Source organism: Mus musculus, chromosome X (assembly GCF_000001635.26).
Source record: "Mus musculus strain C57BL/6J chromosome X, GRCm38.p6 C57BL/6J".
In the NCBI taxonomy this organism is placed as follows: Eukaryota; Metazoa; Chordata; class Mammalia; order Rodentia; family Muridae; genus Mus; species Mus musculus.
Window position 1 is genome coordinate 150,826,115 of NC_000086.7, and position 72,089 is coordinate 150,898,203.

Genomic DNA, 72,089 nt, shown 5'->3' on the forward strand with positions numbered 1-72,089 from the left:
GGTGGCATCAGATTCATAGTCCTTCTGCACCAGTCTCCCAAGTACAGGATTATAAATCCTGGCATGTATTTATTGAATATTTACCAGATGTCAAGAATTCCAAAAGTACAAGTTCAGTGTTACTATTTTTATGAAATTCTACTGTTATCTTCATTTCACATGAAGAAGTGAGGCTGCAGATTTGTTAGTCTCCTCACTGAATATCATGCATTCAGTAAGCTGCAGAACTACAATTCAAACCCAGATGTTCTCAGTCCCGAGGCTATATTTTAAATGACTAAATTGTACTCTTTTTCATCCCTACCACAGCCCACCTTGACCTCTGATTATTCTTTAGGTTGGAAATCTCATGTCTGTGGGATCTCTGCGTCGTTATAGTCCCCCTGTGTCAAGACTGAAGTCAGCAACAGAAAAGATCGACAATGAGTACTTGCCTCTCTAACCCTCTTTAAAGTCTGCTACCTTTTTAAGATGATCAGTGCTGAGTGACCTTTCCCTGGCTCCAGTTATTGAGCTTCAGTGGATGTTTATAGGAAAGAAAAACCCCACCCTGAGCCAACATAGCAAACAGACAGACCCAGCACTCTGCTATGTTTAGTTTCCATTCATCTTACAGCTGGATGAAAGGGAAAAAGGAGGCACAGAACTGGCCCGTCTCCAGGCAAGATGCCAGCCTTAGCTCTTGGACAATCCTGGTTTGTGTGGGCCTCAATGCCACATTCAGAGACTTCCACACCCTTCAGCATGGTCCCTCCCTCCCAGGAGAAGGAATACCTGGAAGTTTAAAAGAGGGAAGACTTGCAGATCAGGTTCAGACATTCTGGATGAGAGCAGCAGGCCCAGCCAGAAGTGGTACCATGTCTGAATGGAGGTACCTCAGCTGGGTCAGCATTCTGCTGACCATCCTCCTAGATCTAACACACCAGGGACCTCATGGCTCTGCCTCATCAAGCAGCAAGGTCAGTTCTAGCATAAGAGGACAAAGCTCTGGAGTTTGTGAGAAAAGTAGCTCCTTGGGGTGGGAGGAGTAGGAGAAGTTTCTCAGTGTCTTTCTGCAGGGCTGAGAAGCTGGAGGTAGAAAAAACAAGAGTTACTGTTTGCTGAGTGCATGGTAAGTGTTATTCCAGTGGTTTTCATTATTGTTTCAGTTGGTTCTTTCAGCATCCCTGTAAGCCATGCTCTCTCATTCCCATTAATGAGAGAAGGAAACAAAGGCTCATAGGTTAAGACAGCAGAGACAGAACTTGAACCCATGCCCATTTGATTCTAGATTTACTGTGTCCCACTTTCCTACACTGAGCAAACATGATGTGTGTGATGTGTGGGTAGATGGAAGGATAATAAATTCAGGGAAGATAGGGAAGAAGATAGTTATCTTCCTGCTGGCTGACCTTCGTGTTTAAGCCTCATTTAACACATCTGTAAGATATGGGGAATACTGGAATTTAATGCATTAGACACTTTCAATGATTGCAGTACATTACTATACATATGAGGCTCAATCCTTATAGCTGAAATCATAAAGAGGAAAAATCTAAATATCACATTACCTTGTAAGAATGCAGAACCCAATGAATGCATCCATTCTGTTATATTCTAAAATGTTACATTCGATCTGAAGTGGTCCATGGACCACCACTACCACCAGCAGCAGCAGCTTTAGGGAACTTGGAAACAAGGAGAACATCAGCCTCTCCCTGCCCCAGGGTTGCTAAATCAGAACACACATTTAGCAAGATCTGAGTTCCACTTGCTGCACTCTCAGGCAGGTCCACAAATGACAAAGGTCACTTTTCCTAGAGTCACCTCAGTTTCTTCTCCTGCAGCCTGAAACCAGTTCCAGAACCTTGAGATCCCAAGTACCTGCCCATCTGGGCCCAAAATGGACTCTCTCCAACTCACCTCTCTTGTATTCTCTCTCAGTTGTTGATGATGAGCTACTCCATACGTTCCACCGTGGTGTCTCGTTATGCAAACACTTTGGTCACCTCTGTCCTCTTCAATCCACATGATGAAGCTCATGAAGCCATTTTTGACCTGAATCTACCCCGCATTGCCTTTATCTCTAATTTCACAATGTAAGTCTGCTTTAAAACTTACTATTTCATTCATTTGTGCATACATTCATTCAATCTTGTTCTTTCACTAGTGCAGAGCAGTTAAGAGGATGAATTATAAAAGCAGGCGTATTGACTTTGAATCCTACCTTTGCCAGCTGTGAAACTGGATAAGCTACCTAACTTCTGAGTCTTATTTTATACATCTGTAAAATACAGATAAAATTAGAAACTACTTGCAAGGATTAAATGAATTAAAATGTATGGAAATCTATGCTAACACTTGTGTGTGGCATATGATAAATACTTGATAAAAATTAGGTGTTTTCGGGGGGGAAAAGCAAACCTTTCCCTGATACTAAAGGCATGATTCATACAGTGCTGGCTAGATATGGTGGAAAGATGGACTACACACAGTCCCTGCTCCCAGTCTACTGTCTAATGGGGAACACACACACACATACACACACACACACACACACACACACACACACACACACACACACACACACACACACAAAGGAACAAGTTGATTTAAATAAAATACTCCAGCAGGAAAGAGAAAACTGATTGCAAAAAGGGAGAAATCATGAGGCCCAGCCAGAGATGGTGATCAGTTCTGAACTCCCATCAGTGGACAGAAGCCTTGGAAAAATGACACACAAGCTAAAGCTTCAATTATGAAATGTTCACTAGCCAAGCACTATGGAGGCAGGCCTGGAAAATTAAGGCAAAAGAACTAAAACACACATGTTCCTTCATGAGGAAAAAGTTTATGCACTTCTATGTCTTGGAAGTATAACAGGCAGAAGAAAGATCTGAATGAGACTTGGGATGTAGGAAAAGACTAGGCTTTTAGGGCATTCCAGTGTGAAAGTGAGCACATGGAACACACACACACACATGCATGCATGTGTGCACCCACCCTCCACACACTATACTATACTATACTATACTATACTATACTATACTATAGAACAGATATATATTACGAGAAATATACATGTAAAGTCATCAAAGAATAATGGAAAACTCTAAATAGAACACTAATAGTCTTTCATGCCCCTTTGATTTGTCCCCAGCATCCCTGGGGACACTTTAGAGATAGCTGGGCTCCTTAGTAGAGAGACATGGTGATGTGGTAATCAAGGAGTGACAATCATGAATCAGGGGTAGGCTGGAAGAATCAGCCAAGAAGCTGGGAATCAGAGTAGGGTCCTGTACTAGAACAAGGAACACGAACATGATGGTGGACTTTGAGAGTCCATTGGTGGCAGAAACAACCTGTTGATGGTGAAAGTATGAATGAGCATGGTCCTTTTTTTTATTTCAGTTTTGTTTGGTTAGATGACAGGCGATGGATGAGATGATGAATGAGGGAAAAGACACAGATGAAAGAACTCTTAGTCTGAGTTATGAAAAGGCTTCTGGGGTTGGGGGTGTTGCTCAGTCAAATGTTTTCCTAGTATACCAAAACATCTTGGATTCAATTCCCAGTAACACTTAAATGGTCACTGTGGCACACACCTGTCATGCCAGCACTTGGGAGATGGAAGCAAGACTATTAGAAATTCATGATTATCATCCACAGCTATATATAGTGTGTTCAGGTTCAGTGCCAGCCTTGGCTACACGAGATCCTGTGTCAAGGGGGCAAAAGGAAAGGGGACTTCTGTCTTGGAGTGGAGACACTCTCAGAGTTAGATTAAGGAGTCCAAGCCAAACAGAATCCCTACCCTTGTTCAGTCATTGTCACAGTGTGATAGAGGAGAAGGCTCCTATACTATAAACAATCTTTACAGTCCTAAGCCCACGCCATTCCATCAAGAGGCTCCTGGCCTTGCCTTGAGAGTGGGTAGGTTGTGAAGAGGTGATTAAGGTGAAGTCAGTATAGGGGAGAAGACCTGACCATAATGAAAGGGTGCTATCCTAAAACAGGATTTCCAAGTTGGTAAGACTTGGAGGAACCGAGATTCTTTCAAGGGGACCAAAAGAACCAAATACAAGAATAAAAGTAGTCCCCAAACAAGTCACAGGTATGATATGAATGAAGTGTGGGGGTGACCTGAGAGGTTGTCAGTCAGGTAATGTAAAGACCAAGCAATAGCAGAATGTGGGTTCATTTCAGTAGAAAAAAAAAACCAAAAGGATTTATAAAAAATTAAGCAAAGCAGACTGGAGAAATGTCCCTGGGCAGACTCTGTGGAAAGTATGCTGGCTGGAGGCAGCACACACACAGAGGCCCCAGTGTGCTACTGCCAGAGTCACTCCACCCTACCACCCCAGCCCCCAAGAGACCTTGAGGCCCAGCCAGCACTGTCCACCCCCACACTAACCAAGCCTCAGCAATACTGTTTCAGCTGCCTTGAAACGCTCCTGTCAGCTGTATGTCTTCCCCTAGCGTTCCAGGAAGCTGCTACTATCTGTGTCCTAGCCGCTCCATTTCTGAAATGGAGACAGCTGTTCTTGCCTCCCGCAGAGGTATATTAATGTTCTCTAGGACACCACATTCTCACATCTCAAAGGTAGCTCTGACCTATCCGTTCCTTCCCAGTGTGAGCTTTATCCAACACTTAACATTCCTTGCTGCCATGCAAGCTCATTGGATCTTGAGTTCAAAGCCCTAGATTCTCTCGCCATCTTTCTCTACCCCCCTTTTCTTTGATCCACTATTCCATGATACGAGCTCTGACTTTTCTTACTGTCCTTCTTGGTTGACCATTATGAAATGATCAAGTGAGTGCTGCATTCCAGGCATGAGCAGCAAAGCAGGCAGGCATTTCTTTATCCTCAAGAAGCTCACAGGCTCCTAGAGAAAATAAGACATGGAGAACATAAGCACACATGTATCTGTTTGTCTATGAGAAGTGTTAGCAAGGAAAGCAAGAGAGACAGAGATTGAGTAGAGGTACTAGTCTAGAGCTATCAAAGATCAAGTGACATTAAACAGAGACTCAAAGAGAGTGCTGTAAAAACTGAACAATCTGAAGAGGAATATTCTAGGCACAAAGGAAGCATAATACCAAGGCTCTGGGGCAAGAGTGTGCTGAACAAGTTAAAAAAGAAGAAAAGTGAGGCACACTATAAAAAGCAGCTAAAACTACAGACAAGCTGAGGATCTAATTGCCGAATGGATACCTGAATGCACCATAAAAAGAAAAGAAATTCTGTTTCTTGTGACAGCATAAATGGGCCAGCATAGAAAAGGCTGTGACTAGAATATTAGAAGCTCAAGCCAACTTGGACCACAGACCAAAACCATATCACAAAAATAAATAAATAAATAAATAAATAAATAAATAAATAAATAAATAAAACAGTTTTTGTTTAATTCTGGTTTTAAACTGGGTGTAATTCCTCATGCCTATAATACCAGTTTTGGAAAGGGGAGGCAAACAGATGGGGAGTTCAAGGACAGCTTGAAGTAGAACAAAACTTGGTCTCCAAAACAAACCAACCAACAAACGCAATTCCTTCAAAATGTGATTAGAGAGCTAACTTGCAGCTAAGAGAACTGTCTGCTCTTCCAGAGGACCTGGGTCAAATTCCCAGCATCCACATGGCAGCTCACAACTGTCTGTAACTCTAGTTCCAGGGGAACTGGAACCCTCCCTGGCATCTGCAGGTACCAAGCATGTATATAACATATATCATATACACAAGCAAAGCATCCATAGACAAAATAATAACTTTTAAAGATGTTTCAAACTCTCAAACAAAAGGCAAATACTACATGATATCACTCACATGATATATACACATAAATTTTACACAACGTATATATGTGTCACATGGATAGCATTAGTACACAACTTTTATGGGTTTTTTGGTGTGTTGGCATGTTTCCATGGGTTGTGGAATCTAGATTGTTAGTTTTGTGAATTTGAGGGTGAAATGATGATTCTCAAAGGGTAGGGAATACATAGGGAATTCTGATCACAATTATATAGGAATGACAAGCTCTATGGAATCCACCAAAAAGCTAGACTGCTTGACCAGTGAGCCGCAGAAATCCACTTCTTTCCACATCCCCAATTTTGGCAGTCCAAGAGTGCCTCACTATCCATGCTCTGTCTTTTTTTTTTCTTAATTTAACTTTTATTGACTCTTTGTGGATTTCACATCATGTACCCCAGTCCCACTCATCTCCCCGTCCTTTCGGACCTGCCCTCTGCACCCAAAAGAAAAAAAAAATCCCAATCAAGGAAGCTGTAGTATGTGACAGTGTGTCCCATACTATATACCCTTTTGTCCACACTTTGCTTTAAAATGTTTACTGCAGTGAGTCACTGGTCTGGTTCAAGGCCTCTGGCTTCTGCGACATTATCAATACTGGATCCTCACTGGGACTCCTCTAGATATCCTGTTGTTGCCCTGTTTCATAGAGATCCTGCAGTGTTGGATATGTGGTACCACCAGACCCTTCACATGCTCCATCAATTCATAGATGGAGTAGATGTTGGGGTGATAATCAACTCAAACCCGTGGATCGGGACCTCTGTGGTAGCTGAGTTGATCAGCTGGCCAGCTCTCTCGCACCCACACCACCTGACAAACTCTCCAGCACTGCCCCGGGCTAGCTCATCCAATGCCTGCAGGAGCCAGTAAGGGACAGAGCCAGCACTCCCACTCTCATGCCCTTAGAGCTAGCTCACATCAGGGCCAGCTCTATTGCACTGTCTAGGCAAGGTACAGGGCCCAGTCTCCTGAATGTTGCAGCCAGTGAAGGGCAGTGTCCTATATATTTAAACATAGGTATGGGGGATTAAACTCGGGTCTTTGTACTTACAAGGTAAGCATTTTACCTCATTTACTTTTATGTGTAAGTTAAAATAATTTTAATTTTTTAAATTATAGAGAGATAGAGGCAAGACTATTAAGTTCAAGGCCCTTTGAGCTTCAGAGTAAGCCCTGCTCAAACAAAAAGAAAAAAGTGAAGGATTTTTTTTAAGGCAGGAAGAACATGCTACATAGTGTGTTCAGGGCTAGCCTAAGCTACATAGCAAAGCCCTGTCTCAAAAAGCTGTTGCTGTAAGCCAGGCTTGACTACATAGTAAGTTCAGGCCAGCCAATGGTATGTCATAAGACCCTGTCTCAAATAAACAAAGATTAATAGATATTTCTACTGCTATGTGATCTATCTATAAAGAGCAAGTGCTTAAAAAATGGAGCCCAGTTAGTAGGTGTAATAAATAGTTCTTTCATTAATTTGACATAAACTAGACTCATCTGGGAAGATGGAACCTCAACCGAGAAAATACCTCCATCTGGTTGGTCTATAAGCAGGGATATGGGTCATTTCCTTGATTCAAGACTGATATGGATGGGCCCAGACGTTTGTTGGTGGTTCCATCCCTGGGCTGGTAGTCCTGGGTTCTATAAAAAAAAAGGCTGAGCAAGTTGTGGGGAGCAGGCCAGTAAGCAGCACTCCTCCATGGCCTCTGCATCAGCCTCTGCCTCCAGGTTCCAGCCCTGTATGAGTTCCTTTCCTGACCTCCCTTCATGATTGGAAGCTTTAAGCTGAAATAAACTCTTACCCTTCCCAAGTTGCATTTGGTCATGGTGTTTATCACAAAACAGAAGGCAAACTAGAACAGAAATTGGTACCAGGTTCATGGGGTATTACTGTGACAGAGCTGGCCATGTTGTTTCGGGGAGGAAATAGCGGAAGATTTTGGAAGTTTGAATTGGAAAAGCTGTTGAGTGCTTCAAGTCTAATAGGCTGTTCTGTGGGGGCATGGAAAATAAGAGTGCTGAGAGCAGTGTGATAATAGGGACCTGGATTGTCAAGTAGGGAAGCAAAGACTTTATCGGGCTATTCTTATATTTGGAATTGAGAAACTTTGGTTTCTTGTCACTGAAACTGGGCCTGAAAAATCAGCTGGGATTAACAAGAGACCAGTATCCCTAAAGTGAAAGTATTGCTTTCCTGGGACAATCAATGCTGGTTAGCTTGAGCTAAAGAATCAACAGTGGCTAATAAGAGACTAGCATCGTTGAGGTGAAATCTTGTGAGAAGTATTTCTTTGGCGTCAGCACACAGAAGCTGTGGTCCAAAAACTCCAAGGCTGCATCTCAAGCTGATAGCCAGGGTTGGTAATGTGCAAGAGTTCGCTACGTGGTGCTGTTTTTGACATTGTGATGGGGACATGGAGAGCAGCTGAGGTTGGCACTATGAGAAGCCAGGAGAGGACACTGACAAAGATGAAACCTCAGTTGTAGTGCAGACCCAGCATCTTGGAGGTGCCAGGACTATAGGATGAAGAAACAGTGGCAAGTGTGGTGTGGGGCTGGCCTGAGCCTAAGAGACCAACCAGCTTTGTGTATTACAGACGGCAGAGCTGCAAAAGTGGAGCTGCCCACTTCTCAGCACTTTGGAGGCCAGGAATTTGTGAGTGAAACCCGGATGTTGGACTTTTTACACTGTTAGAGTTTACTTTTGCTTTGATTGTAATTGTGTCCTACATAGTTCTTCCCTCTTAGGACAAGAAGTATACAACTTATTTTTTCATTTTATAAGAGCTCACACTTAGGGACTTTGGATTTTTAGAGAGACTTTGGATATCTTAAAGAAGCTGAACATTTTTTTAAATATTTTTATGAGGTATTTTCCTCATTTACATTTCCAATGCTATCCCAAAAGTCCCCCATACCCTCCCCCCCACTCCCCTACCCACCCACTCCCACTTTTTGGCCCTGGCATTCCCCTGTACTGGGGCATATAAAGTTTACATGTCCAATGGGCCTCTCTTTCCAGTGATGGCCGACTAGGCCATCTTTTGATACATATGCAGCTAGAGTCAAGAGCTCCCGGGGGTGGGGGGGTGGTAATTGGTTAGTTCATATTGTTGTTCCACCTATAGGATTGCAGATCCCTTTAGCTCCTTGGGTACTTTCTCTAGCTCCTCCATTGAGGGCCCTGTGATCCATCCAATAGCTGACTGTGAGCATCCACTTCTGTGTTTGCTAGGCTCCGGCCTAGTCTCACAAGAGACAGCTATATCAGGGTCCTTGCAGCAAACGCTTGCTAGGGTATGCAATGGTGTCAGCGTTTGGAGGCTGATTATGGGATGGATCCCCGGATATGGCAGTTTCTAGATGGTTCATCCTTTTATCTCAGCTCCAAACTGTGTCTCTGTAACTCCTTCCATGGGTTTTTGTTCCCAATTCTAAGAAGAGGCAAAAGTGTCCACACTTTGGTCTTCGTTCTTCTTGAGTTTCATGTGTTTCGCAAATTGTATCTTATATCTTGGGTATTCTAAGTTTCTGTGCTAATATCCACTTATCAGTGAGTACATGAACATTTTTTTTAAAAAAAGTCTGAAGAATGTGAGACTTTAAAAATTGTCCTGTTTTATATTGTGAAATTAACACGAGATGTTGGGAATAAATAAGAAAGGAAAGGTTATGATTTAATAGTGATGTGTTTAATATGTCATGTTGAATGGGGTCACTTGTGGTAGTTAGGTTTTTTCTTTGTTTGTTTTGTTGTTCTTGTTGTTTTGTTTTGTTTTTTGTTTTTTGGGTTTTTTGTCAACCTGATGCAAGCTGCAGTCACCTTGGAATGATTTTCAATTAAGAAAACATCCCCAACAAATTGGCCTGTAGACAAGCAGCAAGCATGTAAGAGCATTTTCTTAATTAGTGATTGATGAAGGAGGACACAGCTCATTGTGGGTGGTGTCATCTCTGGGATGGTAGTGCTGGCTTTATTAAGAAAGCAGGCTGAGCAAGCCATGGGGAGCAAGCCAGTCAGCAGCACCCTTCCATGACTCTGCATCAGCTCCTGCCTCCAGGTTCCTGCCCTTCTAGAATTCCTGCCATGACTGTACTCATTGATGGAGCATGACCTGAGCTTTGTAAGCTGAAGTTAAACTCTGTTTCTTCCACTTTCATCATTTCTTAGTTATCTGCAGTTCTTTGAATAAGGTTGAGGCCTCACAGCCTTTCTTCCTTCCATGTTAAAATATCTGCTGGTTTCTTCCTTGTTCAAGTCATGTTTAGCCATATTGTTGAGACTTCATGGTTGTAACTTCTCTGACATCCTAGGAGACACAGTCTCACAACAAACTTGTGTTCCTCTGGCTTTTACAATTTTTCCATCTCCTCTTCTTCAATGATCCCTGAACCTTAGGTGTAGAAGTTGTGATGTAAACATACCAGTTGATAATGGACTGCACAACTCGGCATTTTGATTGGTTCTGGTTTTCTATAATGGTCATTTGTTGCAAAGAGAAGTTTCCTTGATGAGGGATTAGAACTACACTTATATGTTAGTATAAGGATAAATGTTTAGATTGTTTTGGGGAGTTATGCTGGCTTAGTAAAGTGGCAATCATATGTTCTCCTCCAAGATCCATGATTTCATTAGCCCTGGTAGTTTTCTAGTGGTCATTGTTGTGGTTCATAGGAATCCTAGCTGGGTAGAACTACTGGTTGCTTCCCTCCTTTAGAAACTTGTAGGGCACAATCTGGTATATTCAGGGAAGGGCCATTCAGGTCAGATCTAGTTCATGTCCTTCGGGACCTGTGACACTGACAATTTTTTTTTATTACTCAGTTAATTTATTTATTTACATTTCAAATGTTGTCCCCCTTCTTGGTCTTCCCTTCACAAATCCCCCATCCCATCCTCCCTCCCCTTTGCCTCTAAAGTGCTCACAGACAGGAGCCAAGTATGGCTGTCCTCTGAGAGTCTCTGCCAGCATCTGACTAAGACAGATGTGGATACTCACAAACAACCATTGGACTGAGCCTGGGGACCCCAATTAAAGAGTCACTGACAATTTTTAACCATTTTTATCATTCACAATATTATTTACTTAGTGTGTTTTCTTTAAAAAGACACACTTTTTAGATTGTTATTCATATCCCAAGCAGCAGAGGAACCTTGAATTTGTCATTCTAAGTGCTGGGATTCTATGTCTACACCATCATGCTTAGCCTGAAGTGTTTTATTTAAAAATAAATGTTATAGCAACTATACAATAATTACAGTAAAAACGTTCAACTATGTAACACCTAAAAATATTTTTGCGTGTTAAAAGGCAAACATTGGTCAACGCTTTAAGAAACACAAAACTGCAACCTTGGTATCCCACATGCTGTGCAGTCTCTCTTTTCTCCAGTTGACAAACAGACTTCAGAAGAACATTGTCACCTCTTTTATCTCACTCTCACTGCCATTAATTGTTCCCACACTATTTTGAATTTAATGACCCTGTTTTATTCTTTCTTTTCCCATCCCCCTTCTCCTCCCTTTTATTTTTGTCTGTTTTTGACCATCCTTTTTCTTTGTCTGACTTCACTATCCCTTCTTTTTCTCTTTCGCATAAGGACCATCGACGATAAAATCTATGTTGCAGAAATCAAGGAAAAACATCAGGCAAAGAAAATGTATGAGAAAGCCTATCAGCAAGGAAAGACAGCTGCTCATGTGGGCATCAGGTAAGGCTCCATCTCATCTGAAATGTGATTAAGTCATCTTAGCTAGATGACCAGGAAATATAGACTTTCTCTCTGGACCTCATTCTCTATTTCTGTAAGATGAAGAAAATGATTTCTACTGCATAGGATTTACATCAAGATTATGTGAGTCAGTACAAACCAAAGCCTATAACAATAGATGTTTAACACATGAGGGTTTATTTCCCTAATTCTAGCTTTCTTCTGCTAGCAAGATGGAGCTTACTGGTGCTTTAGGGGAAGATTTTATACAAGTGAGTTTTTCTCTCCTCTTTTTATTTTTATTTTGAATATGATATTTTATTTATTCTCTGAGAATTCCATACATGTATGCAATGTAATTTGATCATATCAAACTCTCATCCTCCATCCAACCCCTCATATACCCCTTTAATTCATCCACCCCCAATTGCATATCATTTCCTTTTTTTCCTCTATAATTGTCTGTATTCAGTTAGCAAGTGGGTGTGGAGCCACTCACTGGAGCACGGCAATCTACCAGGCAAGACTACATCTTCCAAATAAAGATGACCTCCCACCCAAAGAAACCATCAACTACCTCTTTCATAAAGAATAAGATCTCATGGGCCCTTCCCCCCATTCATGCTAGGATTTTGGATGGCTTCATCTTGTGTAGGTCAAGTAATTATAGCTGCTGTGAGTTCATGAGTACAAAAGCCATGTGTTGTAGACAGAAGATATTATCTCTTCCCGTTCTTTAGGTTTTGCATTCTTTCTGACCCCTATTTCATGACATTACCTGAGCATCAGAGTGGGTCACATAGATGTCTTATTTAGGGCTGATTCATTTATTCTCAGCATTTTGATCACTTTTGAGTCTCTTAACTAACCAAAAGGAAGATTTTTTGTTCAAAGTTGAGTCCATTTTGACATGATCATTTTAGTAAAACAATAATAATGGGTTCTTTCTTAGGGCCTTGACCTCCTTAGCCATAGACTTTTGACTAGGGTTTTTGGTACCAGGCATGAAATTCTTCCTATGAAGCAAGCCTCAAAGCAGAGAGTAGTTAGTTACCCCTAAAACACTCATACCACTGTTACACATCTTGCTGGGTAAGTATTATGCTAGGTTCAGCTCTGGGAAAGACAATTAATTTATCTTCTCCCTAAGCAGCTTAGATAATACCTCCCAGCATTAGGAAAGCTAGTTAGCAGGAAGGAAGTTTCCTGGTCAGTTCAAGATTGATTTTTCTATTACCTGCAACCAAAGTGTGACATCTTCAGCAATAGGGATTGCCTGTCTTTCTAGAGTGGGCAATGAAGAGAAATGGTAATGGCCTATGTTATTTGGGGGCTTCTAAGGTCTCCTTGAACAACAACTCCCAAGGAGATAAGTCACAGGACACATTAGGATTTTAATTTTATAACACATGGCTTCTGGAGGTAGCCTCCATTAGAACTCCTTGAAAAATGATATTTTAAATTGGCTAACAAAGTCATAGCTTTCCATAAGGCTTTTTCATACATCATTAATTTTGGTTAACCCATACCCCATAGTCTCATCTGCCCAATAGTCCAACTCTCATCAGCATTTAAAACTTTAGACACCAGTATTCTCCCTCGCATTCCTTCATACTATACATGTTCTACTTATCCCATTAAGGCCTCTTGCTCCTTCTCCACACTCACAGGCTCTTTCTGGCTTCCTGAATTCTACAGACACTTAAATTAAACATGGATATCTACAGATTTAAAGTTAGGATCCACATGTGAGAGATAATTGATAGTATTTGTCATTCTGGCCCGAGTTAAGAAGTGAGATTTGTCTAGATTGACTTATTTTTTTTTAAGTGAGTTCTGTTCATTTGGTATAAGTATTATAATTTTTATGGATTCCTCTAAGCTTCTAAGAGAGTTTCATCTTACAGAAATGAATACTTTAGGTTTGGGCCATATAAACAAGCTAAGTTTAATACGGAAATCAAGCAGGTTTAGGGGACTATTTAAAGGTAGGAAGGCATCATTTGCATACATTGAAAACACCTTTTGTTAATTCTGGATTCAGGTTTTTGTCGACCACATTTCCATAAGGGAGAGGGCTACCTTTGAGATCATTTTCCAGGTAAAAAGTTCAGGAGAGGGGATGAGGGAGGAAGAGAGGTTGCTGAGTAAAGTAGATGCCTGCATGATTGACTGTGGCCCAAAGACTTATTTGAGACCTGATCAGGTCCAGTTGGTTAAGTGTGAGGGTTAGCAGAAGCATGCCGTCCAATTGTTCCCTACACCACAGGAAATCCAACACCCTTCCTATCCATTTTTGCTTCTTGCCCAGGGACCGGGAATCAGAAAACTTTCGAATCTCCACTATGCTGGCAGCAGGCACAAAGGCAACTTTTGCCCTGGCCTATGAAGAACTGCTACAGCGACACCAGGGCCGGTACCAGTTGGTGGTGGGCCTGAGGCCTGGACAGTTGGTGAGGAAGCTGAATGTAGAAATCACTGTGTCAGAAAGGACAGGCATCGCCTATGTGCACATACCTCCTCTGAGAACCAGCCAAGTGTGCACCAACAACCAAACAAGTATGTGGGCAGTGCTATGAGATGACAAAGACATTGCCATTTTTTTAAATGGAGATCTTGGACACTCTGTGGGACAGTAATATTCCTCTACCAATTTCCTTCCCAAATCAAAGACAAGGGGGCTTGCTTAGAGTTTGAGATATTTGGAGTTGGATATCTGCCCAATTCCTCAAGTTAGTATGAATTTGGCATGGAATAGAAGCTTCTGAAAGTACATATTCAATTATTAAAATGATTAACAGATGTGGCATGTATTAAAATGATTAACAGACGTGGCATGGTGGCACATGCCTTTAGTCCCAGTTATCAGGAGACAGAGCAGGTACCTCTGTGAGTTCAAGGCCAGCTTAGTCTATATAGTGACTTCCAGATGAGCCAGGGCTAAACAGTGAAACTTTATTTTTTAAGAAAGGAAGAAAGAAAGAAAGAAAGAAAGAAAGAAAGAAAGAAAGAAAGAAAGAAAGAAAGAAAGAAAGGAAGGAAGGAAGAGAGAGAGAGAGAGAAGGGAAGAGAAAGACAGAAACACAGATAGACAGAAAGTAAGAAGTTTGACAAGTAGATGTGGATGGATCATGAAGTTCTGTATTAACAATATTGAAGGATGCAGAAACCATGGGGGAGGGGCCCTAATTTTCCCTAAATGATCTGAAAGAGAAGAAGAAAAGCAGAAAGGTAGGGCAGGTAATTCTGGGATGCCATGCAGAACAGAAAAGCATCTTGACTAATAGGCATATTGCCAAGTTCATCTGTAAGATTAGGACAAGAGAACTGAGTGCAGTGCAATCTGGATATGAACTTAAGGAAACACAGAATTCGGTACCTCATCCTACTGGAGTCTGGTGCAACAGGCTTGGGTTAGGAGCAAAAATCTCCAAATTTAATGAGGCTCAAGTGAACGTTATATCCATCCAAGCTGGGGGAACCACTAAACCAATGTAAACACTTTCCTGAGAGTTGAGTGGATAGAAACAGGGAAACTGCATAGCTCAAGAGGCTATCCTTACAGAGATTTTCAGCACTAGAGAGAGGGTCTAGTTGAGGGGAACCTGCCCGGCCAGAAAGACAGCATGGTAGAAGCTGGGTTTGAAGTCCAGATTGACTCTGCCATAAGAATGGGCTATAGGCTTCCCTTTGTTGAAATGTCAAATGAAAGAGAGAATATCTATGATCCAGTACCACAAGGACAGCTTCTGGTTTTCCAGAGCTCAGGAAGGAACTTAGGCCCTTATTCATGAGAGGTGATGACCCTCTCACAAAGTTATACCCTGGCTTAGTTAGGGTTTCTATTGCTGTGAAGAGACGCCATGGCTACAGCAATGATTATAAAGGGAAATTTTTAACTATGGCTGGCTTACAGTTTCAGAGGTATACTCCATTATCACCATGGAAGGAAGCATGGTGGGATGCAAGGAGACATGATGCTGAAGCAGGAGCAGAGACTTGTACATCTTGAGGGAAGGCAGCAAAGCCCATCCCCCCAGTGATACTCATCCCCAAAGAAGGCCACACCTATTCCAACTAGGCCTTAACTCCTAATAGTGTCACCTTCTATGGGCCAAGCATGGAAAAATATGAGTCTATGACAGTCATTCTTAGTCAAACCACCTCACACGCTAAGATCCACTGCAAGACACCAGAGCATTCTCCCTTTCATGTGACTTACAGCACCCAATTGGATACTGGTGGTGGTGGTGGTGGTAACAGTTCCCTTCAGTTGACACTCACGAAGTTCCAGGTGTGCTTCCAAATGCCTTTTTCCTTAAGCCCACATCAAATCCCTAAGACAGACTACAGTGACCCGGGAGCCACTGGCACCCCTGTACTGTGGCTATGGAGACCAAAGCACACTGATCAACAACTGACACAGGCACACAGGGCACTATCAGGAACCTGGGTCCACAGGACAGCTGAAGCTAGGAGCCTGCATGCTTGAGCCCCAAGCTAAAAATGGCAGCACCCTCCCCCTTCTCCTTAAAGGTTAAAACAGAGGATAGAAGTAGTCCTGAGGGGATAAAACAAAACAAAGAGGCCTGGAAGGAAGGAAGCCCAGGGAATGTATGTGACCAGGCCCTCAGAGCAAGGGGCTCAGTTTGCCCCTAAGCTTCCTGACAGCTGGAGCAGGAAGGAGGAGGGAGCTGAATTCCCAAGTCTCCATTTTCTGCAGAAAGGGAGGCTCTGGGACATTTCTAAGTGGACACTTGTCTTGGACTAAAATTCCAGAGGAGTTGATCTTCACACCAGTTGAGCAAATGTCCGGAACCAAAAGTTGCCCATGATTTCAGGAGGGTCGAAGAGGCTGGTTCAGAGGCACCATTCTGAGTGGCAGGGGGAAGAGGGGGAAGGAAGGCCAGAAGTTGTGTCTCAGAGGAGAGCCCCACTAGCCTGCCCTGTCTCACAGCAGAAAGGAGAGGAGAGGAGCCCAGCTCTGCCACTGTGTCTGTCTCTGTCCTCCCCACCCACCTCACTGGTCTCAAGAGAAGGAGACTATGGCTCCCTGTGGAGCTGGGCCATGAGAGTCCTGCAGACACAGGCCTTGGCTGGGGTGGGAAGTGAGGCAGGGAGAGGTTGTGAGTGGAGAACAGACCCTCTACCTCATGATGCTGGGGGCTGAGGGAGGGCTGGGTCTGGCAGGCAGGGTGTGATGGATGGGGGTAGGGCAGGAGCTGCCCAAGGGGCTTGTGACAAAGTGACAGTGAGCAGCAGGAATGGCAAGCTAGGCAACTGGGTCAGCCCGGAGTGCCAGGGGCTCCAGGTCTCACCCTCCCCACACATTGTCTGGAGGTCTTACTGTCCCCATCCATGGCTTTTTTCTCTGCTGGACTCTCCATGCCACCTGCATGCCCATACAGGTGAGGGTGACTTGCCCCCATCCACCAGGATACAGAGGGGAGAGACCTGTGTCCACATCACCTTCTCCCCAACACTGCGAGACCAATCTGCCTTCTCCAGCTCAGGAATCATGGCCGATTTCACCATCCACTATGATGTGAGCATGGAGGACATCATTGGAGACGTGCAGGTACCTGGACCCCAGAGCTACAGAGTTCTTGGGCATATAGTCACCAGAGCCAGAGGCATGCTCTAGGTAAAAGGAGGTGTCCCTCTGTGAGTCCCTAGAGATAGGTGAGAGCAACCGTCAGGGGTCAAGGCATGTGGCTTCCCCCTTTGGGAACCCTGTACACACCACACAGTTAGAGACATGGAACTGCAGGACTTGGAACAGGGCCTGAACAGAGCCACCGAATTGTGTCAGTAAGCAGTCCCTTTGCAGAGCAAGGTATTGCTGAGTCATTGGGTCACATAGTTTCTGTACGTCTCACACTGTTCGCTTGTCCTTGGCTTTCTTGTTGGGTTGGTTTCTGAACATTTGTTCCCCACCATGAGGCCCTTTCCTGCACAGGAAGTGTGTCACCTCTGAGCCTGAACACCCCTGGAGGAGAGGTGAGCTCCTGTGTTGCAACAGAGCATGGCAGCTCTGACCCAAGACCCCGGGCTTGCTCATAAGTTTAGCCAAAGACTGAGAAGTCAGCTCCCAGAAGGTCTCTTCTGCCTCTCTGCAATGTTCTGCAAACGGACCACCCTGCTGAGAGTCCCCAAGCCACCAAACACTTTCTCCACAACTACCTGAGCTTGTCCCACAGGGCACAGGAACATTGATTTGCTCAGGCTCCCTGGTGCCCTGGGTGTGTCTCCCTCCATCTCCTCCACTGTTCATCTTCTGCTTCCCCACTCTAGTCCCTGGTAACTCCCTTTCTATCTTCATGCCTCCACAGCTGACCCACTGTCCTCTCTCTACTCCATCCCATACAGTGCTGGGGGCAAGCCTGCTCCTTCCTCCCTATCTTGACATGTCCACTAGCAAACTACTCAGGCCCAGGGCCCAACCCATCGCCCCTGGAAATGCAGAAAGGATCGGCCTCAGCTCCCAGTCTCTCTCCCAGTCAGCTCCTGGTTGTGAAGCAGACAGATCCTTGTTGCCATCAGAGTCAAATAAACCGTAGGTCCTGTGCTAAGCAGTATGTGAGGGGTACCAGACAAGGAGGTGTCAGGATGGTCCTCCTGAAAGAGTTACAACGGAAAGTGCAGTGGCAATAGTGAGCAGATCTTGCCTGGAGTGAAGGGAAAGGCATGGGGTGTTGTTGGAGGCGACAGACTATGCAGACTGAAGGCAAGGATCCATATGGAGACTCAATGCAGTTATGGCTGTTGCAAAGATGCAGTGTGGAAGGCCTGCACTAAGGCACAGAAACTGAGAGTGAGCAGTCCACACTATAAATACGGCTGGTTTGGTGTGAAGGGGCCAGGGAACCCTGGACTGTTTGCAGCAGATCAAAGTTATGAGAATGGGTGGCCACATGGCAAAAAGGGCCAGGCTGACTCTCAGATCTGATGGGAAGGGAGCCTGTTGATGGTTTTGGTCTCCATGAGGAAAGCATAGCAAGGCTGCTGGTGGAGAGAGCAAAGGTGTTGCTGGTCTGGGCCCTCCAAGTTAGAGACACTGGAGCTTTCCAAGTCTTCATGTGGCCAATGAGTGGGACACATTGGGAAAGTGGCCCTGGAGTGCTATGGCCTGGGCTTTGACGTGTGGGGTCTGGAGTGGCAACCTAGCATTGTGATAGAAGGGAGGAAACCAAGTCCCCCAAAGGCAATGCTCCCACCTTGCACTCAGAGTCACCTCTGAATTCAGTAGGCCTAATCCTAAGCTTGGGGCACCTGCCTCCAATTTCCTCAGGAGGGGCCTGTTCTTAAGCATATGAATCCCTCTGTAAATCAAAGCGGGTTGAACAAGCATGTGTGACTTTGTGCCCTTCAGTGGGTTCCTGGGCTGACAGCATAGATTGACTGAGTGGGCTTGGAGGTCGCCTGACATTCTTGTACCCAGGATACAGGCTAGTCAGAGAACTGTTTAGAATGGGGTCAGGCATTGGTGGGCATACTTCCCTTGCCCACATATACCAGGTACATGGTGCCCTCCAGGTTTCTGCTCTTGGCTTGGCACTGACAGGACGGGTGAGTGATAGAAACCTTGGGGAAAGGGGACAGGGAGGGAGCCAGGATTGTGGGGACAGGCCTCCCACTCCACGTGCATTAACTCAGAGACAGTGATGGAGGGTAAAGCATTTCCTCTTCCCAGTCCTTTCTCTCTCTCTCCCTCTCTCTCTCTCTCTCTCTCTCTCTCTCTCTCTCTCTCTCTCTCTCTCTTCTGGAAAAGAAGGGGGCTCCCTGAAAGGCTGAGAGCACACAGCAGCAGACACTGCTGTTCCTGGGCAGCCCTGACACCTTCCTTAGGCCTCATGCTGAAAGCTGCAGGACAGCCTAGACCCTTAGGCAGCCTAGGCCTCCCTGGCTGGAGAGGACACTGGTCCTGAGGGGGCCTCCTGGCCCATCTCCTTCCCTTCCCTCCACTGACCCAGCCCTCAGGCTCTGCAGAAGGAAAGATGGGAGTGGGGGCAGGGGACCAACAGCCAATCACATCAGGACAGCCCAAGGCATCTGCACCTGGTGCTAACCAATCCCCTCTGAACACATAGCTCTGTTGGCCTCTGCTTCCTCCTCCCCTCCCTGCTCTGCCCAGCAACAGCAGAAAGGAGAGTTTAGGAGGAGAAGGAGGCCCTGCAAGCTCCCAGCCCTTGGCAGCAATGAGCTGGGCCCCCGGCTCACTCTGTCGAGGGAGGTTAAAACAATACTTTCCATTCCTGGAGCCCAGACAAACGTCCCCGGGGACCCTCAAGCCTGTGCGAGTCAGGCTGCCTCGTGGACAGGAACTCACATATTCCAAAGATGCTGACCCTTGTAGGCCTGGGCCCCGAGCTTGTCTTCTCCACTCTGCTGCTCTGAGCAAGGCCTGGGATGAAGGTCTGCAGAGCAGAGGTTCTGTTCTGGTGTGCAGATAAACACCAGGCCAACACACACAAGTCGGGAGAGGGAGCTGGCCTCGGAAGGAGAGAGCAGGGCGTCATGCAGGAGAGGGAGAGGGGCCTGATTAGGACTGGCTCTCACCATGCTTCTTGGCTCCCCTTCTTTTTATCCAGGTCTATGGTGGCTATTTTATTCATTACTTTGCCCCCAGAGGCCTCCAGCCCCTAGAGAAGAATGTGGTGTTTGTTATTGACGTGAGCGGCTCTATGTTTGGAACTAAGTTGCAACAGGTAACAAGTACTTTGCTTGCTGCCTCTGATATCCATAACTATCTCCCCTTTAGATTCTGTAAAATGTTAAGTGCTTTTTTTTAATGCCTGCTGCTCTTTTTCTCAAAGAAGTTTTCTTTTTCTCAAAGAAGTAACTCAGGTTGGCCTCGATCTCACTATATGCCTTAAGATGACCTTGAACTTTTGATCCTCTTGCCTCTACCTTCTGACTGTTGAAATTCTAGATATGCATAAGGATGCCCAGTTTATGTGGTGCTGGAGATTGAATATAGGGCTTCATGGATGCTAAAGTCTGTAGTAACTGAGCTATATTGCCAGAGCCATGACTCTTTCCTAGTGAGACTCTGTGCCATTAGAAATAGGGATAATATTAGTGCCTTTTCCAGTATGTTTCTGTAACACCTGTATGAGCTAATACAGCTTAAATATTCAACAATGTCTGGAACGTTGAAATGTCCTATAAATGGTACCTAATACTGGACTCTATTTGCTATGGAGCCTCGTATATGCCTAGCTCTATGTTAAATATTGTCATGGTGAAAAGAGACGAAGAGGAAGCATTTTGAGTCATGTTCTCAGAGTATTTGCTATGTGGCTGGAGAGTGAATATATTGTATATCAGAGTGTTAATGAAGAGTCTGGAGTAAAGACTGTTTGGGTATGTTGAATGAATGTGGATAACCCAAGAAAGTGCTTTCTGGAGAATGGGCACGTGAAAGAACATTGAAGATGTGAATAAATAAAGGAGAAATGGTGTTCTTTCTCATGGGCACAAGAGCCAAGTTATGAAGTTAAAATGGAATCTGGATTATCCATGAGCTGTTGAGAAAGTAACCCTGAGGGAAACAGAGTGGGTGAGAATCAGCAAGAGATCTAAGTAGAAATTAAGCAGGTGGAAACCGGTCATCTAATCAGAGGGTTATCTAGCTTGACGGGATTAAAATCATTCAACCCAGGACCACACAGTCAGAGACCGCTGACTATACAGACCAAGGAACCCTGGGAAGAACAGAACCAGAAACCTCAAGAGTGAAGCTGTCTCCGTAGATTGTTTATTTGGTTTGTTTTCTCGGACAGTCTACATATCACAGGCTGTCTTAGAACTCACAGCCCTTCAGCTTCAGCCTCCTGAGTGCTGTTTACAGGCATGCATCAACATAAGTGGCTCCATGGGAAATTTCTTATGATAGTCTCAAATTCTGTACTAATACAATAGCCACTGACCACATGTGGTCATTGAACATTTGAAATGTGACTTTTCCAAGGTAAGAAATGATTTTTTTTTCTCTATTGAACAGTGAACTTCTAGGCCTACCATAAAACCCAACAAACATTTAGCTCTGACACCCTCAACTCACAGAAAGGTGAGGTCAAAAGGGCTAAAAGAGCTTAAGCCTCTTGTAGAAAGAGCCTTACAAGTTCATGTGGCTCCATTTTTGTCTCATCTCCTTCACCCCTTTCCCACAGACTAAAAAGGCCATGGATACGATCCTCAGTGATCTTCAAGCCAGTGACTCCTTCAACATCATTACCTTTTCTGACACAGTTAACATCTGGAAAGCTGAAGGCTCAATCCAGGCCACTGTCCAGAATATCCATAGTGCCAAAAACTACGTGAGTCGCATGGAAGCGGATGGCTGTGAGTGTTAGATTTTATTTCCAAGCATTTGTCCTGGTTCTGATTTTTGTCCAATCCTGTCTCAAATAATCACCCAACTCTCCCAGATCTACTGCTTCTGTCATCTAAGCCATCTTTTCCCCTGTAGCAAGAAAGGCTCTGGTTCTGTCTTTGGGTGGCTGTCATCTGACTAGAGACTGAAACAATCCTGCCTCTCTTCCACCCCCACCCCCACCCGCTCCCCACACCCTGGGAAAGAATAGTCTGAAACAGGGAGTGATAAAAAACAAGGACATATGGGCCCCACTATCAGGTCACGTGAACCAGGGTGAGAGTGAAGGAGTTAGGATGGATAAGCAGTGGGAACATTACAGCGTGAGAAAAGATAACGTGGGAAGGATGAGCCTGGGAGTGTGTCTCTAGTGGGGGTAAGAAATGGCCTGAGAATGTGGTCTCACAGTCTACTCCCCGATTAGGGACGGACATCAATGCAGCTCTGCTGGCAGCAGCTTCAGTGCTGAACCATAGCAACCAGGAGCCTGGAAAGGGCCGTGGTGTGGGGCAGATTCCTCTTATCATGTTCCTGACAGATGGGGAGCCCACAGCCGGTGAGACAACTCCCAGTGTGATTCTTTCAAACATCCGTCAGGCACTGGCCCACAGGGTATCTCTTTTCAGCTTGGCCTTTGGAGATGATGCTGACTTCTCACTGCTGCGTCGTTTGTCCCTGGAGAACCAGGGAGAAGCAAGACGCATATATGAGGATGCTGATGCAGCCCTGCAACTAGAGGGTCTCTATGCAGAGATTTCCAGGCCTCTCCTGGCAGACGTGCACTTAGACTACTTGGGTGGCTGGGTTGGGGCTTCCTCTAGGGCCCATTTCCCTAACTATTTTCATGGCTCTGAGCTGGTGGTGGCTGGCAAGGTGCAGCCAGGTGAGCAGGAACTGGGCATCCACTTGGCAGCCCGTGGCCCAAATGGTCATCTTCTTGTGGCCCACCATAGTGAAGAAGCCAGCAACAGCAGCCAGAAAGCCTTTGGTTGCCCAGGGAAACCTGCCCTCAATGTGACCCACTTTATCCACCGCCTGTGGGCCTATGTCACTATTGGTGAGCTGCTGAAGGCACGCTTCCAAGCCAAGGACACCACAACTCGCCGTCTGTTGGCCGCCAAAGCCCTCAACCTATCCCTTGAATACAACTTTGTCACACCTCTGACTTCACTGGTTGTGGTGCACCTCGAGAAGACCAATGAGGAAGCCATGACCCAGCCATCCACTACAGCCAAGACAAGCACAGTCACACCCTCATCCAGCAACAGGCTTGGACTAGGAACAGGCACAGCTCAGCCAGCCTCAGTGCTCAAGGTCTTTTCCAAATCAAGACCCACAAAACCAACCTCAACTATTATTGCCCCTACAATGAAGGTGACCAGTTCCAAGGAGCTAGGGGCACTGGGTTGGTGGTCTAATAGCCTAACAACTTCAGTACAACCAAAACCCCAAATTCCAGGCCAAGATTCCAGCACCTTGGCACTGCCAACTTTGAAGATGAAACCTCTTGCCCATGTGCCTTCAAATTCTAATGACCCATTGCCTCGGAAGCCCAGTACTTCAACACACCAGAATCCTGGCATCACATCGCTGGTTAATTCTGGGACATATATCCTGCCATTGAATCCTGTGAGCCCTTCCCAGCCCAAAGGTGGCACCATGAAACATTTTAATTCATTTTCTCCTTTCAAACTCCCTGCTTCATCAGATGCCCACCCTACACCAGATACCCCATCATACCTTCAACCTGTATCACAGGAACCTATATCACAGTCATCCCAAAGTGTGCCACAGCCCAAATATATCTCCACATTTCAGATACCCAAACACCCATTACACCTCAGCTCCAAAGATCTTGCTCCCAAGACTTCCCCAAATTTACCACACTCTAAACCAGGGAATGTCTTACCCAAGTCTCCTAAAATCCCTTCATCTCATGAACCTAGTGTCTCATCTCACCAAACGTCTCCTAGCTTACTACTTTCCAAGTCCAGAACACCAACTACCTATAGCACCCAAATCCCACTGCCTGCTAGACCCAGGCCACTAGTTCCTCAGAGCCTCAACACATTCTCAAATACACTCTCAAGTTCCACAAGTCCCAGCAGCACTGTGGCTACCTCTATTCCTGGGGAGCCTCTCCCTTCTCCCTTTACCCCTACTCTGACCTCTCTGCTGCCCACTGCAAGACGCTGGCATCAGCAAGACCCGCTGCTAGGACCCAAGAGCACCAGGCAAGTTCTGGGACCATCTCTGCCAGGGATTCCAATAATAGCCCAACCCAACAGCTCTACTCCTATGCCATAAGTGGCTCCCCTACACCTCCCAATCTTGCTGCCTTCCAGCACTCTCCCGGAAGCCATCACTCTTCACCTTCTCCCAGAGAAACTCCACCTGCTGTCAGAGTCAGTGGAAGAGTCCAAATTCGTGGAGTCCTTGAACCCACCAGTCTTCTATACCTTCCTCACTCCTGACAAAGATGGTGAGTGTTGCTGGCAAGAGGCCAGGCCAGAGTGGGGGAGGTGCACATGGAGATAGCAGGAGCTGAGAGTAGATGAAGTATGTAAGGATTCTAGTGATGCTCCTGAAGCTTCCTTGGTTGCTTTGGAACTTTGGACTCGTTAACATTTCCGACCTCTGCACCTAGGCACAGAATTAGAGGTCTTGGCAAATAAGACTGGAAAGGCTAAACAAAAGCAAAGTGGCCCAACTAGAGTTGACATTTGTCTCATTGAAAAAGAGAATAGTTGCTGACTCCCAAGCACGGGAGGAATGTGCTAGTATAAATTGGAGCATCACTAGGTAAGTCAGGTCTTCTTGTTCTGTGCTCTGTGAACAGCCCCACTTAATAAATTTTATGGAAAATAATGGTAATTCCCAGTACATTTTCCAAAGACTATTAAGTACTATTTTCCAGCTTTCCCTATGTACAGGTACTTCTCTTCATTTCATATGTCTAATCCAGCGTTTAATGTCCCACGAGAAATTATTGTTATATGCATTTTATACACAGGGAAACAGAAGCACAGAGAAGTGAAACGACTTGTTTAATGTCACACAGCTAGTCAGAGACTAAAACCCAGATATTCTGGTTCCCTGAAGAAATGGGTTTCTGTCACCCCACTAGACTGCTATCTTGAAAGAAGGGGACTCTCTTGGGTTACTTTATAGCACAGGGCTAAAAAGGGTTAGGGGCAGCATTAATTCACAGGGACATGATTTTAGGCAATATCTTTGACATACCTTGTCCCTCGCTTCCCCCAAGATCCAATCCAGCTCTGCATCCTGGTGCTTGTATTTCTAATCTATTTCTCAAATCTACTGACTGCCCACAATCTCCACTGCCACCATTACAAATCAGACAAACACAACCACCTTATCTAAAGGCTCTGCATGGTGAGCTCTGTATGCCCACACCATGGCTGACTTCACCTTCTCCCATGTTCCCATTCATCCTCTGAACTCTAGACTTGGATTCTTCCTCACTCCTCCCACTGGGTCCTCCCCAGTCAACACTCAAGCACTTCTGTCTACTGTTTCTCCTTGATGCTCACCTAGCCTGCCCTTTCCTATAGTCCTTGTTCCCTCCCTACTCCTTTCTCTTCAGCCTGTGCCTTGGCTCTCAGAACAGCTTCCTTGCCCACCCTCCTCCACAGGACACTTCAGCCATATATGACACCCTTGATCAGTCCAAGTTTTATTTTGGATAGCATCCACCACCTTTGATAACAATGACTATGCTATTTCTCTGGGTGAGAAACCCCATCTGTCTTTCTCACCATCATATCCCAATGCCTAAGCAGTGCCTGGATGAATGAATGAATGAATGAATGAGCAGATATGAATGTATAGGTGCTGTGAAAAAGAAATTTGAATTTGAACTTGAAAAAGGCTGCGATGAAGATAGACATAAACAGATCAGTTTGGGTAGCCACTGGGAACTGTCCCAGTTGGAAGGAAAGAAGGAGCAGACATGGAGGTCACATAGAATCCTGGCACATGGGAGACTGCAGCATTAGAGTCAGTAGTTGGAGGCAAGCCTGGGCTGCACAGTGATATCACCCGTCTTCACTTTGACCCAGGCGTGGGAAGGATCATTTGATTTCTTTGTGTTTGGCAGGAAGTTCACACTGGAATGGCAATTCTGAGAGAACTCTGGGAGTTGCTGAACATGACATGAACTCTGAGGAAAGTTCTAAGGAGCTGGTAAAAGGTAAACAAGGGGCTCCTGACCAAGACTCCTCTAAGCCCTTGTTTCTACTCACTGGCATCTGGAACTCTCATCGACAGTGTGGGAGCAGTTTAAAACAACCAAATCTCAGGGAGTATATCAGCCAAGCATTAGGGCAGGTCTGATGCTTATGTTAGCCAACACAGGATGAATTCAATGGTGTTTTTGTAGACCTTTGGTCTCATATCACTTTGTCTGGACAGATTTTTATCTTATTGGTCTCGTTTGGTTTTTTTTAATTTTCATTTTTGCAATTTTCTGTTTCTTGTGTTTTTGTGTTTTTTCTTTCTTTACTTTTGAGCAAGCGAGAGAGAATGTGAAGTCAGGTGCGTAGGGAGGTGAAAAGGTTCTTGGAGGAATTGGAAGGGGGAAACATGATCAAAACATATGGTTTTTTTTTAATTAAAAAAAAATACAGCACCCATGCCCCTTCTTTCACATTCTCCTGCTGTTACAGACTGCTGCAACATTGGTAATTTATAAAGAAGAGATGTTTATTCATCTCAAAATTCTGGATTCTGATCTGCTTGAGTGACTGCATTTCCTGAGACTCTCCTTGATGCCGCAGAATCTCAAAGCAGTGAGAGGCATCACTCAGCAAGACAGAGCAAGACAGCCAGATCTCTAATAACCCATCAACGCATCAGTTGATTTGACCTTGAAGGATAACTAGATATTGACTTGAGTAAGAAAAAAGTTAAATAAGAGGAAAACGTTGCAAATGGCAAGAAAAACAGGAAGAAGCAAACAATGAGCCGGCACTCATAGCAACCACCAGTTCAGGGTCAAGTGTGATGGTCATGTGTAATCGCAACACTCTGAGGTTGAGGGAAGGAGGACTGGGAGTTCAAGTCTAACCTGGGCTATATATTGAAACCCTGGCTCAAAGAATAAACAATAGCAAATAAATCAGTTCACTGGGATAGGATAAAGCATAAAGAAAAAATGGAAAAACAAATTTCAGAAAAGATTTAAATACTGAACTCAGTAATTTGGTTCCTACCTAAGACCTAGAAGCTGGAGGGTTCCAGGATTGTTGGAGATGTGTTAGATCAATTCTTTACCAATTCATGTCCTCAATCCTTTGCAGGCACATGGCCAGGCATCTTCATCTTCTCGTCCTCTGGTAATCCATTCTCCCCTATCCCTTGTGCACTGGGGCTGAAACTGGGTACTCTCTCTCCCTCCTTCCCTCCCTTTCTTCCCCCTCCCCTTCTCCCTTTCCTTCTTCTCCTCCCTCATCCTCACTCTTGGAAAGTAGACATGGCCTTTTTCATTCCCCTTTTCTCCTTTCTCCCATTTCTTCAAGACTCATAACATCAGAGTTTCATCTCCTGCCTTACAGTGGATGGAGACCCCCACTTTGTGATTCACATTCCTCACTCAGAAGAGAAGATCTGCTTCACATTAGATGGTCGCCCAGGGGACCTCTTGAAGCTCATAGATGACCCCAAGGCAGGTGAGAACCCCAAGGACTCCTTTTCAACATAAGACCACAGCTGAGTGTTCTCATGTCAACAACCCTAGATAGACATTTAGCACTTTATTGTATGTATCTTATAGTAGAGTGTATAAAATAATGATATATCTGAGAGGCAGTACTTTATAAAGAGAGTTTATGTTGGCTTACAGTTCTAGGAAGTCTCAGGGCTTCTAGAGTATGTATATACATACATGTAATATATGTTTGTATTATAATATACATATAATATATCACATAAGTATATTACAATATATGCTTCATGTATTTATATACTTTATAACATATAAAATATATAATTACATATAGTACCTTGTAATATATAGTAATATACAAGAATGCATATGAAAACAAATACACATGACTCACAGACATCTGTAACTCCAGTTCCAGGAGATCTAATACCCTCTTCTGACCTCCATGGGCACCAGGCATGCACATGATGCACATAATACATACCGTAAAAACATACATAAATAAGATAAAAATAGATACACATAAATAACAAAATAAATCTAAATCCAGGCATAGTGATGCACACTTTTAATCCAAGCACTCAGGAGGCAGAAGCAGGAGGATTCTCTATGAGTTAAAGGCCACCTTGGTCTACATACTGAGTACCAGAACATCCAGAGCTACATAGTAAGATGCTGTCTCAAAAATTAATTAGTTAATTAATTGATTAATTTTAAAAGTGAAAACAAGCATACTCATAAAACCACCAAGCTAGTCAGAGATACATACCAGGACATGTGGGAAATTATTTTGACATTCTGTATACTCATAAATATGCAAATATGTGCCACACAGTAACCTACACACATGAACAATTCAGACATAGAAGCTCTGTTGCTTCCAGATTCATCCCAATCCCCAGGAATCAAATACAGAAAGACAGCTCATATTCTCTGCCCCATCAGACACATGAAATACACTAGTGCACAGAAATAGTCACCTGACACACAACTGACAGGTATCTAGATGCTTGCATACTGACATTTTATACATGTTGGCATATCCCACAAACAACCAGACATACATAATCATACAATCAAAAATGCACATTGAAATATGCCATCTTCTCCAAACATGTAAATGCACTGATATTCTGAGAGATACTCATCAGAATATAACCAAATACACAGATTTGTACAGCAGTGGGCAAACATTCACATATACATGCAAATAACCACATTAGGGTAAGTACGTGCACACATACTACATGCCCCCTTACACAAAACTCAGGGTAAACCATGATGAAAGCATTTCCACATAAGAGCTAACATTCTAACCACAAGTCTGAATGATGTCATCTGGACCCTGAGACCTCACACCTGCCTGTGCTTTAGGTTATCATGGACGCACTGTAGTGAAATCTTGTGCTCTAGGCCTGCATTTCCCCCTTACAGGGCTGCATGTAAGTGGCCAGTTGCTTGGAGCACCATCAAGACCAAGTCATAAGGACCAGACCCGGACATACTTTCATATTATCACAATCACTTCAGATAAACCCCGGGCCTACAACATTACAATAAGTCGAAGTTCTATATCTGTGCAAGGTGAGAGCACCTTGAGCTTATCCTGGAACCAACGTGCCCTGGTGAAGAAGCCCCACCTGGAGCTCCATGTGGCTTCTGCAGCCCTTCTCACCGTCCGCCTTGGGCCCCACCTCAACTTCTTCATCCTTCGTCACCAGTACAGACACCCCAGCACACTACAGCTACCCCATTTGGGGTTCTATGTGGCCAATGGCTCAGGCCTCAGCCCCTCAGCCCGTGGCCTGATGGGTAAGTGCTTCTGAGGCAGAAAGGAATCAGGGGGTACCAGTCCTAACAGAAACCTCTTTTCTTTTTCCTTTCTTTCTTTTTATTTTTTGTGTACTTATGAATGTTTTGTCCACATGTATGTTTATGCACCACATGTATTCTGGATAACCCTGGAGGCCAAAAGAGGACCTCGGGTTTCTTGAAACTAGAGTTTAAGAACTTCATAGGCTCATATGGGAACTGCCAAGCAAACTCCAGACCTCAACAAGGAGAGCAAGTGATCATAAGCTCTGAGCCTTCCCTCCAGCCCAGAAACCTTCTTTAGGATGAAGGTCTAGTGGGCCCCTCACATTTGGTAATCCCAACTTGACAGGGAAAAAGACAGAGCCAGGCAGGGAGGGGTGACTGCAAGGCAGAGAGCTGCACAGAAAGCTAAGTGCCCAGGGTGCGAATATTTTCCCAGCCTCCGTGGGAAAGGATGTGCCTAGTCCTGCAGTGACTTAATGTAGGGGGGTGGGGTAGGCGGGGAGAGTAGTGGTGCTGATACTTACCCCCTTCTCAAGAGAGAATGGGAGGGAGGAATGGGGGAGGATCTGCATGAGGGGGGGACTGGAAGGAGAGAGAGGGCTGATATTGGGATGTAAAGTGAATAAATAAATTTAATAAAATTTAAAAAAACATCAACAAGAAAGACCTCTGAGAAGAGGGAGGGCATTGCATCTGGCAGGCTAAGCAAGAGTGTACAGAAAAGGAATTGGCGATAGCAGGAGCTAGAGCTGGCGTGATCAAGCTGAATGTCAAGGTGAGGAATTTGACCTTCTTTCAAAGGCACCAGAGGAGTCGTGAAAGGTTCTAAACAGAGGAAAGACACAGCAAGGTCTTAGTGTTTTAAAGCACCATCTGAATTGTTAGGCTTCTGTGAACATGGACTGTAGGTACCTAGACTATAAGTCAGAAGACCCCGGCAGCAGTGATAGTAGGTTAGATAGATATCTTCACCTCTCTATGGCTCCTTGAACCATTTCTTCCCCTGTATCTTCCTCTTTTCTCCAAGCCCAGTTGTTCTCTTTATCTCTGCTATCTTGACTCTCCACTCCACACCACACTCCTGTTTCATCTGGCTTGTTCATGCTTTCCCCAATGTCTAGCCTCTCCCCTCCTGTAGGCCTGACACTCTAACCCTGCCACTTTCCTTCTAGATTCCCTGCTCACAGGTCTCCGTAGAACTCTAATTGGTGCTACATCTTCTCTCCCTCAGGACAGTTTCAATACACAGACATCCGGCTGGTAACAGGACCTTCTGGGTCTTATTTACAGAAGCACCATGGCCTGGACGTGCCAGTGGTACTAGGCAAGAGGCTGCTGAAAGAGTCACCAAGGCTGCTTCCCCGCTGGACTTCATGCTGGATCGTGAAGCGCTCTCATGTGGAAAGGCTGCTGGGTCAGCCCTACCTTGCCTATGTTCTGTGATGGCTCCTGAACCCAGAGATCCAGAGGCTATGGCATGGAGTCAACCATGGCACAGGCCTGGGTCCGTGGGGATGTACATAATGGATGTATACACATATGCTAAGGGACAAATATATCAGGATACACAAAGATACACAAAACTGAGCAGAACTTTGGCCCTAAAAGTGTTAGTATTCTGTTTGCCTTGTTTATAGTCTCTATTTCTTCCAAATTTTCATGACCCCTGGGAGTGACTTTCTTTTTATATTGAGAATTTCACGCGTGTATCCAGTGTATTTTGATCATATCAAATCCCCTATATCTCCTTCTATTCATCCCAGAATCCCCCACCCCCACTCAGTACCCCCTTCACAACTTCATCTTCTCTTCGTAATTCACTGTCATTTTTAAAACCCAAACCTCACTGAGTGACTGGTTCTGCCTTGGAATTTCCCTAATAATCTACCATCTTAGCCATCGCTGGACTTCTGTGTGTATTCATCCTTCTGTGTGGGGCATGCCTCCTTTGGTTTATCTAGGTGAACTCTCTTCATCTTTCAAATCTTACTTATCACTTCCCCTAGAAGGCACTCCCTCGCCCCTCCATAAGGTTGAATTTGGTGCCTACTTAAAGTCCCCTCCGAGCTCACAGCATTTTTATACTGTGTGATGATCATGTTTGCTCATCTGGATCCCAGCTTGAACTGTGAGCTCCTGGAGAGCAAGAATCTGTTCTGATTCCTCTGCATAGCCAAAGTTCATGGCCATGGTATATGCTTAATCAATATTTGTAGAATAAATGAATGAACAAGAATAACCATGAAATAACAGTAGGTGACATACACACATGCAACCAAAGACAAACCTCACATGCAGAAAAAGATGCACAAAAGACACAAGAATGGGAAATACAGTGACCGAGGAGACATGGACAGCTGTGTGTGAGGCCACATGGCTGTGAACTCATCATCTGGAAGGCTGAGGCAGGAAGGCAGCTGCAATTTCAAGGTGAGTCTGAGCTATGTAGTGAGTTTGAGGCTAACATGAGCTCTAAGGCAAGGCCCTGTCTCAAACAACAATGGCAACAACAAAAAGGGAAACATAGACATATGGACACAAAGACATGAAAAGGACAGGTGTCAGAGTGACTTTATCAGAGACAAAAACATGCTTTCTTGCTGGGGTTCTATGTTCCCATGTCTTTGAGTTACTGTCCCTTCACAAACATACAAAGAGAAAGATCACTTTAGACCAAATATGCGATGGCAGATATAAAGAACTGAGGCACAAAACATACAAAATAATATACACAGAGATTCAGACTGGAGGGGAGAGACTAAGATCACAGAGACACAAGGGCACACAGACAGACAGAAGGACACTGGTCAGGATCACAGTCCTAAACAACCAAGGGCAGAAAAGTAGAATCATGGAAATACACTGGCACTCTGATGGTCAGACACAGGTGGAGATGAAATGATAGTGCGTAGGTGCAAAGCCACAGACATGCAAGGTGCAGAAGAAGACATTGCAGACTTATGGATGCCATGGCAAAGATTCAGTGATATCAGCACATGCAGAAGACTGATTCAGTGTCACAGAGTCACATACGCCAAGATCCAAAGACAAAGAAGGAAAACCCCCGAACAATGAAAACAACAAAAAGAAATCAGGCTGGTCAGCACAGAGAGAAGGAAAGACGGGGTACCACTTGAGCTTCAGTGGGGCCCAGTGATACAGTGACAGCAAGAGAGTGGCATAAAATTCAGAGACAGAAGTAGTAGACATGGGAATGTGAACCTACAAATTCAGTCATATAGACCTAGGGTAGATTTATAAACAAAAATAGATGTGCCTAGAAGGGTAGAGACAGAAAGAAAGAAAAGTAGGCACAGAATGTACACTAGTGGGCAAAAGCATAATGATAAGAAAGGGGGTATGCAAAGACACTGAATCACGATATACTCAAGAGTATCTATATGTCACAGACAGCAAGAAATAATGGTTACAAATGAAAGGATGAGAATAGTGGTTTAAACCTAAAGACATGAAGGTAGTGGTTCAATGACTTAAAAGAATGGCTCGGGACTCATGAGGCTGAGGACAATGAGGTAGAACAAAACAGATGCAGAGAAACACTCAAGGAAACTCACAGAACAGGAATGCTGTATGGAACCCAAAAAATAGACTCAGGAACTATGAGAGTACAGTTTCAATATTAGAAATAATCACACAAAGGCATTGGCAAAGATGTGGGAGCAATAGATGGAATAGAGGAAAAACAGCAGAACAGAGGTTTAGACACGAGAAAGGAAGTTCTGGAGATGTACAGGCTCTGGAACACTTCCATATCAAGCACATGGATGGCAGTCTATGCAAACTGTGAGCATACACACTGTCTGGAACAAAGGAACCCAGGGAGACAATGACACAAGAATACAGGGACATACATGCTGGATCACAGAGTCTCCAATATACACAAAGACTTAGGGTCACACAGAAATAAGAACAAATTGAGAGTGGAATACAGAGTCTGGAGGGTACTGAGTCACCTTGTCTAGCTACTAAGTAGCATGCAAACATACTCAAGGCCATGTAAAGATTCTAGGTATACAGACTCAGGGATGCACAAAGATTTTAATACACATGAAGATCTATGAATATACAAATATTGACAGACATGTAAAGAAGCACTGATCGATAATTAGGAATACCCAAAAACTAAGTGATGTACATCAAAGGGGACACACCCACACATGAGGACTCAAAATATAGCAACTCACTAGATACACAGCAAGTAGTGAGACACGGAGCTTCATGAGCACACTGAGACAGGAAGACACAGACACTAGGAAAGAAGCTTGGGGCATGCTGTACATTCGAGAGTAAGAATACACGGGCATTTAAATATGCAGCTATGGCACATGGAGACAAGGTCAGAAGTAAGGAATACACTGTCAAATGGGAATACCCAGAGATATGGCTAGGTTGGTACTGAAACACAGAGACTGATAGAATTTATGGCATACAGAAGTATTACAGAGTTGGAAATACTCTCATAGACTTACTGAAAATCAAGGACATACAATTACTGGATAACAGCATACCATAGAAACCACACACGCCAGGACACAGAAACATTGGTATACATAAATCTTTGGAAACTGAATTATGTAGACATAACTCAAGTGTTTGTCATATAGATATTATGATTCATGCAGCCAAAGGAAAACACACATAGTTACTAAAACACAGACACACTGGCATGAACAAATATTTAACACACACACAAGCTCTATAGCAGCTGTCAGATACACAGAGGCAATAGTAACCAAGAACTGGTACACAGAGATGTTGGTATACATAGACAAAGGAATACACAGAACCTAAGATACTGGAACACAAAGAACGAGCACAAAAGCTGAGGCATATGGAAAACTAATCTCAGAGGCAAAACAAAGTACCAACACTAGAAGGAATAAACACTGAGATATATAGACAGGACATTATAAGATACCACCAAGATTCAGGGATACAGAGACTAACAAACATTGGGAAAAGTAAATACTGAGATATACATTTGGCAAGGTAAACTGGCACTGGGGCACAGAAAAACTGGCCCATATGCTCTAGGGAGTAGAGTCAATGACGAGGCATGCACATACAGACATAGAACTGTATAGGACTGGTCTTTACAAACACTGTGCTACAAACACAGTTAGGAAGGTTAAAAACAAAGAGACTTTGTGGCCAGGGAAACAGGTACCCTGATTGTAGATTTTTTACCTCTTCCTCTGCTTCTCCAAGTGCAATTCCCCAGTCTCATCCCTAGCTTTGTAACAGAAAACCTGCTGCAGCCTCCCTTACCTGACTGTACTCATCTCTAGAGGATCACACAGATCATCTTCAAATTCATTATTTGCCCCAGCCTACAATTCTAGCAGGCACTCCCTGGGAAACAACAGAGCACTCCAAAAAAGAGAAACAAGCAGTCTAATTGCAGATCTTCACCTCTTTCTCCATCCCTCTAAGTCTAATCTCTCACCTCCCCCAGTCTCATCCCCAGGTCTGTAGCAGGACTTCTGCTGAGGCCTCTCCTCACTCTCTGCCCTCATTCTCAAGGGACCAAATAAACAGATACTGTGGAACACCCTGCTTTCCTTCCTATGAAGCCTCCCATATCCACCCCCAGCCCATTCATGTTACTAAGTGTCAGGTCCTAATATCCAGAAACACATCTGTCCCAGAACCCCCAGTGCCCACATACATCAAGACCCCAGAAATTTTCCCTACAACACTCTTCTTTTTTTTTTTTTTTTTTTTTGCAGTTCAGTGAATACTGTGCCAACAGTAGGCCTTTTCTTTATTTAATAACCAAGAAAGCCCTCCATTATTATCAAAGAGTCCTGTGAAAGACTCATTTGAAGTATAGTTTGTAGAGTTTCAGATTTCCACAAGAGAACTCCATAATATTTAGTTTAAAAGAAACAAATAAACCCAATTAAACAAAACAAGCAGAATGCCTATATAAATGATACAATGAAAGTATTTTGAACTCCATAAATTGATAATAATTTGGATCCAGAGATGTCTGTGGTTTTCAATGCCTTACAATATTTATAAGACTTTGAACTGTAAGAATATATGAAAGAAACAAAGCCAAACCATGTCTAAGATGCAATACCATTGGCATCACCATTTTCTTTTTTTTTTTTTCCATTTTTTATTAGGTATTTAGCTCATTTACATTTCCAATGCTATACCAAAAGTCCCCCTTACCCACCCACCCCCACTCCCCTACCCACCCACTCCCTCCCTTTGGCCCTGGCGTTCCCCTGTACCGGGGCACACAAAGTCTACGTGTCCAATGGGCCTCTCTTTCCAGTGATGGCCGACTAGGCCATCTTTTGATACATATGCAGCTAGAGTCAAGAGCTCAGGGGTACTGGTTAGTTCATAATGTTGTTCCACCTATAGGGTTGAAGATCCCTTTAGCTCCTTGGGTACTTTCTCTAGCTCCTCCATTGGGAGCCCTGTGATCCATCCATTAGCTGACTGTGAGCATCCACTTCTGTGTTTGCTAGGCCCCGGCATAGTCTCACAAGAGACAGCTACATCTGGGTCCTTTCAGTAAAATCTTGCTAGTGTATGCAATGGTGTCAGCATTTGGAAGCTGATTATGGGGTGGATCCCTGGATATGGCAGTCTCTACATGGTCCATCCTTTCATCTCAGCTCCATACTTTGTTTCTGTAACTCCTTCCATGGGTGTTTTGTTCCCACTTCTAAGGAGGGGCATAGTGTCCACACTTCAGTCTTCATTTTTCTTGAGTTTCATGTGTTTAGGAAATTGTATCTTATATCGTGGGTATCCTAGGTTTTGGGCTAGTATCCACTTATCAGTGAGTACATATTGTGTGAGTTCCTTTGTGATTGTGTTACCTCACTCAGGATGATGCTCTCCAGGTCCATCCATTTGGCTAGGAATTTCATAAATTCATTCTTTTTAATAGCTGAGTAGTACTCCATTGTGTAGATGTACCACATTTTCTGTATCCATTCCTCTGTTGAGGGGCATCTGGGTTCTTTCCAGTTTCTGGCTATTATAAATAAGGCTGCTATGAACATAGTGGAGCATGTGTCCTTCTTACCAGTTGGGGCTTCTTCTGGATATATGCCCAGGAGAGGTATTGCTGGATCCTCCGGTAGTACTATGTCCAATTTTCTGAGGAACCGCCAGACTGATTTCCAGAGTGGTTGTACAAGCCTGCAATCCCACCAACAATGGAGGAGTGTTCCTCTTTCTCCACATCCTCGCCAGCATCTGCTGTCACCTGAATTTTTGATCTTAGCCATTCTCACTGGTGTGAGGTGGAATCTCAGGGTTGTTTTGATTTGCATTTCCCTGATGATTAAGGATGTTGAACATTTTTTCAGGTGCTTCTCTGCCATTCGGTATTCCTCAGGTGAGAATTCTTTGTTCAGTTCTGAGCCCCATTTTTTAAGGGGGTTATTTGATTTTCTGAGGTCCACCTTCTTGAGTTCTTTATATATGTTGGATATTAGTCCCCTATCTGATTTAGGATAGGTAAAGATCCTTTCCCAGTCTGTTGGTGGTCTTTTTGTCTTATAGACAGTGTCTTTTGCCTTGCAGAAACTTTGGAGTTTCATTAGGTCCCATTTGTCAATTCTCGATCTTACAGCACAAGCCATTGCTGTTCTGTTCAGGAATTTTTCCCCTGTGCCCATATCTTCAAGGCTTTTCCCCACTTTCTCCTCTATAAGTTTCAGTGTCTCTGGTTTTATGTGAAGTTCCTTGATCCACTTAGATTTGACCTTAGTACAAGGAGATAAGTATGGATCGATTCGCATTCTTCTACATGATAACAACCAGTTGTGCCAGCACCAATTGTTGAAAATGCTGTCTTTCTTCCACTGGATGGTTTTGGCTCCCTTGTCGAAGATCAAGTGACCATAGGTGTGTGGGTTCATTTCTGGGTCTTCAATTCTATTCCATTGGTCCACTTGTCTGTCTCTATACCAGTACCATGCAGTTTTTATCACAATTGCTCTGTAGTAAAGCTTTAGGTCAGGCATGGTGATTCCACCAGAGGTTCTTTTATCCTTGAGAAGAGTTTTTGCTATCCTCGGTTTTTTGTTATTCCAGATGAATTTGCAAATTGCTCCTTCTAATTCGTTGAAGAATTGAGTTGGAATTTTAATGGGGATTGCATTGAATCTGTAGATTGCTTTTGGCAAGATAGCCATTTTTACAATGTTGGTCCTGCCAATCCATGAGCATGGGAGATCTTTCCATCTTCTGAGATCTTCTTTAATTTCTTTCTTCAGGGACTTGAAGTTTTTATCATACAGATCTTTCACTTCCTTCGTTAGAGTCACGCCGAGATATTTTATATTATTTGTGGCTATTGAGAAGGGTGTTGTTTCCCTAATTTCTTTCTCAGCCTGTTTATTCTTTGTATAGAGAAAGGCCATTGACTTGTTTGAGTTAATTTTATATCCAGCTACTTCACCGAACCTGTTTATCAGGTTTAGGAGTTCTCTGGTGGAATTTTTAGGGTCACTTATATATACTATCATATCATCTGCAAAAAGTGATATTTTGACTTCCTCTTTTCCAATTTGTATCCCCTTGATCTCCTTTTGTTGTCGAATTGCTCTGGCTAATACTTCAAGTACTATGTTGAAAAGGTAGGGAGAAAGTGGGCAGCCTTGTCTAGTCCCTGATTTTAGTGGGATTGCTTCCAGCTTCTCTCCATTTACTTTGATGTTGGCTACTGGTTTGCTGTAGATTGCTTTTATCATGTTTAGGTATTGGCCTTGAATTCCTGATCTTTCCAGAACTTTTATCATGAATGGGTGTTGGATCTTGTCAAATGCTTTTTCTGCATCTAACGAGATGATCATGTGGTTTTTGTCTTTAAGTTTGTTTATATAATGGATTACATTGATGGATTTTCGTATATTAAACCATCCCTGCATCCCTGGAATAAAACCTACTTGGTCAGGATGGATGATTGCTTTAATGTGTTCTTGGATTCGGTTAGCGAGAATTTTATTAAGAATTTTTGCATCGATGTTCATAAGAGAAATTGGTCTGAAGTTCTCTATCTTTGTTGGATCTTTCTGTGGTTTAGGTATCAGAGTAATAGTGGCTTCATAAAATGAGTTGGGTAGAATACCTTCTACTTCTATCTTGTGAAAAAGTTTGTGCAGAACTGGAGTTAGATCTTCTTTGAAGGTCTGATAGAACTCTGCACTAAACCCGTCTGGTCCTGGGCTTTTTTTGGCTGGGAGACTATTAATAACTGCTTCTATTTCTTTAGGGGATATGGGACTGTTTAGAAGGTCAACTTGATCCTGATTCAACTTTGGTACCTGGTATCTGTCCAGAAATTTGTCCATTTCGTCCAGGTTTTCCAGTTTTGTTGAGTATAGCCTTTTGTAGAAGGATCTGATGGTGTTTTGGATTTCTTCAGGATCTGTTGTTATGTCTCCCTTTTCATTTCTGATTTTGTTAATTAGGATTTTGTCCCTGTGCCCTTTAGTGAGTCTAGCTAAGGGTTTATCTATCTTGTTGATTTTCTCAAAGAACCAACTCCTCGTTTGGTTAATTCTTTGAATAGTTCTTCTTGTTTCCACTTGGTTGATTTCACCCCTGAGTTTGATTATTTCCTGCCGTCTACTCCTCTTGGGTGAATTTGCTTCCTTTTTTTCTAGAGCTTTTGGATGTGTTGTCAAGCTGCTAGTATGTGCTCTCTCCCGTTTTTTCTTGAAGGCACTCATAGCTATGAGTTTCCCTCTTAGAAATGCTTTCATTGTGTCCCAAAGGTTTGGGTACGTTGTGGCTTCATTTTCATTAAACTCTAAAAAGTCTTTAATTTCTTTCTTTATTCCTTCCTTGACCAAGGTATCATTGAGAAGAGTGTTGTTCAGTTTCCATGTGAATGTTGGCTTTCTGTTATTTATTTTGTTATTGAAGATCAGCCTTAGTGCATGGTGATCTGATAGGATACATGGGACAATTTCAATATTTTTGAATCTGTTGAGGCCTGACTTGTGACCTATTATGTGGTCAATTTTGATTTGTTTCATCACTTCTGTTAGTTTCAGTGTGTCCCTGTTTAGTTTCTGTTTCCATGATCTGTCCATTGGTGAAAGTGGTGTGTTGAAGTCTCCCACTATTATTGTGTGAGGCGCAATGTGTGCTTTGAGCTTTACTAAAGTTTCTTTAGTGAATGTGGCTGCTCTTGTATTTGGAGCATAGATATTCAGAATTGAGAGTTCCTCTTGGAGGATTTTACCTTTGATGAGAATGAAGTGTCCCTCCTTGTCTTTTTTGATGACTTTGGGTTGGAAGTCAATCTTATCAGATATTAGGATGGCTACTCCTGCTTGTTTCTTCATACCATTTGCTTGGAAAATTGTTTTCCAGCCTTTCATTCTGAGGTAGTGTCTATCTTTTTCTCTGAGATGAGTTTCCTGTAAGCAGCAAAATGTTGGGTCTTGTTTGTGTAGCCAGTTTGTTAGTCTATGTCTTTTTATTGGCGAGTTGAGACCATTGATGTTAAGAGATATTAAGGAAAAGTAATTGTTGCTTCCTGTTATTTTAGTTGTTAAAGGTGGCATTCTGTTCTTGTGGCTGTCTTCTTTTAGGTTTGTTGAGGGATTACCTTCTTGTTTTTTCTAGGGCGTTGTTCCCGTTCTTGTATTGGTTTTTTTCTGTTATTATCCTTTGAAGGGCTGGATTCGTGGAGAGATATTGTGTGAATTTGGTTTTGTCGTGGAATACTTTGGTTTCTCCCTCTATGATAATTGAGAGTTTGGCTGGGTATAGTAGCCTGGGCTGCAGTTTGTGTTCTCTTAGTGTCTGTATAACATCTGTCCAGGCTCTTCTGGCTTTCATAGTCTCTGGTGAAAAATCTGGTGTAATTCTGATAGGCTTGCCTTTATATGTTACTTGACCTTTTTCCCTTACTGCTTTTAGTATTCTATCTTTATTTAGTGCATTTGATGTTCTGATTATTATGTGTCGGGAGGAATTTCTTTTCTGGTCCAGTCTATTTGGAGTTCTGTAGGCTTCTTGTATGTTCATATGCATCTCATTCTTTAGATTTGGGAAGTTTTCTTCAATAATTTTGTTGAAGATGTTTGCTGGACCTTTGAGTTGAAAATCTTCATTCTCATCCACTCCTATTATCCGTACGTTTGGTCTTCTTATTGTGTCCTGGATTTCCTGGATATTTTGAGTTAGGATCTTTTTGCATTTTCCATTTTCTTTGATTGTTGTGCCGATGTTCTCTATGGAATCTTCTGCACCTGAGATTCTCTCTTCCATCTCTTGTATTCTGTTGCTGATGCTCAAATCTATGGTTCCAGATTTCTTTCCTAGGGTTTCTATCTCTAGTGTTGCCTCGCTTTGAGTTTTCTTTATTGTGTCTACTTCCCTTTTTAGGTCTAGTATGGTTTTGTTCATTTCCATCACCTGTTTGTATGTTTTTTCCTCTTTTTCTGTAAGGACTTCTACCTGTTTGATTGTGTTTTCCTGTTTTTCTTTAAGGACTTGTAACTCTTTAGCAGTGTTCTCCTGTATTTCTTTAAGTGATTTATTAAAGTCCTTCTTGATGTCCTCTACCATCATCATGAGATATGCTTTTAAATCTAGGTCTAGGTTCTCAGGTGTGTTGGGGTTCCCTGGACTGGGCGAAGTGGGTGTGCTGGGTTCTGGTGATGGTGAGTGGTCTTGGTTCCTGTTAGTAAGATTCCTCCGTTTACCTTTCGCCATCTGGTAATCTCTGGAGTTAGTAGTTATAGTTGACTCTGTTTAGAGATTGTTCTTCTGGTGATTCTGTTACCGTCTATCAGCAGACCTGGGAGACAGATTCTCTCCTCTGAGTTTCAGTGCTCAGAGCACTCTCTGCTGGCAAGCTCTCTTACAGGGAAGGTGCGCAGATATCTTGTATTTGGACCTCCTCCTGGCCGAAGAAGAAGGCCCAAAACAGGACCTTTCTCAGACACTGTGTTGCTTTGGCAGTTCCCAGGTGGTACAGACTCTCACCTAAGCAGACTAAATTCCTAAGTTCCTTGGAGTCCCGGGACCAAGATGGCGACCGCTGCTGCTGTGGCTTAGGCCGCCTCCCTAGCCAGGCGGGCACCTGTCCTCCGGTCCGGAAGGTGGCCGGCTGTCCCCGGCCCACACAGGGTGCTGCCTCAGCGCCTCTGTGCTTCTGCCTGTTCCAGAAGCTGTCAGGTTCTCTGGCGCACCCTCTCACCTGTTCAGACTAATTTCCTAAGTTCGGCGGGTCTCGGACCAAGATGGAGACCGCTGCTGCTGTGGCTTAGGCCGCCTCCCCAGCCGGGCGGGCACCTGTCCTCTGGTCCGGACGTTGGCCGGCTGTCCCAGGCCCACAAAGGGTGCTGCCTCAGCCCTACAACACTCTTCTAAGAACCTCAGAGAAAACAGAAAACAAGGAACAAAACACCTATCCAACAGATAAGACTGGATATCAGCAACTAGGAATACAATGTTCCCAATCCCAAATGCCTAGATGCCAGAATAAAAACACAATTAATAACAACCAGGACAAAGTGTCTCTACTAGAAGCTGGTAGCCCTACCACAGCAGGCCCTGAATATTCCAACATGGCTAAACCACAAGAAAATGACCTTAAAACAGACTTTATGCATGAGAGAGAACCTTAAAGAGAAAATGAATACATTCATTTTTAAAAATTCAGGACAACACAAATAGTAGAAGGAAATCAATACAAATGATCAAGAACTAGAATTAGAAATAGAATCAATAACAAAAACTCAAACTGAAAGAATTTTGAAAATGAAAAATTTAGGAATTTAAACAGGAACTACACTAGTTCACCAACAGAATACAAGAGATGAAAGAGAAAATCTCTTCCATCAGTCTCTTTAATCAGGCACTGAAAATAATAGTGTAGAATTGCATTCATCTATCAAAGAAAATGTTAAATCTAAGAACACCTGGCACAAAATATTCAGGAACTGGGACACTATGAAAAGACCAAACCTAAGAACAATAGGTATAGAAGAGGAAGGAGAAGAAGCATGGGTCAAAGTCACAAAAAATATTCTCATAGAAGAAAAATTTCCTAACCTAAAGAAGGAGATGCATATCAATATACAACGCCAAATAGATTGGCCCAAAAAAGAAAGTCCCCTCAACACTTAATATTCAAAGCAATAAATATCCACAACAGCAAAGAAAGAATATTAAAAGCCGCAAGGCAAGAGAAAGAGACCAAGTAAGCATTCCATGATGAAAACCTAATTTATGCAAGATCTATATACAAATCCAGCCCTACAGAAGGTACTAGAAGGTAAACTCCAAGCTAAAGGCGTTAACTATATCCAAGAAAATACAGGAAATAAATAATATCAGATAAGCAAAGTCAAAATATGAGAAACACATACATCATCTTCATCACCACCACTACCATTACCACCACCAACAACAAAATAATAAGAATCATCAATCATTGGCAGCTCTCAACATCAATGGTCTCAATTTTTCAATAAAAAGACACAGACTTACAGAATGGATGTGAAAATGAGAATCCATCCTTCTGTTGTATACAAGAAACATGCCTTAACATCAAAGATAGATAAGAGTTGGAAAAAGATATTCCAAGCAAATGTACTAAAAACTAAGCTGGTGCAGTCACTTGATATCTAACAAAATAGAACTCAAACCAAAACTCATCAGAAAAAAGTAGGAGAGGACATTACATACTCATCAAAGGAAAAAAAAATCCACCAAGAGGTCTTGTCTCATACAACATATCTTGATTACAGTTTCCCCTCCCTCTATTCCTCCCAGTTCCTCCCCACATCTCCCTCCATCTGAATCCACTCTATTTCTGCCTCCCATCAGAAAAGAACATGTTTCTATGAGATAACAAAAAAACATAACAAAATAAACTATAATAAGACAAAACCATCACATTGAAATTAGGCCAGGCAGCCCAACAGAAGGGAAATTACCCTAAATAAGGCAAAAGAATCAGAGACCCATTCATTCACACACTCAGGAGTCTCATTAAACACACTAAACTGGAAACTATAATATATAAGCAGAGGACCTACTGGTACAGACCCATTCAGACTTTCTGCTTCAGTCTCTGTGAGTTCATGTGAGCTTTGTTCATGTTTATTCAGATGGCCTTGTTCTCCTGGAGTCCTCCATCCTCTCTGGCTCTTACACTCTTTCCACCTTCTCTACCCTGGGGTTCCCTGAGCTCTGAGCAGAGAGATTTGATGGAGACATCTCATTTAGAACTGGATATTCCAAGATTGTCTGTCTTCTCTGTCTCTGTCTGTCTCTCTGTCTCTCTGTATCTCTGTCTCTCTGTATCTCTCTCTCACTCTCTCTCTGTGTGTGTGTGTGTGTGTGTGTGTGTGTACATGTACACACTATCTGGCTGTGGGGCTCTTTTTCTCTTCCCATCTGATGCAAGAGGAAGCTTTTCTGTTGATGGCTGAATAAAGCACTAATCTATGAGTATAGCAGAATATCATTAGGAGTCATTTTAACACTACGTTTTTATAAGTCTGGTAGTATTTGGTTTTACCCTAGGTCATTGGGCTATGTAGTTTCGGCTCTTGGCGATGCAAGCAGTGTCAGGCATAGGTTCCATCTCAGGCAGTAGGCCTTAAATTGAAGAACGTTGCAATTGTTAACAGCTATGTCCCCAAAACAAGCATACCCTGAGTTTGTAAAAGAAACACTACTACAGATTAAATCACATATTGGCCCTCACACTTCAATACCCAACTCTCACCAAAACAGGTCACCAAAACAAAAACTAGATAGAGAAATTCTGGTGCTAACTGATATCATAGACCAAATAGAACTAACAGATGTTTATAGAGCATTTTACCAAAACACACAATAATATACCTTCTCAGCACCTCATGGAACTTTCTCTAAAACTGACCACATACTTGCACACAAAGCTAGTCTCAACAGATACAAGAAAATTGAAAAAGCTCCCTTCATCCTATCTGACCACCATGTATTAAAGCTGAATATCAACAACAACAAAAAGCTTACAAATCCATGGAAACCGAACAACTCACTGCTAAATGAAAAAGAGGTCAAGACATAAATTTAAAAAGAAATTAAAGACTTTCTAAAATTATAGGAAAATAAATACATACATCAACCTTATGGGACACAATGAAAGCAGTGCTAAGAGGAAAGTTCATGAGCACTAAGTGCCTACATTGAGTCTGAACCACCAACCAAAGGATGCAGGCTGGACCTAGGCCTCTCCACTCAGATGTAGCAGTTGTGCAGCTTGGCTTTCATGTGGGTCCTGATCAACTGGAATCTGGCTATCCCAAAAGCTGTTGCCTGTCTATGGGATATGTTCTTCTAGCTGGGCTGCTTTTTCGGGCCTCAGTGGGAGAGGATATGCCTAGCCTCACAGAGACTTGATTTGCCAGGGAGAAATACCCTGGGGGCCCCCACCTGCTCAGAGAAGAAGGGGAGAGGAATGGGGGAAGACTATGGGAGGAGGTGACTAGGAAGGGGCAGTAAGCAGGATGTAAAGCAGATAAATAAAAGTAATTAATTGATTGATTAATTAAAAAAGAAACAACAGTATGGTTCTTAGTTGGTGAGACATACAGAATCTAAAGAAGACAGACACCAAGAAATACAGGTATGGGGATATGTATCCATTAAAACACACATATACTGTGGGATATAAATACACTGCCACATTCATACATGTATCAATAAGCTATTGAACATAGGTATGCTAGGACTCACAGAAACTAGGCTAAATAGGCAATGGGTTATACTGAGCACTAAAACTGAAACGGACACACATGTAGACACGTACTTGAATCCATAGAGAAGTCAAAACACAGAGACACTGGGAAATACACAGCTCTGGGAAGATAGACCATACAGTGACATAAAGATACTATGAAACAGACATTAGGCTATATAGACAATGAGACACATTGACAAAGACAAAAAAATCGAGCATTTGTGGTCAGTAGACATATAGAGACACCTGCAACACACAAACACTGGGACACACAAACACTGAAACACATAGATTGATGCAAATAAATATTGGAGTATGCACAGACATTGTAACACAGAGACTCAGGAAAACAGACATCCATCGAGATGCATAACCACTACTTGAAACAGAAAAATCAAAGACACCATTATCTACACCATTAAGATTCTGCTCTAGAGAAATTACCCAAGGAGCTAAAGGGATCTGCAACCCTATAGGTGGAACAACAATATGAACTAACCAGTACCCGGGAGCTCTTGTCTTTAGCTGCATATGTATCAAAAGATGGCCTAGTCGGCCATCACTGGAAAGAGAGGCCCACTGGACTTGCAAACTTTATATGCCCCAGTACAGGGGAACGCCAGGGCCAAAAAGGAGGAGTGGGTGGGTAGGGGAGTGGGGGGGTGGGTACGGGGGACCTTTGGGATAGCATTGAAAATGTAAACGAGGAAAATACCTAATTAAAAAAAAAAGATTCTGCTCAAGGCCATACTGATCCATGTGGCATGCACTGCCACCTGAGGCCACGGTGGTGGTGCCTTGAGTCCATGTTGCCAGTGAGAACCATGTCTGGGTCTGTGGTCCTTCTGTACCCAGAGTCTGTGTTGATGTCCATAGACCATGTTACACTAAAAGCCATCTAGATATCTGTGGTCTGTGCTGTAGCCTGAGGCCATGTCAATGTCACTGGTACAGGCAGCCCCCAGGGCCTTGTTTGGTTCTGTAGTTTTACTGCAGCAGGGGGCTGTGTTCTTGGTCTTGTGGAGAACCATGCTCCATACTTCCATTGACTCTGAAGAACAATGAGGCTACTTTTGCCATGATATTGATGGATACAGATGCATAGTTGAGATGGAGAGAGTTGGAAAGCTTCTGTGAAAACCCCTACCTCTCCATTCCCTCAAGAACAGCCGAGACAAGAACTCACCAGAGAGAGCTCTTTTATAAGTGTAAAGGGGGGTGTTCAAGAGTTGCTCTCCACAATTGATGGCTTCTGGAAAGGATGTGGGAAGGGAAGAATTCAGTTCTATTTAAGGGGTAGGCCACTGAGATTTGATCATGCTCCAGTGAGTATATTGATAACACTTTTTTAACTTTTCAGGGGGATGAAAGGGAGTTGGACATGGAAGTACTGGGAAGTGAATATGATTGGGGTTATGATTTGAAGTTCCAGAGAATCGATAAAAATGTTATCTAGAAAAAAATGATGCTGTCCAATATATTGCTGTCCAATATATTACTAAGGCCTGTAGAAACACTGGGATGTAGAAAGAATAGTACCTAGAGATAAAGGTAAATACCAATGCCAGAAATGGTGCTGGATGCAAGGACATGCAAACACTAAGTAGAAGATACCTAGACACTTGGATACAGAGGACAACAGGACATATAATCACTGGAATACTGAGACACTGAAATAAATACAAAGCCACTGAGATGTAAAGACAACAGACTCTCAGAAGCTGAAACATATGATCCTTAGATACACAGTCACTGGGATAGACACAAGCATGGTAACATTCAGACAGACACTAGAACAGACACAAACAATGGGACACACAAGTAGTAGGTTGTGCAGACAATAGAACACTAAGAACCCAAGCTGTTCTTGATTCTCTACACTGAAGGACCTGAGGAAGAAAGGAGAAAATTGGGGTGGAAGGGGCCTTATAATGGCTCCAGAGAAAGGGAATGGTGTGCCAGTCTGCTGTGTGAGAAGGTATGACCAACATCACAGAAGGGTAAAGAAAGTTGATGGAAAGAAGAGAGTGTGGCTGAGAAGTGTAAGCTTTCTGCTAGGGCCCGTAGAATTGCTGTAGCATGGGACAGGGAATAGACATGTTTGGAACCAGATGATAGAAAGGAGTGGGGAAAGACTGGGTATATCCATGTGTTTATAGAGTTTGTTATCTGGAAAAGAATAGATGAAGCTGCCAAATTCTGTACGGAGAACAGTTCATCATGACAAGAACAGAGAAAGCAAGTGAGAAAGTAGAGGGTGAACAGCTGAAAGAGGAGGTGGAGTCAAGTTAGGATGCTCTTGTGGACCAAGGTATTTAGAATAAAGCAGAATCTATAGGTTTGAGAGATGAGGGAGAACTGCAAAGATAATAAGATAGAGCTATCATGGTGGAAGATTTGATTAGAGGTCCAGAAGAAAAAGGAGTTCAGTGTGACTTCCATGGTTATTTGTAGCTTAGGTGAGTGGGCCATGTTGGAACACAGGAGATGTGGACTTTAATGAAGGGAACTCATTAAGGTATCTGGAGGCTTCTCACCTCTTACCCTAAATCTTCTGAGATTTCATAGCTCTCTTTGATAGAATTATTATAGTTACAAATGGCAGAAAATCCTATTCAAAATGTTTTAATAAAGGGAATTTATTGATCATATAACTAGAAAGGAATCTAAAAGTATAGAGATCTTAAATGCTGAGCCAATCCACCTGCTTAATGTCACTAAGGATCCAGCATATTTTCTATCATCTCTCCCTCCTTTCTTCCAGAGCTCACAATCCTACTCAGTTCTGCTGATCCAGTGATGACTGTCACTGGATCAAAAGTCCTAAGCTGCACTGTAACTTCAGCACCCCCCACAATGAGAATCAATCCTCGTTTTCTGAAATATAGGATTGCTGCAATTTGCCTATGGCAAATCTGGGACCATTTTTGGATAGATCTAAGAATTGTGGCAACACCGCACAACTATATGGCTGATACAAGTTGGGAGAGGTGGGGCATAGGTACTGGTTACCAAGCATGTTGCTACAGTAGAATAAACAGTGTTCTTAAACAGTTAATTCTTGAATAGGTTCTAACTGATTTCAGCTGGAAACCCTGTGCTAGATACCTCACAGAATCTGAAAAAAAAAAAAAAAAACTGGATAATCAAGGAGAAGGAGCATAAAAACTACAATGGTCCAAAATGCCATCTCAGAGGTTTCCCAGAAGAAACATAACTCATAATGCCACTGGAAACTAGGCGCCATCATTTTTAGATCTTACACCTCTGACTCTTCTGCTACCTCTGGAAACTGAATGGGGACTCTACAGCTGTATATACCTGGTGCTGAAAAAGTTTACAGGCAACTCATTCTTTCCAGACCATCAACTCTTTAACATTTTAATATAATATTTTTATTAGTTCTTTGAGAATTTTACACAATATACCTTGATCATATTTACCCTAACTACTGGTTCTGCCTCCTTTTATGCTCTTCATTTGCAATTTCTTTTTGGAAACCAATGACAGTTTCAAAGTAGTTACAGCCCCTAACTTTATTATTTTTTAGAAGAAACTATCTCACAGCAGATGTTCTGGTTCTCTGGCTCTTATAATTTTCCTACCCCCTCTTCCCAGATGTTCCCTGAGCCTTGGGTGTAGAGGTTATGGTATAAATTCATTAATTGGACATAGGCACACCATGATCAGTTTTTCTCTGCATGTTAACCAGTCATAGCTTTCTGTAACTGTGTCCATCTGCTGCCAAAAGAAGCTTCTTTGGTGCAATCTGAGAGCTACACCTATCTGTGGTTATGAGGATAAATAGTTAGAATGCAGCCAGAATATGCTTATTGTAGGAAAGTGACCATGGTAGTTTCTCTTCTAGGGTCTATGATCTCACCAGCCATGAATAATTGAATAAGACAGGCATAAATTCCATCCTACTGAATGAGCCAATTAGGTGGCTTTTGGTTGCTCCCAGGACATAAGTGACACTTTTGCACATTTTGGACTATCTTGCCATGCTGGTCATTGTTGTGGTTCATAAGCTTTACAGCCCAACCTGAAGTTTTAAATGAGACTGGTTAAATATGTAGTCTTTTCAGTGTTAATGCTTGCAAGTGGAATCTGCCTCATAAAATTTTGGATTATCAAACATATGAAAGGGATTGCTAAGGAAAAATGCTAGTGAGTGCCCACTACACCTTGCTTACTATCAGTCTTCTCTGGACTTCTACAACAAGGCCATCTACTCTGAAGTCAATTGCTCCAAGTTCATTTCCCAAGATAGCAAGCTAGCAATAATAGGGGGAAATAGCATTTAGAAAAGGGTGCCTTCCCTTTCTTCCTCTGAGGCTGGTTGGAGTGTTTTACCCATATAGGAGCTCTTTGGAAACTAGCACCAAATTCTCTAAAAGGAGGTTTCAGACTGGGAGGGCTTATAGTGCAAGCGGTCTTAGAAAAAAAAGAAGAAGACTTGAGAAAGCCAAAGAGGGAGAAAGTATTGCATTTTAGCTGACAGTTCTCCTAGTCAACTTTCTGTCTCTCTGTCTCTGACTCTCTCTCTGTCTCTCTCTGTGTCTCTGTCTCTCTGTCTGTCTCTCTCTCTCTCTGTCTCTCTCTCTCTCTGTCTCTCTCTCCCTCTCTCTGTTTTTTGAGAATGTCATACAATATATCTTGATCATATTCACCTTGCATCCCTCTCCTCAAGTCCTCCAAGATCCAACTTCTCCCCAACTCTGTGTTGTCCTTTTGTTGTTCTTAGAAGAGACTGTGTTGCTGCAGGTGTTCTGGTCCTGGTCCTCAGGTTCTCCCAATCTCTCCACATCCTTGTTTGAAAAGTTACCCAAACCACCCAACTTTGTGTCCTCATTGTTAAAATGAACAAACAAAAAAACATCATGTCCAATTTGTCTTGGATAAGTGACCATGCACTGGAGTGTTATGAACCTATTGACTTAAAGGAAACTGTCTCTCTCCCTCTTCTACCAAGCTACTGCTGGATAAATTTGGAAACCAGAGAGCACTGCAGCCTGACCTATAGCCTTGAAATATAAACTCCATCAACCTCTCTACATCTACCCCATGAGCATTGAATGCAAATCTTGTTCTTTGGTATGAATAACTTGTTTCATGATCTTATGTAAAGTGTGACAATATTTTTCTGAGATTTCCTGCTAAAATTGACTGAAGAAATCACCAACTCTTCCCACAAACAGTAACTAAAAGCTTACCATATTGATTTTTGTTAAAATAGGTTTTTCCTTTCTTTTCTATTTTAATTAGATAACTATTAATTTAGTTACTTTACAATCCAGCTACAGATTCCCCTCCATCCTCTCTTCCCATCTTTCCATTCTACCTCCTCTTCCCAGTCACTTCCCTCCCTTTCTCTTCAGAGAAGAAGTGGCCTCCCATGGATATCAACCCACTTGGCCTATCAAGTTGCAGAAGGACTAGACACATCTCTTATTGAGGCTAGATGAGGCATCCCAGTAAGGGGAAAGGGTCCCAAAGACAGGCAACAGAAACAGCCCCAGATCCTGCTGTTAGAAGTTCCTAATGATGCATATGCAGCTAGAGTCAAGAGCTCCGGGGTACTGGTTAGTTCATAATGTTGTTGCACCTACAGGGTTGCAGATCTCTTTAGCTCCTTGGATACTTTCTCTAGCTCCTCCATTGGGGGCCCTGTGATACATCAAATAGCTGACTGTGAGCATCCACTTATGTGTTTGCTAGGCCCCGGCATAGTCTCACAAGAGACAGCTATATCAGGGTCCTTTCAGCAAACTCTTGCTAGTGTATGCAATGGTGTCAGCGTTTGGAGGCTGATTATGGGATGGATCCCTGGATATGGCAGTCTCTCAATGGTCCATCCTTTTGTCTCTGCAACTCCTTCCATGGGTGATTGTTCCCAATTCTAAGAAGGGCCATCACTGGAAAGAGAGGCCCATTGGACATGCAAACTTTATATGCCCCAGTACAGGGGAACGCCAGGGCCAAAAAGTGGGAATGGGTGGGTAGGGGAATAGGGGGGAAGGTATAGGGGACTTTTGGGATAGCATTGGAAATGTAATTGAGGAAAATACGTAATAAAAAAAAACATTTAAATTTTTTAAAAAAGAAGTTCCTAATGAAGCAAGCTGTACATCTGTTACATATGTGTAGAGGGCCTAGATCAGTCCTATGCATGCTCTCTGGTTGGCAGTTCAGTTTCTGTGAGCACCCATGGGCCCAGGTTAGTTTACTCTGTAGGTTTTCTTGTGGTGTCCTTGACCACTCTGGCTCCTACAATCCTTCCTCCTTCTCTTCTTCAGGATTCTCGAAGCTCCACCTAATGTTTGTTTGTGGGTCTCTGCATCAGTTTCCTTCAGTTGCTGGGTGAAGACTCTCAGATGATAGCTATGCTAGGCTCTTGTCTGCACGTGAACAAAATATCATTAATAGTGCCAGGGGTGAGGTGAGGTCCCTCTCATGGCATGGATCTCAAGCTGAACCAGTCATTGGTTGGCCATTCCCTCCATTTCTGCTCGATCTTGGAGACAGGACAAATTGTAGGTCAAAGGTTCTGTATCTGGGTTGGTATCCCAATCCTCCCATTGGAAGTCTTGCCAGGTTATAGGAGATGGCCAGCTCAAGCTCCATAGCCCTTGTATGATATGATCCTCCAGATCATAGCTAGGGTCACCCTCATAGATTCCTAGGACTTTCCATTGTCCTAGCTTTCTAGCCTATCCAGAGATGCCCCCCATTCCAATTTTCACTCTCATTAATCTCTCTCCCCATTCAGAGTTTTTCAAAACCTAAAGTCATCAGTTATATTAAAAGCCTAAAGTCTTTCTTTCTTTTTACTTTTAATCAGTTAACTAATTAATTTAGACCGTTTAATTTTTAAAATTTGTGAACTGAAATTAAATTAAAACAGAGGAAATCTATGACATGGCATTCAGGCCTTAGGTTGATTCCTTACTCCTCAGATAGGCAAATGAAGTTCTGTACAGTTTTGAGTACAAGCAGGTTCTCTACCATTGTCAAAGGGAATTCACATGATGTGCAACAGTAGGGATTGCCCATAATCAGTTACACTGTGCCTGGAAGTAGGTGTTTGACACTGGCCAGGCGAATGAGACATATCAGGTTAGAGTCTATTATTCTGAGGTTACAGTCATAATTGTGATAAACCTACTTCTGGGTAGACCTTGAGAGAGGGCATAAGCTTCTTGTCCAGGCCTTAGGTTGTGTTCAGCATCTAGGAGAACTATAGGAGAATCAAAAATCAGGAGCAGACTTTAATAGCATCGAAACTTTGAATTCACTTCCTAACACACACACAGGTCTATTAGCAGAAAAAAGAAGACATCATGGCTCAGGAAGATTGACTCATCAATAGGTGACATAGAAACAAAGCTGCTAGGAAGACAGTAATTTCTTTAAAAACAAATGTTTTAAAGAGACAACACAGACAGGCATGGCAGCGCATGCTTTAATCCCAGGACTTAGGAGGGAGAGGCAAACAAAACTCTGAGTTCAAGACCAGACTATTCTACAGAATGAGTTCCAGGAGAGTCAGGGCTATAGAGACAAACCTTGTATGGGGGAGTGGGGAAGAGATTTGGGGGGGGGCAGGTATGTGCATATGAATGTAGGTTCCTGAAGAGGCCAGATTCGTGGGATCCTCCTGGATCCCGTCACAGGAAGTTGTGTACTGGGAACTGAACTCGAGTACTCTGCAAGAGCTGTAACTTTAACCACTAGACAATCCCTTTCAGCTTGTAAGGACACGAGTTTCTTTGTGACTGAAGAAGTCTTCAAGGACTGAAGGTATAGGTCAGTTGGTAGTTATTGTCTGGCATGTATAAAACCCTGAGTCCAATCATAATTCCTGCATAACCAGGTGTGGTGGAGCATGTCAGTAATCCCAGAACTTTGGAGGTGGGAGTAGAATGATTAGGGTCACCACCCTTGGCTACATAAGGACTTAAGGGTAGCCTGGATTATGTAAGAGCTTGTCTCAAAAAGTGATTTTAAAAAACTATTAAATGTCTGGGAAGCCAAGAACCTGCAACTATATAAGTCATAGGCCCAGAGAAGAACCAAATACTTTGCTCTGCTAAAGGAATATAGCAGTAAAATGACTCCTAGTGATATTCTGCTCTACCCATAGATGGTCTCATCAACCATCATTGGAGAAGCTTCCTCCTGTAGGAGATAGGAACTAATACAGAGGTCCATGACTAGGCAATGTGTAGAGAATGAGAGACTAAATCAGATGTCTACATCAACCCCTTCCCCTCAGGGTTCAGGGAGCTATGCAGAAGAGGAGGTGAAAAGATTGTAAGAGCCAGAGGGGATGGATGACTCCAAGGAAACGGTCTTCCAGACACAGCAGGATTGACGCACATATGAACTCATAGTCTGTGACAGCATGCACAAGGCCTGCACAGGATCAAGCCAGACAGAATCCCAGCGGAAGTGGACACAGGTTCTTATCTCTACCAAGAAGCTACCTCCAATTGATATCTGCTGGCAAGGAAACACTTAAGTTTTCTCCAATAGTCTCACTGGGTTTATAAATCACACTTAAGGGTAGGCCCCATGTCCAACAGTATATGGCCGACCCAAAGCAAAGGCAATGGGATTTTTGTAGATTTCTTTTTTGTCTTATATTGTTTTGATTGGACACTTTTTTTATCTTATTGATCTTTTGTTAATATATCAGTTTCTGATTTTGTGTTTTTATGGTGTGTGTAGATGTGTTTGTGTGTGTGGATGTGTACACACGTGTGTATGGTGTGTGTGTGCATCTGTGTCTCTATTTCTGTTTTGATTTTGTTCTATTTTTAATTTGCCTTTTTTTATTAAATTTATTTATTCATTTTACATTCCAATATCAGATCTACTCTTCTCAGTACCCCCTCTCGCAGATCCTCCCCCCATTCCACTCTCACTTTCTCTTTTGAGAAGAGGGAGTCCCATTTTGTTGTTAGCCCCCACACTAATTGCACACACACACCAAGCTTCTGAAGGACTAGGTACCCCACTGGGGACAGGCAAGACAAACCATTTAGAAGAATGGAATACACTGGCAGGCAGGAACAGATTCAGGGACAGCCCCTGATCCAATTGTTGGGGTACCCATATGAAGACCAAGCTGCGCATGTGCTCCATATGTACAAGGGGGCCTACGTCCAGCCCATATGTGCTCTTTGATTGGTGATTCAGGCTCTGGGAAATCCCAAGGGTTCAGATTAATTGACTTTGTTGGTCTTCCTGTGGAGTCCCTGTCCTCTTCAGATCTCTCAGTCCTTCTTCAAACTCTGCCATAAGACTCCCTGGGCTCCATCTAATGTTTGGTTGTGGGAGTCTGTATCTCTTTCCATTGGCTGCTGTGTGGATCCTATCAGAGGACACCTGTGCTAGGTTCCTGTCTGCAAGCATAACAGAGTATCAATAGTGTCAGGGATAGGTGCTTGCCCATGGAATGGGTCTCTGGTTGGGCCAGTCGTTGGTTGGCCATAGCCTCTATCTCTGCTCTATATTTGTCCCTGCAATTCTTGTAGGCAAAACACATTTTGAGTGAAATATTTTGCGGGTGGATTTCTGTTATCCTTCCACTTGGAGTCCTGATTGCCTAGAGGAAGTAGTCACTTCTGGATTCATATCCCCTTCTGCTAGGAGTCTCAGCTAGAGTCACCTCCATATATTCCCTGGAGCCACCACCCATCTAGGTCTCTGGCACATCCTAGAGATTGGTTCCTCCCCTTCCAACACTGCTTCCCTCCCCATCCCCTCTCTCACACAGTTCCCTCCTTCCATTCACTTTGGATATCTATTTTGTTTCCCATTCTGAGAAAGATTTAACCATCCTCCTTTGGACCCTCCTTGTCATTTGGCTTCTTCTGTTCTATTAATTATAGCATGGTTACCCTGTGCTTTTATGGCTAATATTCACTTATCAGTGAGTACACAACATGCATGTCCTTTTGGGTCTGGGATACCTTACTCAGGATGATATTTTCTAGTTCCATCCATTTGCATGAGAAAATCATGATGTCCTTGTTTTCTGTTTTTGGGGGTTTTTTTGGTTTTTTTTTTTTTTTTTTTTTTTTTTTTTTTTTTTTTTTTTTTTTGTTTTTCGAGACAGGGTTTCTCTTTATAGCTCTGGCTGTCCTGTAGCTCACTTTGTAGACCAGGCTGGCCTCGAACTCAGAAATCTGCCTGCCTCTGCCTCCCAAGTGCTGGGATTAAAGGTGTGCGCCACCACGCCCGGCGATGTCCTTGTTTTTAATGTCTAAGTAGTACTCCATTGTGTAAATGAATTACATTTTCTTTATTCTTTAGTTGAGGGACATCTGGGTTGTTTCCAGTTTCTGGCTATTACAAATAAGGCTGCTATGAACATAGTTAATTAAGTGTCCTTGCAGGATATTAGAGCACCTTTGGTATATGCCCAGGAGTAGTATAGCCAGGTTGAGTCAGTACTATCCCCACTTTTCTGAGAATCCACATAGTTGATTTCCAAAGTAGTTGTAAAAGTTAGCACTCTCACCAGCAATGGAGGACTGTTTCCCTTGCTACACATCCTCACCAGCATGTGCTGTCTCCTGAGTTGTGATCTTAGCCATTTGGATGGATAAGGTGGAATCTCAGAGTCGTTTTGATTTGCATTTCTATAATGACTGAGGTCACTGAATATTTCTTTAAGTGCTTCTTGGACATTTGAGATTCCTATTTTGAGAATTCTGTTTAGTTCTTTTTTTATAGTTTAATTTTTTATGCTAAATGTTATTTTAAAATTTTTATGACATGGTCAAATTAAATTACAAACCTTATGATTTCTTTTTTTTCAAATAAAAGAAAGCTTTTATTAAATATTTTCTTTATATACATTTCAAATGCTATCCCGAAAGTTCCGTATACCCTCCCTCCGCCCTGCTCCCCTACCCACCCACTCCTGCTTCTTGGCCCTGTCATTCCCCTGTATTGGGGCATATAAAGTTTGCAATACCAAGGGGCCTCTCTTCCCAGTGATGGCCAACTAGGCCATCTTCTGCTACATATGCAGCTAGAGATACGAGCTATGGGGGTACTGGTTAGTTCATATTGTTATTCCACCTATAGAGTTGCAGACCCCTTCAGCTCCTTGGGTGCTTTCTCTAGCTTCTCCTTTGGGGGCCCTGTGTTCCATCTTATAGATGACTGTGAGCATCCACTTCTGTATTTGCCAGGCACTGGCATAGCCTCATATGAGACAGCTATAACAGGGTCCCTTCAGCAAAATCTTTCTGGCATTGTGCAATAGTGTCTGGGTTTGGTGGCTGATTATGGGATGGATCCTGGGGTGGGGTAGTCTCTGGATAGTCCACCCTTTCGTCTTAGCTCCAAACTTTGTCTCTGTAACTCCTTACATGGGTATTTTGTTCTCTATTCTAAGGAGGAATGATGTATCCACCCATTGGTCTTCCCTCTTCTTGATTTTCTTGTGTTTTGCAAATTGTATCTTGGGTGTTCTATGTTTCTGGTATAATATCCACTTATCAGTGAGTGCATATCTAATGACTTCTTTTGTGATTGGGTTACCTCACTAAGGATGATACCCTCCAGGTACCTCCATTTGTCCAAGAATTTCATAAATCCATTGTTTTTAATTGCCGAGTAGTACTCCATTGTATAAATATACCACATTTTCTGTATCCATTCTCCTTTTGAGGGACATCTGGGTTCTTTCCAGCTTCTGGCTATTATAAATAAGGCTGCTATGAACATAGTGGAGCAGGTGTTCTTATTATCATTTGGAACTTCTTCTGGGTATATGCCCAGGAGAGGTATTGCTGGATCTTCCGGTAGTATTATGTCCAACTTTCTGAGGAACCACCAGGCTGACTTCCAGAGACGTTGTACAAGCTTGCAATCCCACCAGCAGTGAAGGAGTGTTCCTCTTTCTCCACATCCTCACCAGCATCTGCTGTCACCTGAATTTTTTATCTTAGCCATTCTGACTAGTGTGAGGTGGAATCTCAGGGTTGTTTTGATTTGCATTTCCCTGATGATTAAGGATGTTGAACGTTTTTTCAGGTGCTTCTCAGCCATTCAGTATTCCTCAGTTGAGAATTCTTTGTTTAGCTCTGAGCCCCATTTTTTAATGGGGTTATTTGAATTTCTGGAGTCCAGCTTCTTGAGCTCTTTGTATATATTGGATATTAGTCCCCTATCAGATTTAGGATTGGTAAAAAAAAAATCCTGCCGGGCAGTGGTGGTGCACGCCTTTAATCCTAGCACTTGGGAGGCAGAGACAGGCGGATTTCTGAGTTCGAGGCCAGCCTGGTCTACAGAGTGAGTTCCAGGACAGCCAAGACTACAGAGAAACCCTGTCTCGAAAAACCAAAAAAAAAAAAAAAAAAAAATCCTTTCCCAATCTGTCGGTGGCCTTTTTGTCTTATTGACAGTGTCTTTTGCCTTATAGAAGCTTTGCAATTTTATGAAGTCCCGTTTTTCAATTCTTGGTCTTACAACACAAGCCATTGCTGTTCTGTTTAGGAATTTTTCCCCTGTGCCCATATCTTCGAGGCTTTTCCCCGCTTTCTACTCTATTAATTTCAGTGTCTCTGGTCTTATGTGGAGGTCACAAAGTTATTCCTAAAGGAGAGGGGTAATCCCTGGGACTGTCCTACATTCCCACCCACGAGGGTGTGTTTAATTATAATACCTTTGGATTTAATACTGCAACTCCACTAAATAGTGGGTTTTTATGGAAAGACCTCCATTATTTATTGGCATATGGCTAATATGTTTAGTTCTGTACCCCAATTTTTAATTGGGTTATTTGTTGGTGTCTAACTTCTTGAATTCTTTATAAATTTTGGATATTAGCCCTCTGTCAGATGTAGGGTTAGTGAAGATCTTTTCCCAATCATAGGATGTCATTTGTCTTATTGGCAGTGTCCTTTGACTTACAGAAGATTTTCAGATTCATGAGGTCCCATTTATTAATTGTTACCCTTAGTGTCTGAGCCATTGATGTTCTGTTCAGGAAGTTGTCTCCTGTATCAATGTGTTTAAAGCCATTCCCCACTTTCTCTACTATATTTAGTGTCTTTGGGTTTATGTTGAGGTCTTTGGTCCACATGGACTTTAGTTTTGTGCAGGGTCATAGATATGGATCTATTTGCATTCTTCTACATGCAGACATCTAATTAGAACTTGTTGAAGATGCTGTCTCTTTCCCATTATATCATTTTGGCTTCTATGTCAAAAATCAAGTGTCCATAGGTGTGTGAGTTTATTTCTGTGTCTTTGATTCTTTTCCATTGATCAGCCTGCCTGTCTCTGTACCAATACCATGCAGTTTTATCACTATTGCTCTGTAGTAACAGCTTGAAGTCAGGGATGGTGATTCCTCCAGAAGTTCTTTTATTGTTCAGGATTGGTTTAGCTACCCTGAGTGTTTTCTCTTGTTTTGTTTTTCTATATGAAATTGAGAATTTTTCTTTCAAGATCAGTAAAGAATTGTGTTGGAATTTTGACAGGGATTGCATTGAATCTATAGATATTTTTTTTTTTGGTTACCTGTTTGTTTTCTAAATAGAGAGAGAAAGAAAGCGTGGAGTTGAATAAGTGGGGAAGTGGAGAGGACCTGGGAGGAAATGAGGGAGAGAAACCTGTGATCAGAATATATTGTATGAAGAAAAGGTTATTTTTCCATTGAAAATTTGAAAAAAATAACATAGGGTAAATAAAGAGTAGCTTGAATAGCTTCCTTGGATAGATAGATCTAGGACAGCCTCACTGAGGCGTTCAACTGAGATTCAACTATAATCAAGAGCCCAACCATGGGCATATCTAGAGTAAGAATGTTCTAAGAAAGAGAGAAAGCCTAAAACGTAGCTCTAAGCTGGGAACATCTTGGAGCATGACAAGTTGGATGTGTTATAAGAGCCTCTGTTCCAATGTGATAAAATGTGATCTAGGGCAAGGGCTATGGGTGTAGAGGAAAAAAAATGAATCTAATGATTTTTAAGCATGAGCATCTCCAAAACAACATACTTGATGCTATGCGAGATGTAACTAAGGAACAGATGAAGACTGTCCATCAGCTGCCTGGAAGAGAAAGTGTATTGAAAGTGACCCTAACAGGAAGTAAGTCCTGGCCTTTGAGTTAAAGGATAAAATAAAATAACTTCTAGCATTCTAGAAGCAAACCATATGAATAGCATGCAAAGTAAGTATTGATTACTGTCCTGAGTGTTGGAAGCAACAGCAATAACAAAACAAAACAAAACAAACAAACAAAAAAAAAAGAATGTCACCCCTAACCAAGAAGGCAGTTTTGTCCAGTGGTATATCACTGGTTATGGACCATCTTCCATGGCTAAAAATAGCTCATCAACACAAAATGAACCTGATAGCATTTTGCTGAGTTTTTGTTTTGTTTTAGCATTTTGGCTGTATTAGTCTTTTGCCTGTTCATTTGATTTTCATTTTTGTGGGGAATTGGTTTGGAGCGGGCTCTTAATCTTAATTTTAATCGTTGTTTCTTATTTTTCTAGAGAAAGAGAAAGAACATAAAGTTCAATTGCTAACAAGTACAATTAATTGGGGAAGGGAAAATATGATCAAAATATATTGTATGAAAATATCATTTTGGTTGTAAAAAACTGCCGGGCATGGTGGCACATGCCTTTAATCCCAGCACTCAAGAGGCAGAGGCAGGCAGATTTCTGAGTTCGAGACCAGCCTGGTCTACAAAGTGAGTTCCAGGACAGCCAGGGCTATACAGAGAAACCCTGTCTCGAAAAACAAAACAAAACAAAACTAAAAACAAAGAAAGTGGAGATATAAAGGAAGATAAATCAACAGAAACTGTGAGGAAGGGGATACGAATTGTTTTGTATAAGATCATTGGTCAAGTCAGGTGACCAACAGAGTAATCGACAGTTGAACAACTAAAGTGATGGACTATATGATTTTCCTGACATTGTCCTGGTTTTAGTCCTGAAGGATTCCATATCCTAGGTAATCTTTCAGTACTAGGCAGATTAGGACAGTTAGTCAACCTAGGGACAGAAGGAGGTGAGGAAGGAGAACCATGCAATCATCAGGAAGAAAAGTGGGTCCAATCAGAGCAGTAGCCTCACCTTACCTGTCACAGTTCTTGCCTTTCACCGCAACGGGATGGGGGAGGCATCCTTTGCTCCACCACACTCCACACCGCCCAGGTAGAGGAGAGGAAAACTGGAGGGAAAGGTGTGTCTGGAATGACTGGCAAGGGCAAATGCTGGGGGACCCAAAGGTAATCTGTTTGTGCTGCCTCTGCTTACACACAGGATGGACTTTCTCAGAACTGAATAGACACATAGAAGAGCTCATGTATATGTGTTCACATATTTGATGGTTCAACAAATGTGTACTTCTGTATTTTTTGGACAGATTCTCATGTAGCTAAGACTATCCTCAAACTACCTGTGTATCTGTGGATGACCTTGAACTCCTGATTTTCCTGCCTCAGTATCCCAAGATCTAAGATTACAGGAATATACCCATCATGAGAAACTTGATAAAAACTAAAGATAGACGATGGGGTATTAAGATGAATTTTTGCTTAGCATCTCTATGTCAGTTTCTTTGTGTCCAAAGATCTCCATCTTCTCTTTGCTGACTCTTACCTGAATGCCAGGCTTATACTGCCAGCAATGGATCATTGCCAAACAGTTCTGAACAGGGGCAGACTGTGATATCAGAGGGGGTTTTTGAAGAAAACAGGTAGTATTATAAAGGACAGGAAAGAAGGGGTTAAGGCTCAGAGAGGACACAGCAACTACAAAGACCTATGGGAAGGAGCTCTCTGATCAAAGTTTGGATTCTGAAAACTAAGTCTTTGTCAGCTTAGGGCTTTGCATTCTGGAATGATGGATCTTGAGAAGATACTCACCAGACAAAGGAAACCTATCAAATTTAAGTTCAATGGATGCCATCTATCCATAAGTTGACCTAGTGCCCTCTTACTCCTTCCTCCTATAAAAAAAAATTCATCTGAGAAGCTCAGTTCATGATGCTGTATTCCCTAGAGATTAGTCTCTTAACCATGGAAGTGACTCTCACAAATGGTGATGCATTAGGACACCAGGAAAAGGACAGAAAGAGAAGTTTTCATTTTAGGTTGATGGTTTGGTTGTCATCCCACTAAATTAGAATGCATTTTCCAAATATGGAATTGTCCAAGGTATAGGTTCTTCCATGATAAGCATTTTGACAGAGTGGGAAGTAGTGTTTCTTGGAGTGAACAGTTGATTTCCGATGAATTCCAATGTCTTTTCCAATCCTGACATTCTAGGCTAAGGATGGGAGTAATGAGTCTTCCCTCCTGGATTCCTACAAAACTCATTGGAATCTCTACTTTTTCTCTTGGTGGCATCCATGAATCTGCAGAACTGACACAGGCTTGTTACTTCCACTGGGCAATACCATACCTAGGACCCCAACTCATCTTACTACACAATCTACAATCTATTTTAGCTTCTGCTGCTGCTCATCTGCCTTGAGCAGAGCCTAGAGATAGAGTGGAAAATGCAACTATATGGTCGTTAGATGCCCAGAAAAGCTCCTATGATGCACCATTGGAGCACTGAAGCTGGGGAAAGTTAGGCCAGGAATGAAGAACTGATCTACTTGGAGCTTGCTTTACTTGCTGCCTAACCTAAAATAAAACCACAATGCTAGCTAAATGTTGTCATCTTCTCCAGTAAAGACATGGAATCAACTAAAGATTAGAAGAAGTTACATAATAGATCTGTATGCTAAAAACTGGAGATGATTGTCAGCTATACAAAGAATAAACGCTTCTAAACAAGAGTCAGAGGGAGAGATGTATAATATACTGGATCTATCTACATCACTACTAACTACAATAACCTACTTACACTATTCACAAAATCTGCAGTTAGCCAACTGTCATACCTCACTCAGATCTCATATGTCCTAAGGTGTCATCCACACTCCTTCAGCTCTCTCTCTCTCTCTCTCTCTCTCTCTCTCTCTCTCTCTCTCTCTCTCTCTCTATTTCTCTCTCTCTCACACACACACACACAAACACACACATACACACACACAAACACACACACATACGCCCTTATATACTACCCACACTTATTGAAATGTCATACACATTCAGTCTTAGTCACCAAATTTCATGTCTCCCTTATCCAGCTGTCAGCTCTGATCACCTAAATGTCATACATTCATACTTACTCAGGGGCCACACAAGCCTCAGACAATGCTGTTGTTACATGTGCTACCTAGATGCCTGGGACATTATACACTCTCATGCAGTCAAATATCTTGCTATTCAAAGTGTAGTCTCTATACCAGCACCACTAATATTACTTGGGAGACTGAAACAATGCATAATCTCCTGTCCCACTCAGCTGTGATGAACTAAAATCTACATTTCAACAAGACTCCTAGGTGATTCATATGCACATTAGCAGGAAAAAGCACTAACATCAGGACTAAATCTCATTAACCATCATACTTCAAGTGCCTAGCAGGTATTCATTAAATGGCTTTTAAATAAATTAGTGACACATTCTTATGACAACCATGCTCTCCCAAATGTTCCTTCTTGCAATTATGCTCTAAAGCATATTTCTGAACGAAATCCTTGCTCGTGTGTATAGGGAGAAGTGCAAAGGAATGCTCACTCGGAAAAATAAGAATCCAGAGCAGTGACAAATAAAGCATTTATTATCTGTTCTGTGGTAGTAATGAAAGAAAGTAGTGAATGAATGTAATGAATGAAAAGGGCAGGCTCTATCCTAGATGAAAGTTTAATCCTGAGTGAAAAGAAATCAAGCTTTAGACCAACAAATTTATGATACTATTTGTACTTAATTGGAGAACAATACAAGGTATTACTTATGGATACATTAATATGAGGTGAAAATATATAAATTTACAAGAGAATGAAAAACAAGTTCAAGATACTGAATTGCATACACTTGAAAGAAAAGAATTAGGAGTGTCAGGGGTTTTAGCTACATCTGTAACATGTTATTTCCTTAAAAGGAAAATGTCTGAAGAAACTTAGGCACACTATTAAATTTTGGCAAACCTGAGTGTAGGAGTGGGAGCAGTACTATTCCCTGCTCTGTGAATACTTGAAATTCTTAAACAAGGCAAAATCGTGAATGAAAAGACAAAAAGACACTCTGCTAAGCTTTGATGGTTCATTTCCCCCAAAATTAGGCATTTCTTCTTCCACTGTGTTTCCCAGGAATCTTTCATTTTTCTCAAGCCAGTTGGTTGGTCTCTCTTCATTCTCAGGCCAACACCTGCTCCCACAAATGCTTAATTCATGTGGCTTTGAGCTTAACCCCTGGAGGGGCTCCTAATGAGCTCTTTTGCTTCCTACTGGCCCCTTGTGGACTAGCATCAACCAGGACACTTTGAAATAATGACTACGGCATATAAAGTTTGTGTGTCCAATGGGCCTCTCTTTCCAGAGATGGCCGACTAGGCCATCTTTTGATACATATGCAGCTAAAGTCAAGAGCTCCGGGGTACTGGTTAGTTCATAATGTTGTTCCATCTATAGGGTTTCAGATCCCTTTAGCTCCTTGGGTACTTTCTCTAGCTCCTCCATTGGGGGCCCTGTGACCCATCCACTAGCTGACTGTGATCATCCACTTCTGTGTTTGCTAGGCCCCGGCATAGTCTCACAAAAGACAGCTGTGCCTGGGTCCTTTCAGCAAAATCTTGCTAGTGTATGCAATGGTGTCAGCGTTTGGAAGCTGATTATGGGGTGGATCCGTGGATATGGCAGTCTCTAGATGGTCCATCCTTTCATCACAGCTCCAAACTTTTGGGACCGCCTGGGCCAAAAAAAATGGGAATGGGTGGGTAGGGAAGTGGGGGGGGGTATGGAGGACTTTTGGGATAGCATTGGAAATGTAATTGAGGAAAATACGTAATAAAAAATTAAAAATAAAAAAAAGAAAGAAAGAATGACTACATGAAGCAGACTCTGAGGAGGCTGATTTCCAGATCGCTCATTCATCACTAATAGCACATCTCGTCACTCATGTTTCATGGTCATTCAGAAGGCAATGCACAAATGCTTTGATTGAACTCCTCTCTAATTAACTTTCATCTAGTCAGAGGCCATTGAACACTACTTTTTCTTTGCTAATTGTCTTTCAGGGTCACAAAGCTTCTTCCATGGTAGCATAGCACACGCCTTTAGTCAAACACCTTTACCTCTCACATACATTTACTTGCTTTTCATAGAACAAGCAACTTATACTTGTCCTTAAAAATTGTTGGGGGAGGCTGGTGAGATGGCTCAGCGGTTAAGAGAGCTGACTGCTCTTCCAAAGGTCCTGAGTTCAAATCCCAGCAACCACATGGTGGCTCACAACCATCCGTAATGAGATCTGACACTCCCTCTTCTGGAGTGTCTGAAGACAGCTACAGTGTACTTACATAAACTAATAAATAAATAAATAAATAAATAAATAAATAAATAAATAAATATTTTTAAAAAAAAATTGTTGGGGGAGATGCACATATGTAGCAGATGTACAGCTTTGTCTTCCTGTGGGCCCCAAACAACTGCAGCGGGGGCAATCCCAAAAGCCGTTGACTGCATGTGGGATATGTTCTTCTAGCTGGGTTGCCTTGTCTGACCTCAATGGGAAAGAATGTACCTAGCCTCACATACTTGATGCCCCAGGGTGGAGAGGGATACCCACGGGCATCACCACACACTCAGAGGAGAAGGGGAGAGGGGATGAGTGAAGGATTATGGGAAAGGGTGACCGGGAAGGGGGCAGTGAGCGGGATGTAAAGTGAATAAGTAAAGAAAAATACTAATAAATAAAATATTGTTGGGGAGTAGTGAGATGGTTCGTTGGTTGAGCACTGACTGTTCTTTCAGAGAAACTGCTCAATTCCCAGCAGCTATATGGTTGTTCACAACTCTCTGTAGTTCTAGACCCAGGGGATCTGAATGGCCTCCTCAGACTTTGCACACATGTTGCACAGACATCCATGCAGGCAAGATATGCATACCCATAATGTAAAAATGAAAATAATTTCTTTGTATCAGATAACCATAGATGTTAATATATCTTTAAGCTCATGCATCTTATCTTCAATACTCCTGAATTTAACCTCTTTGTACTAATATTATCTAGTATTTGTAGAATAGTAGAAAAAAGTGAAAATTTCTATCCAGTGTGTTGGTTTTCATTTGATAGGTTTAAATTTTGATGCAAAGGCTCATATATCGCGAACTCTGTGTCAGAAATATATACACTTTTATATAATGAACCAAGATATTAAATCAACCTTGGTACTCATCATCCAGTGTGTGGATAAAGAAAATGTAGTGTATATTCACAATGGAGCATTGTTTAGCCATAAAGAAAAGGTGAAGCCCTGTCATTTGTAGAAAAATTTATAGGGCTAGAGAGCATCATGTAAAGTGAAGTAAGTCAGATGTCAAAAGACATGTATGCATGTTTCACCTCATATGTGGAAAATAAAAGCTGAAAAATGACTGGAAACAAGAAGAGAGACAAGTAGGGGCAGGGGAGAGATTTAACAGTTAGGAGAGGTAGAAGAAAGGGTGGACATTCAGTGTATGAAAATGTCACAGTGGAATCATTGATTTCTAAAATGAACATGAGTCGAATAACAAAACGGAAGTAAATGTGTATATTTTTAGATTAACATTCTTTTTCTATACTGTTTCCCACAACTGAAACAATATATCAACATAATTATAGAAACTAGGCTTTGGATTATCTCCAAAGATAAATTGTACTGGGAGTTATTGTCATACAATTGTTGATTCTTGGCAGAGCAATGTATATAGGATGTATCAAGGATGAGTGTCAACATTGTTATCTCTAGCTCATCGCTGAAGCTTTGACTGCTTTAACCACAAGTTTTCATCTTGAATTTGTACTTGTGTATCTTTGATGTTCCATATTTGTTGCATCCTATCTCCATACCTGAGGTGTTCTCTTCTACTTGGGTCAATTGCTAAATCTTACGCTGAAAATTCATTAGGACACAATCACTGTGAACAGAGATCCTAAAAGTGGGGGGGTCTTCTGAGGCTCCTGGATCAAGCCTGAGCTACTGTTACTGATGCTTTTCTCCCCTTTCCTGTCATCTGCTCACTAATTAATACATAACAGCTTGGGGTGTGTGTGTGTGTGTGTGTGTGTGTGTGTGTGTGTGTGTGTGTGTGTGTTTAATGCTGAATGTATCCACAAAAGGAATCCTCAGAGCAAAGGCTCAAATATATCTTAATTTAATTGAACAACAACAACAATAAAAAACAATCATCTCTTCCAGATTTCTTAGAGGAAGGTCATGTATGCCTCAAATATTCAATTGTGCACCATAACATTAGAACCATATTGTGGATTTTACATCTTGGTGAATAAGCTAGGAGTCTCCCATGCAATACAGAAATGAAGTATCATCACAAGGATAAAACTGCAGCCTAGTGTATGGGAAAAGATCACCAACCATGTGATCACTGAAGATCACATCTGACAGAGGAATAATACCCAAAATATATAACTAACTCAAGAAATTAGACACCAACAAGCCAAATAACCCAATTTTTTAAAATGGGGTACAGAGCTAAACAGAAAATTCTCAATAGAGGAATCTGTAATGGCCAAAATGTCCTTAGTCATCAGGGAAATGTAAATCAGAATGACTGTGAGATTCCACCTTATGTCCTTCAGAATGGCTAAGATAAAACTCAAGTGACAGCACATACTGGTAAGGATGTGGGTCAAGGGGAACACTCCTCCATTGCTGGTGGGAGTGCAAACTTGTACAACCACTTTGGAAATGAATTTTGCATATTCTCAGAAAATAGATAATCGATCTACCTCAAGACCCAGCTATACCACTTCTGGGCATATACCCAAAGGATACGTCATCCTACCACAAGGACAAGGACACCTGTTCAACTATGTTCATAGTTAGCTTTATTCTTAATGGCCAGAAACTGGAAATAACCCAGATGTCCCTCAAGTGAAGAATACATAAAGAAAATGAAGTGCATTTATACAATGGAATGCTGCTCAGCTATTAAAAGCAAAGACATCATAAAATTTGCAGGCAAATGGATGGAACTAGAAAATATCATCCTGAGTGACGTAACCCATACCCAGAAAGACATTTATGTTATGTACTCACTGATAAGTGGATATTAGCCATAAAGTGCAGGGTTACCATGCTATACTACACAGACCCAAAGAAGCTAAGTAACAGGAAGGGTCTAAGGAAGGATGCTTGAATCTCACTCAGAAAGGGAAATAAAATAGACATTGGAGGTCAATGTGGGGAGGGAAATGGGTGGGAGAGGGAATGGAAAGGGCAATGGGGCTGGGGATCTGGAATGGGGAGAGCAGGGGTCGGGGAGAGGCCAGGAAGAGAGAACAGAAATCTATGGGGGGCATCTGGGACTAGCTAGAGACCTGGGACTGGGGAGGCTCCCAGGAGTCTATTAGTGGTGACCCTAGCTGAGACTTCTAGCAGCTGGAGACATGGAGATTGAAGTGGAGGGAAGGGGATACCAACACACCCACAAAACCTTCAACCCAAGATTTTTCCTGCCCTCAAGATGTGCAGGAAAAAAGAGGAAGCAGAAATTGAGGGGATAGCCAACCAACGACTAGCCCAACATGAGTCCCACCTCATGGAAGAGAGCCAATCACTATTAATGATACTCTGCTGTGCTTGCAGACAGGAGCCTAGCATAACTGTCTCCTGAGAGACTTCACCAGCAGAGACCCACGACCAAACCAGACTCTTGAAGTCTTGCAGAAGAGTTGGGGGAAGGATTGAGAGAGCCAGAGGGCTCAAGGACACAACAGAGTCAACTAACCTAGGCCCATGGGAGTTCACAGAGACTGAACCACCAATCAAAGAGCATACAGCAGCTGGACCTAGGCCCCCTACACATTAGTAGCAGATGTGCAGCATGGTGCTTCATGTGGGTCCCCTAGCAAGTGGACTGTTGGCTGACTACTGACTCTGTTGCCTGCCATTAGATCCCCTTCGCCTAGCTGGGCTGCCTGGCTGGACCTCAGTGAGAGAGGATGCACTTAGTCCTGCTGCAACTTGATGTGCCAGGCCAGATTGGTACCCATGAGGGGCTTTCCCTTCTTTGAGGAGAAGGGGAGGGGGTAACAGGAGGAGGGGTATGTGAAGTTGAGACTGAGAGGAGATCAAGGAGAGGGGCTGCAATCAGGATATAAAGAGAATAAATAAATTTTAAAAAGGAATGGAAGTGATTTTTTAAACTTTCTTAAAGTTTTCATGCTAAAGATAAAAAACATTTTTATGGGTAACTTACTTTGAGCTACGTCAAGTTTCTGCTCATTTTAAACTGTTACATCACTGGGTACAAGAGAAACAACTAACAATCATTTAGTTGACTGAATGCTAAGAACAGCAGCAATGATGAGTTTAACTGATAATTATGCACTTAAGCTACTATTTGATTATGCCAAAAGAAAATATAAGCATGGCTCCCCATAGAAATAGGATTCCTGTTCTTGGTACCTAGCTGACAGATTTGAGTTTGCAAAGAAAAATCAGGCTTTCAAGTTAAATCATTTGTAAGCAGAACTTGAATCTCAAAGATTCTCTCAAACATTACAAACAACAGCATGTAAGGGGTGGGGGGAAACTTGGATACTACCTAACAAAATCAGCTCAGCGATGACTTTCACACTGGTGTTTGAATGAGAAGGTCTCCTATGGGTTCCTGTATTTGGACTCTATTTGGTGGTGCTGTTTGGGGAGATTTTTGGAGGTGTGGCCTTGCTGGGTGAAGTATGTAGTCCCTTGGGGCAGACTTTCAAAGCTAAAATCCTTCTACCACTTCCAGTTTGCTCTCTCTCTCTCTCTCTCTCTCTCTCTCTCTCTCTCTCTCTCTCTCTCTCTCTCTCTCTCTCTCATGCTTGGCTTTCTACCTGTGAGCTCTCAGCTTCCTACTCCAGCTGTCATGTTTGCCAGCAGCTGCTTCCCTGCATGCTGGACTATTATCCTTACAGGGCTGCGTGTCATTCAGTGTTCTATTGCTGTGAACAGACACCATGACCATAGCAAGTCTTATAAAAGAAAGCATTTAATTGGGGCTTGCTTATAGTTTCAGAGGTTCAATCCATTATCATCACAGCAGGGAGCATGGCTGCTTGCAGGCAGGCACTGGAGCAGGACTGAGAGCTACATCCTAATTCAAAGGCAGAAAGAAAGACTCTGAGCTTGGCATGTGCTTTTGAAACCTCAATGCTCACCCCCAGTGACACATTTCCTCCAAAAAGCCCACACCTCCTAATCTTTTCAGATAGTAATACTCCCTGGTGACCAAGCATTTAAATCTATGAGCCTATGGGGGCCATTCTCATTGAAACCACCACAAACCATAAGCCATAATGAATTCTCTCTTCTCTAAATTGCATAATCATTGTAGTTTATCACAATAAAGAAAAGTAAGTAAGCAATGAGTCTTCTGAAGTCTCCAATTGTCAAATAAAGAATATTGTAAGCAGTTTTGTATTCATCTCTAGCAATCATGGAAGAAACAGAGGTCCGAAACAAAGGTAAAATGCCTTGAAATGTGTCACATTGTAAACAAAGCAGGCAACACCTGCCTAGGGAAGACTACTGAGTCTTCTTTTCTTTACCTTTTGTTTGTGTTCACAGCAGCTATTAAAGAGTCCTTATTCATCCACAGCTGCATAGTGTAGCATGGCTAAGAGAAAAAAAGAAATTTTGGTTCAATGCCAGCAAGCTTTCCTTCTATAGCTTTAGCACACCATGCACAAGGAAAAATGATATCATTAGGCATGTTCCAAGAAACAAATTTGAACAAATAAAACATCTTCCTTCCCCTTCCTTCCTTCCTTCCTTCCTTCCTTCCTTCCTTCCTTCCTTCTTCCTTCGCTTTTATTTATTTCTTTTTCTTTCTACTTTTCTGCTATAGTATTAATTTTTAATGGTGCTGGGTTAAAGATGTCACTACTGTGAAAGTATACAATGTATTTTGAGCATATCACCCCGTCTACTTCATTACCCTCAACTTTTCACCCCACATCACAATGGCTGATCTGAAGGGAACTCCCTTTGTCTCCCAAAGCCTCTCTTCTGCTTTCATGTTTTGTGCATATATGTAGTTTTGTGCACATATGTAATTTTGTCTATGTGTATGAAATCCAAGTTGCACAAGTGACAGAATATTCCATATCTGTCTTTCCCACACAATTTGTTTAACAAGAATGACTCCAGTTGCTTCCACCTTTCTGCAAATGATGTAACTATATTCTTCATGGTTGAACCTCTCAAATATATAATCTCACATTTTCCTTATCAATTTCCCTATGAACAGACACCTATGTTAGCTCCATGATTTAGGTATCATAAGCACTGCTAAGAGAAGCATTGATGTGCAAGTAAGTATCTCTAGAATGTATTAATTTGGAGGCCTTGGGGTAAACACCCAGGAGTGGTCTAGGTGGGTCAAATGATACTTCTACTTTTAGAATGATTTTAAATAATTTTCTTTGTAAAAATGCTTTTTAAATGTGTGTGTGTGTGTGTGTGTGTGTGTGTGTGTGTGTATGCTCATGCATGCACACATGTAAGAGTGCATGTGTGTGGGTCTGTCTGTCTGAGTGTGTGTGTGTGTGTGTGTGCATTTTGTGTGCATTCATGTAGGAGCCCATAGAGGTCAGAAGAGGGTATCAGATTGTCTATAAGTGGAGCTACAGATGATTGTGAACTGCCAATCAGGTGTTAAGAATCAAATCCCAGTCTTCTGCAAAAGCAGCAAGTACTCTTAAGTGCTGAGCCATCTCTTCAGCCCCTACATTTAGTTTTGTTCAGAAATTCCATGGTGTTGTCTATAGCAATGTACCGGTTTACATGCACATGGGGGTTCCTTTGTCTGCATCCTTACAGTCATTTATTGTTGTCTTGATGACTGTAATTCTGAATGGGGTAAGATAGAATTTCAGCCTACTTTTTTGTTTGTTTGTTTGTTTTCTTTTGAAACAGAGTCTTATTATGTAAGCCTGGCTAGCCTAGAACTCTGTATGTAGACCAAACTAGCCTCAAACTCACAGACTAACCCCTGCCCCTGCCCCTGCCCCTGCCCCTGCCCCTACCCCTGCCCCTGCCCCTGCCCCTGCCCCTGCCCCTGTCCTGCCTCCTCCCCTGCCTCTCTGCCTCTCTGCCTCTACCTCCTTTGCAAGTTCTGGGATTAAAGCTGTGTGCCATCATGCCCAGCTCTCAATGTAATTTTAATTTTCCTGATGATGCATGAGGTTGAACTTGCTATGTTTATTAGTAATATTAATATATTTATTAGCCACTTGCACTTTATCTTTTGAAAATTATCATTCATTGCCCCATTTATTGATTGGATTATTTGATTTCTTGTCATGTACTTTATAGATTCTATACGTATTCTAAATATTATTCCTCCTTCAGATGTGTAATGAGCAGAGGTTTTCTCCTGTTCTCTTGGCTGTCTCTTCACTTGATTAACTGTTTCATTTGAGGTGTGAATGCTTTCTGATTTCATGAAAGCCTATTCATGACTTGTTGACATTATTTCCTAGGCAACTGGAGTCCTTGACTATTCTTATATAAATTTTAAGATTTAGTTTATATTTTGTATTTTATTTTATTTGTGTGAGTGTTTTGCTTGCACCACAGGAGTGCCTGGTACTCATGGAGGTCAGAAGAGAGTATTGAATTCTTTGAAATTGAAGTTATGGACAGTTCTGAGCTACCCTGTATGCTGGGAATTGAACCTGGGTCCTCCAACAAGAATAAGTGCTCTTAACCACTGAGCCATCTCTCCATACCACCTGTATCTTTGGTCAGAACAATTTTTGAGAGTCAGATCCCTCCCTTCCACTTAAGGCTCAA

General features: G+C 42.6%; 1 protein-coding gene across 3 annotated transcripts; it reads left to right on the plus strand.

Annotated features, from left to right (window-relative positions):
* Window positions 1–802: 802 nt before the first annotated feature.
* Window positions 803–31,293, plus strand: Itih5l-ps (inter-alpha (globulin) inhibitor H5-like, pseudogene). Of its 3 annotated transcripts, none has more exons than NM_001289875.1 (14): window positions 803–959; window positions 1,924–2,078; window positions 11,394–11,504; window positions 13,816–14,063; window positions 16,913–17,082; window positions 20,096–20,212; window positions 21,680–21,851; window positions 22,307–24,116; window positions 24,228–24,364; window positions 26,003–26,095; window positions 27,204–27,239; window positions 27,459–27,572; window positions 29,003–29,380; window positions 30,618–31,293. In NM_001289875.1, the coding sequence occupies exons 1-14, from the start codon at window positions 825–827 to the stop codon at window positions 30,827–30,829; spliced, it is 3,888 nt and encodes a 1,295-aa protein (NP_001276804.1). In that variant the 5' UTR covers window positions 803–824; the 3' UTR covers window positions 30,830–31,293. The 3 variants fall into 3 exon arrangements, with proteins under 3 accessions (NP_001276804.1, XP_017174081.1, XP_017174082.1); XM_017318592.2 differs by having other exon boundaries at window positions 804–959; window positions 29,153–29,380; XM_017318593.2 differs by lacking the exons at window positions 29,003–29,380; window positions 30,618–31,293 and having other exon boundaries at window positions 804–959; window positions 27,423–27,539.
* The last annotated feature ends 40,796 nt before the right edge of the window (window positions 31,294–72,089 follow it).

Bases quoted from the DNA above. Each gene is read 5' to 3' on its own strand.
- Itih5l-ps (NM_001289875.1), top strand. From the start codon at position 825: ATGAGAGCAGCAGGCCCAGCCAGAAGTGGTACCATGTCTGAATGGAGG. The intron at 14,064-16,912 runs GTATGTGGGCAG...ATGCCCATACAG, and splicing joins GTGCACCAACAACCAAACAA to GTGAGGGTGACTTGCCCCCA. The intron at 27,573-29,002 runs GTGAGAACCCCA...TCCCCCTTACAG, and splicing joins CATAGATGACCCCAAGGCAG to GGCTGCATGTAAGTGGCCAG.